The sequence below is a fragment of the Oncorhynchus kisutch genome, linkage group LG12, assembly GCF_002021735.2.
Source record: "Oncorhynchus kisutch isolate 150728-3 linkage group LG12, Okis_V2, whole genome shotgun sequence".
Taxonomy (NCBI): Eukaryota; Metazoa; Chordata; class Actinopteri; order Salmoniformes; family Salmonidae; genus Oncorhynchus; species Oncorhynchus kisutch.
In genome coordinates, this window is record NC_034185.2 from 1,265,030 (window position 1) to 1,337,118 (window position 72,089).

The window sequence follows — 72,089 nt, forward strand, 5'->3', positions numbered from 1 at the left end:
GGTGTAAACCAACGGTCTGACAGAAAAGTATATATTATTTAGACATATTTTCTTTCCTGTGAAATTAATTTAGAGCAACGAAAGATAATACATATGATCAGATAATGCAATATTTCAGATTACTGACAAACAGTTTTATAAAAGTTTAACAGACAATAAACAGTTGAGAAAATATAGGAAAACGCACCATGTAGAACGACATATACATATTAAATTAGTAGACCTGCTGACAAACGCTGATATTAAAATCAAATCAAGTTAAAAAATAATACAAAAATAAATAAATAACAGGTTAACTTATAGGCTAGTTCCTGGTTAACTCATAGGCTAGTTCCTGGTTAACTCATAGGCTAGTTCCTGGTTAACTCATAGGCTAGTTCCTGGTTAACTCATAGGCTAGTTCCTGGTTAACTCATAGGCTAGTTCCTGGTTAACTCATAGGCTAGTTCCTGGTTAACTCACAGGCTAGTTCCTGGTTAACTCATAGGCTAGTTCCTGGTTAACTCATAGGCTAGTTCCTGGTTAACTCATAGGCTAGTTCCTGGTTAACTCATAGGCTAGTTCCTGGTTAACTCATAGGCTAGTTCCTGGCATATCAAATTAACTTCTGCTTTGATCTGACCTGTTAGATTTTTATGAAACCTATTATATTTTATTGGTTAAATAAATTATGTGCTTATTTTTGTTGTTGTAAATATAATGTGTGAATAGCTATAGGTAAAATAAATGTGAGTATAATCACATGTTTAAATGTCCATTCTACAAAAACCAAACTAGTTATATGTCTATAATATATTCTGTAAATAATATGGAAGAATGCTCATTAATGCAAATATTCCTATATAGTTACATTTATATTGCCACATAATTAGGGTTTTCTATACCAGAAATACGGAAAATTAAACACACGTGGTCAACTTGGTTTGCGTTTGATATAAAGTAAATAGAGGCATATTCTGTCAAATATTAATTTTGTTTTTGTGAAATATAACCTATGCATTTGTTTTTGTAAAATGTATGCTATGAATTTGGTTTTGTGAAAATATATGCACTTGTTTTTGTGAAACTATCTGTCGAAATGTAAAAATATCGCCAAATTATTCGTAAATTAAAGTTCGTTTTAGTGGGAATATCCATTAATGTCGAATAATCTTTCCAAAACAGAGTAACTAAATGCTGAAGCAAATACAAATCCGAAAATACAATTCTGAATAAAATGTCTTTGCAATCAAAGAAAATATATTTAACCTAGGGAAATAACTAGGCCAAAATAGTGCAATTGGATATAATTACATTCAAAGGGTCTGAATGTATATGTTAGCAGCATGTCAATTTAGGCCTCGGTTATTTATGTGTCTAGTCTGAATAACATAATCATGTTGTGCTGTCATATCGACGGATATGAGTGGAGTGGAGTGGCGCTGAGTGGAGTGGAGGTAAGTAGAGGGGGGGCATATTGCCATGATAGCCATGACTTAAAAACAAATAGAAAATAAAACAACGAGACCGGTGTCAAAAAGGGACGTGTTTTGATGTTGAACATGAACCATTAAAATAAGTTATTCTCCATTTTAAATAGAGATGTTTTAGTTCTCAACGCTGAAAGGCGAGATATCCAATCTAAACTGTAGTACAGTTCGCTTTTATTTAAGGCATCCCTCCCCGCGAGCAGCGCACCATACCGTCATTTGATCTGATAACCCGCAGAATATGACAGCGGCATTTCCCGCTACCATCCTTCATTTACATTACATTTACACCAATAAACGATGATAACGTGCTGTTTATAATACCCCCCCGGGTTGTGTACATTGTGCCAGGAGTGAAAGAGAAGCCGCGGGACTGTCCTCGCGCTTGTTTATTTATAGGCTTGCTCCATATGTCTTCACATGCACGGGCCCTAACGGACATTCCCCGCATGACCACGCACTAATATACACGCCTGAACAGCACGAAGGAACAGACGGTAAACTGGACGCCTCCGGTAGGTATAATTTACGGTGCTCCAGTCATATAACACACATCCGAGCGCGATTCAACACTGAGCACCGTTAACGCACGGGTATGTGGTAAAATTACATGTATTTATATAAGCTATAGGCATATAATTGTTTTCTATAGGCTATATTATTAATATATTATTAATAATATGCATATCAATTACAGTAATCTATCCTAAACAATCCTTTAATTTATAAAAAAAATCAGACGTTTTTGATATAATAGTGCACTATACACGGATGTAATGTAAATCAGTGTATAGTGCACTATAGTCTCCATACACCCATATCCAGACGGTTCCTTCCTAGAATAGGGATAGCCAATAGTCCCGAACAGAATCATGTCGGGTTGTTGGGACGGTTCATCAATAGTCCCGAACAGGACCATGTCGGGTTGTTGGGACGGTTCATCAATAGTCCAATAAGTGTGCCGCCTTCAATCACAAGGCAGTACAGGTTGGTGCGTATGGCCCAGTACATCACTGGGGCTGAGCTCCCTGCCATCCAGGACCTCTATACCAGGTGGTGTCAGAGGAAGGCCTGGAAAATTGTCAAAGACACCCACCACCTAAGCCATAGAATGTTCTCGGCTAACGCAGAGCAAGCGGTAATACAGCGTCAAGTCTGGGACCAAGGTTCCTGAACAGCTTCTACCCCCAAGTCATAAGACTGATGAACAATTAATCAAATGACTACCTGGACTATTTGCATTGAACACTCACAACACAATTACACACACACACACACAGACAGACACACTTTCACACTGTTCACATATGCTGCTGCTCTGTTTATTCTCTATCCTGATTGCCTAGTAACTTTTACACCTATCTACATGTACATTTTTACCAGAGGTGGAAAAAGTACTCAATTTTCACACTCTAGTAAAATAAAATAAACCTTAATAGAAAATGACTCAAGTAAAAGTGAAAGTCACCCAGTAAAATACTACTTGAGTAAAGTCTAAAATAATTTGGTTTTAAATATACTTTGTGTAAAATGTACAACATTGTCATACATGAGTAAAAGTAAAAAGTAAATGTTATACATCAAATTCCTGATATTAAGCACACTCGAACATAATTTACAAACGCAGTATTTGTGTTTAGTGAGTCCGCAAGATCAGAGGCAGTAGGGATGGCAACGCATAATATTGATAGGTGTTTGAATTTGCAACTAGCTCTCACAGTCTCACATCAGAATGAGACGTTCAACCACATTTCAAAGTGGTTAAAGTTTATAACTTTATATCGCTGGATTTGAACTTGCAACCTTTGGAATCAGCTGCTTACGACCACCCGCCATCCCTGTCTACAAGGCCAGGAGTTCTACAGAACTCACTGTTGCCTCTAGTGGCTTGTTTCCACGTCATCTCCCGACTTCCTCAGACATGGATGAATGTCAAATACTGACTTGTATAATGGGTGACCTGCCTGAGCATTCAAAATGTAACGGGTACTTTTTTGTGTCAGGGAAAAGGTATGGGAGTAAAAAGTACATATTTTCTTTAGGAATGTGGTGAAGTAAAAGTAAACGTTGTCAAAAAATATAAATATCTCAAAAAACGACCCTGAGTATTACATTACTTCGTTACTTTATACCACTGCATATTACCACAGCGACCTTGTACCCCAGCACATTGACTCGGTACCACTACTGTACTGTACAGACTCATTATGGTTATTTTATTGTGTTAATTTTTTTGGGGGGGTAATTGTCTTACTTTTTAAAGGTAGATTCAGCGATATGATGTACACGCAGAAAGTAAACAGCATACTGGTCCAGTTGACTACCATGCTGTAACACTGTGGCGGGAACCTGTGCACATGCGTGCTGCTAGTGGCAACATCATTTCGCTGAGTCTACCTTAACTCTGCATCGTTGAGAAAGGGCTCAGAAGTAAGCATTTCATGGTAAAGTCTACACCTGTTGTATGTGACAAATACATTTTAAGTCAATTTGATTTGGTTTCTCTATAAGAGGGATATTAAGGTGTAATAACACTGGCTGGTGGTTATTGTGTCTGTCTTTCTCAGGGGGCTCCCTTGCAGGGGGGCTGTAACTGACAAAACATGCAGAGCATGTTGGGCGGTGGTGTGAGAATACGCGCTCTGCACCGGGGCCATGATTCATTCACGAGCCCCCTTCACCATTTAACACCGGACAGCTCGAGGAGGTGGGACTTCGGTGAGATCAGGGCTCAATTGGACGGGAGGCAGAATAATTGACAGCTGACAGCCCAGCCCTACAGCAGCCCTCAGATTATTTACACTTTCTAAAACTGGGGCCACTGCGGTCCGCATGCGCTCAGCTCACACACATCAGAAGGTCTATTTCACTTGCAGCTAACGTCTCATAGCTGCGTCCAGTTGGAGAGAGAGAGAGGGGGGGGAGAGAGTGTGTGTATTTGGTCACTAGGACGGTATGTGCGGTGCCCCAAAGTCAGTCCTGAACGGGCCGTAGCTCAAGGAGAGAGAGGAGCGTCCGCTATTACGGTGGAGGCCCTTGGGGTGAACTTTTCACTTCATTTCACTTCTGTTTAGAGTGACTTTTTCCTTATTTCCTTTCCTGCGCCTCTCCCTGGTCGGGCGGTTGGTGGAATGGCAGAGAAGCGACGCTCCCCGTGCACTCTGAGCGTCAAGGCGCACGCGTTCTCGGTGGAAGCTCTGATCGGGTCCGAGAAGAGACGGAAGCTCGGGGAGGACGACACTAGGGTGTGCTTTCTCGAGGAGGTCACGGAGGTGTTGGAGCTGCCCAGTAACGGAGGGGAGAGAGAGGAGAGGGCGTGCAACCGCGCCAGCGACCGGGGCAGTGAGATAGAGTGCGTTAGTGACGGCTCCCGTAAGTAAAGACTGTTACCATGGAGTGGTGACACCAAAGACGACTTAAAAATACATTCACCACCACTCCCTAGAAAAATGCACACTAAACGGAACATTTAATAATTACATATGAGGCTACAACTATTCTAACAGCGACTCATACGCAGGCGAAACTGATGTAGGCCTATACTGTTACTTGCCGGATAAATCTAATCTAGTTTTCTTGTTGACCTGTTTTTATTGCTCGTTGTTGTTGTTGTTGTGGGTGGTGGTTGTTTATTACTGCATAGCCTCAACAATAAGACAATGATTGTATGAACCGAATGATTGACATTAACTAAATTACCACTAGAATGAATAAAAAATCAAATCGATTACCTGCAATAACCAAGTAGGCTATACAAATATCCTAATAATAATAACAACACTAAATACAAATACTGTTATAAATATAGTCTAAACTTGAACATAATTACAGATTATTTACAGAGCCAAATGCACAGAGTAAGGTCCTAATATATTTATCTGGGTTCAGAAACACAGAGCATTTTAAACATGCATTCAAATGTATCTGATTTAAACATTAATGAGGGGCTGATATGTTTGCCGCTCTATTGTAGAGATATTATATAATATCCGGTTATTGGGCGAGGAAATAGAACGGCTGTGCGCATGACTAATCAGCCGCTTTACGAGTCTTGTTACAATCATAAACACGCCAATTAGCTATTACCGGCAGGAAGATGGCCTCGGATGAGGGCCGTTATACGAACGGGGTTTAGACTCGCGTTAAAAACACAGAAACACAACAAACTGTTCTATTGTAAATTAATAACAAATATAATCCAAACTATTCCATATCAACCTAACTGTATCTGTCAGAAAATAGTGTTTTTTCTTCAGTGTGGTTAAGCCTGGGTGTTGCACTGTGCTGACTGTGATTCTATAGTCCTTATATATTACTTCTTATTATTATATATTACTGTATTCTACATGAATATAATATGTATTTCTATTTGACCGTTATTTATCCAGGGAGTCCCATTGTCAGATCTCTTTTAACAGGCAGGGAGACCTTTCCATGACACAAACGTTATAATAGCCTATTCATAGAATTGACTCAAATAAAATATAATATAATTTCATTGTCAATCAAAGGATGGTAATTTGTCTTTGGCCTCACCGTGATAATAGATGATAACATAACAGGAGAGATAATATGGTCCTAAAATAATATTTAACCGTAGCGCTATAGTTTCTTACATTTACGCCTGTCTGGTTGTGGGCTGACCAATACAGAACATATATTGTTATATTGTCTGCGGCCTGAACACCCATTTTGACAGCAACACAAATGCTCCAGTCAGGTCTGGTTCAGTCTAGTCAGGTCTGGTCCAGTCTAGTCAGGTCTGGTCCAGGCTAGTCAGGGCTGGTCCAGTCTAGTCAGGGCTGGTCAGGCCTTGTGACTCTAGTGGAGCGGAACAGACACGGCCCGTTTGGCGACGAACAGAGTGCCATGATTATTATAACTGATGGGGCAATGACACACACGCACACACACACGCACGCACGCACGCACACACACACACACACACACACACACACACACACACACACACACACACACACACACACACACACACACACACACACACACACACACACACACACACACACACACACACACACACACACACGACTATACTTTAGACTCACTGCAGTCACTACTAGCCCGTACTAGATACTAGCCTTTACCAAACTACTACATGAAAACAAGACTGTGTTGCTCGTGACTGACCCGGACTGTCTTTCCGTAGTGGAGAGCTGTGACGTGCTGTTGGAAAGCCCCCACCCAGAGGCCCAAGCCCAGCGCGCGCCAACGGTAACAGTAACGGTTCCCGGAGAGGAGATGCGCGTGGATTTGCAGGGCTCCGACCTGTGGAAACGGTTTCACGAGATCGGTACAGAGATGATAATCACGAAGGCTGGCAGGTGAGAGAAACGACACGGTAACACAGAGGCTAAAGAAACAGTCAATGAAGAAGAGGACGACAAGCCTTTGTCTTGAACTTTAAACAATTTGCAGATATTTTACATGAGCTTTCTGCTGTGACGGAAAAGGGTTAGTCTTTTTTATTTAAACATGTTTCAAATGAACCGGTCCTTCAATGTTGCAATTATGACGCAAAGATTATTAAGTGTCTTAACACAAATGTAGAGAAGATTTACCGTCTAATCACAATTTGTTTGATTTAACCGGGATCAGAAACAAAACAAAATGGTTTAATTATAAGGGAAATACTGTGAACAGAATTGTTTATGAAAAGTTTACGCAAAATTACACAAAACCACCTTTGACTAAATATAATAATAATAATAACAGTCATGTTTTATTATAATGTTATAAGGTACTATTGTAATGTTGAAATAATATTTTCGCCAATTCAGTCGTAGCCTATAGGTCTACCAAGCATAATCATATATTAGGCTAAAGTGCTGATATTTATATCAATGTGTGAGAAATTAATATTTCATGGCACGAAAAGAAAAAAATCAGAACAATTGTAAAAACGACCAAACTGACTATGTTGCGTCTCTTTACACAGGCAGTGTTGGGCAACTAATCGAAATATTTAGTAAGCTACATATTTTATGTATTTTAATGTGACTCTATTTCTTGTCTCTCTCTCTCCTCCCGGTGCAGACGGATGTTCCCCGCTATGCGCGTGAAGATCTCGGGTCTGGACCCCCACCAGCTGTACTACATTACCATGGACATTATCCCCGTGGACAACAAACGATACAGGTTAGGAATATAACACAGAGATAACTATTATATAGGCCTAAACTATACAACAAATATAGACATAACAACCCCGTAGACAACACATTATACTGCTGCTACAGGTCAGGAATTAGCCTATGCAAAATCCCTTTCTGATAACCTATACTATTGCAGGTATTTCTGCAAACGTTTACATATAGATTAACTATGCTAGGCTAGAAAGGCGTCTTGGTTTCTTTGATATTATAGCATAAAAACCCTGAGAGGTTTATTAAAGTTGTAATTGTTTGTGTCTGGTGAACTGGGAACAAAGCGGAACAAATGGCGGTTGGGAACGGTCTGTCAGTCAGCGATGTGTCCTTGTGCGGTTTGGGAATAAACGCCTTTTGGACAGCAAACCTCCCAGTCCTGACGGTCAAATAACAAATGCTCCAATAAAATGAACTCAAAACACAGTGTTGATTTCTCTGTGTGTGTGCAGGTACGTGTACCACAGCTCCAAGTGGATGGTCGCAGGAAATGCGGACTCCCCAGTGCCGCCGCGTGTATACATCCACCCGGACTCTCCGGCTTCCGGTGAAACGTGGATGCGTCAGGTGATCAGCTTCGACAAACTCAAACTGACCAATAACGAACTGGATGACCAGGGACATGTAAGTTACCTATTTATTATAGATTTTTATATATGCAACACGCAACATTATGATGACTGTATTATTACTTGGACTAAATCTACTTCATTTGGTGGATGGAATGATGGATATATTGACTGATTGATGGATATGTTGACTGATTGATTGATTTATGAGCTACTGGTAAATCTTGATCAGAATGCTATTTGTATGAAGTGACTTTAAACTGGAAAAACTTGAGGAAAGGGGATTTCAAAAGAAGGAATCTGAAATTGTCGTTGAAGTTTAATATTCTATAACATGTTTACTTGTAGATATACAGAAGATGTTGTGTTTGATAAAAGGACAGAAATTGTAAATATTCTGAATGGAAGGATCGTGTTTATTGAGGTCATGTCTTGATTGTTATCAGAGGAAATAGATCACATTTTCCCCAGAAGTTTAGTTTAGTTCATTGCAGTATTTTAAAAATCATTGTCAACAGTGAGCTGTAAACAGACGGAAACCCTCAGGCTGGACTAAACTGTGATTGGCCGTTCAAGAGGAACTGTTTGTGTGTTTCTGTGTCTGTGTCTGTGTGTGTGTGTGTTTCTGTGTGTGTACGTGCATGCCTACGTGAGTGTGTATGTGCAAGTATGCGTCTGTGTTTTATGATGTGAGGGAATAGCAGGTAATTCCATTCATGTGTAATTGTGTAGTTCTTCTGCGGTATAATGATGCCCTAACCGTGCTGTGTGTGTGCTGTGTGTGTGCTGTGTGTGTGCCGTGTGTGTGCTGTGTGTGTGCTATGTGTGTGGGTTTGTGTGTGCCGTGTGTGTGTTGTGTGTGTGCTGTGTGTGTGCTCGGTGTGTGTTGTGTGTGTGCTGTGTGTGTGTTGTGTGTGTGCTGGGTGTGTGTTGTGTGTGTGCTGTGTGTTGTGTGTGTGCTGTGTGTGTGCTGGGTGTGTGTTGTGTGTGTGCTGTGTGTGTGTTGTGTGTGTGCTGGGTGTGTGTTGTGTGTGTGCTGTGTGCTGTGTGTGTGTGCTGTGTGGGTGCTGTGTGTGTGCTGTGTGTGTGTTCAGATCATCCTCCACTCCATGCATAAGTACCAACCGCGAGTGCATGTGATTCATAAGGAGCGTGGCGAGGAGCTGTCTCATGTTAGAGCCGTTCCCCAGGGAGACGGAACCAGAACACTCAGCTTCCCAGAGACCACCTTCACCACTGTCACCGCATACCAGAACCAACAGGTAACCTTTACACAACATTCACACAGCCATACCAGAACCAACAGGTAACCTTTACACAACATTCACACAGCCATACCAGAACCAACAGGTAACCTTTACACAACATTCACATAGCCATACCATAAACAACAGGTAACCTTTACACAACATTCACACAGCCATACCAGAACCAACAGGTAACCTTTACACAACATTCACACAGCCATACCAGAACCAACTGGTAACCTTTACACAACATTCACACAGCCATGCCATAAACAACAGGTAACCTTTACACAACATTCACACGGCCATACCAGAACCAACAGGTAACCTTTACACAACATTCACACAGCCATACCAGAACCAACAGGTAACCTTTACACAACATTCACACAACCTCTAAAGTCTAAACAACCATATCCAAGCCTTAAAGGTCCAATGCAGCCATTTTTATCTCAATATCAAATCCTTTCTGGGTAACATGGTACCATACTGTGATTGTTTTCAATTCAAATGGTAAAAATAAACAAAATAGAGTCCTAGAAAAGAGCAATTTTCTGAAGCATGAATTTTGCTAGGACTGTCTGGGAGGGGTTTAAGTGGGGAGGGGAAACGTAACATTTGCTGTTATTGTCAGAGAGGTTTGTAACTCTCTTTCTTATTGGTCTAATATCTAATTTACTGCATGGTGATGTCACCATGGTTGGCAAAAACTCCATCCCACCTAAAACAGGAGGAGATTTCAGGCATTCTTTTCAAACAGCTCTTACACTAAAAGGCATTATCATCATTTTCACAACTTCGCAGTATTATTCCAACATCATAGTGTGCAAATATAAATACAGACATAAATATAAACTCAACAAGTGTTGGTCACATGATTCATGAGCTGAGAAAAAGAACAAATACATTTTCCATGCACACAAAAATATTATTTCTCTAAAATGTTGTGCAGAAATGTTACATCCCTGTTAGAGAGAATTTCTCCTTTGCCAAGATAATCTATCTACCTGACAGGTATGGCACATCAAGAAGCTCATTTAAACAGCATGATCATTACACAGGTGTGCCTTGTGCTGCGAGCAATAAAAGGCCACCTATGTCTCAAGTTTTGATGGAGCATGCAATTGGCATGCTGACTGCAGGATTATCCACCAGAGCTGTTGCCAGATAATTGAATGTTAATTTCTCTACCATAAGCCACCTCCAACTGTGTTTGAAAATTTTTTGTAGTACGTCTAGCCGGCCTCACAACCTCGGAACACGTGTAACCTTGCCACCCTAGGGCCTCCAGGTGCAGTGTCTTCACCTCCAGGATGGTCTGAGACGAGCCACCCAGACAGCTGATGAAACTGTGGGTTTGCACAACTGAAGAATTTCTGCACAAACTGTCAGAAATTCTCTCAGGGAAGCTCATCTGCATGCTTGTCATCCTCACCAGAGTCTTGACCTGATTGCAATTTGGCGTTGTAACTGACTTCAGTGGGCAAATGCTCACTTTCGATGACCACTGGCACGCTGGAGAAGTGAGCCCTTCACGGATGAAACCCAGTTTCAACTGTACCAGGCAGATGGCAGACTGCACTGGGAAACATCATGTTTTTGACTGCACTGGGAAACATCATGTTTTTGACTGCACTGGGAAACATCATGTTTTTGACTGCACTGGGAAACATCATGTTTTTGACTGCACTGGGAAACATCATGTTTTCGACTGCACTGGGAAACATCATGTTTTCGACTGCACTGGGAAACATCATGTTTTCGACTGCACTGGGAAACATCATGTTTTCGACTGCACTGGGAAACATCATGTTTTCGACTGCACTGGGAAACATCATGTTTTCGACTGCACTGGGAAACATCATGTTTTCGACTGCACTGGGAAACATAATGTTTTCGACTGCACTGGGAAACATCATGTTTTTGACTGCACTGGGAAACATCATGTTTTCGACAGCACTGGGAAACATCATGTTTTCGACAGCACTGGGAAACATCATGTTTTTGACTGCACTGGGAAACATCATGTTTTCGACTGCACTGGGTCTTTAAGACAACCATACACTAACTTCTATACCACCGTCACCTCACTGTCTACCAGAACCAACAGGTAAACTCCATATAATGTTTAAATTATATTCACCTAACATTCAAACAACATTTAGATAATATTCAGACAACCACTACCCTCTACACTGTCATCACCCACCAGAACCAGCAGGTAACATTCACACAACATTCAGACGACCATACTAGAACGAACAAACAACCCTAACCTAACCTTCGGTCCGCATACAGCTCAGAGAACACAGCAAAGGGAGTGGCATGGGATCAGGCTTTGACTGTAGAAAGTACAAGAGAAACATACTGTTAAAAATACCCCTTGGTGGTCAGAGAGAGGGACAGAGAGAGGGACAGAGAGAGGGTCAGAGAGAGAGACAGAGAGAGAGAGAGAGAGAGAGAGAGAGGGACAGAGAGAGGGTCAGAGAGAGGGACAGAGAGAGGGACAGAGAGAGGGTCAGAGAGAGAGACAGAGAGAGAGAGAGAGAGAGAGAGAGGGACAGAGAGAGGGTCAGAGAGAGGGACAGAGAGAGGGACAGAGAGAGGGACAGAGAGAGGGACAGAGAGAGAGACAGAGAGAGGGACAGAGAGAGAGACAGAGAGAGGGACAGAGAGAGGGACAGAGAGAGGGACAGAGAGAGGGACAGAGAGAGGGACAGAGAGAGAGGGACAGAGAGAGGGACAGAGAGAGGGACAGAGAGAGGGACAGAGAGAGGGACAGAGAGAGAGAGAGAGAGAGAGAGAGAGAGAGGGAGAGAGAGAGAGAGACAGAGAGAGGGACAGAGAGGGACAGAGAGAGAGACAGAAGGAGAGCGACAGAGAGAGAGACAGAGAGAGGGACAGAGAGAGGGACAGAGAGAGGGACAGAGAGAGGGACAGAGAGAGAGACAGAGAGAGGGACAGAGAGAGAGACAGAGAGAGGGACAGAGAGAGGGACAGAGAGAGGGTCAGAGAGAGGGACAGAGAGAGGGACAGAGAGAGGGACAGAGAGAGGGACAGAGAGAGAGACAGAGAGAGGGACAGAGAGAGGGTCAGAGAGAGGGACAGAAGGAGAGCGACAGAGAGAGAGAGAGAGAGAGAGAGAGAGAGAGAGAGAGAGAGAGAGAGAGAGAGAGAGAGAGAGAGAGAGAGAGAGAGAGAATAGAGAGAGAGGGAAAGAGGGAGAAAAAGAAAGAAAGAAAGAGAGAGAGGGACAGAGAGAGGGACAGAGAGAGGGACAGAGAGAGGGACAGAGAGAGGGACAGAGAGAGAGACAGAGAGAGGGACAGAGAGAGGGACAGAGAGAGGGACAGAGAGAGGGACAGAGAGAGAGACAGAGAGAGGGACAGAGAGAGGGACAGAGAGAGGGACAGAGAGAGGGACAGAGAGAGAGACAGAAGGAGAGCGACAGAGAGAGAGAGAGAGAGAGAATAGAGAGAGAGGGAAAGAGGGAGAAAAAGAAAGAAAGAAAGAGAGAGAGGGTGAGAGAGGAAAGAGAGAGAGAGAAATGTAAAACACAGCACACACACACAGCACACAATGTAAACATATGTTTCCCATGCCAATAAAGCCCCTTTGAATTGAATTCAGAGAGAGAGAGGGAGAGGGCAAGAGAGTTGTAAGGTTCTAAGGGGCAGTGTGGAACGGGGCTGATGGAGCTCACACAGTGGACATTTTGGTCTCTACTGGTCTCTCCTGATCTCTACTGGTCTCAACCCGTCTCTAATGGTCTCTACTGATCTCTAATGGTCTCTGCTGTTCACTTTTGTACTCTACTGAGATCAATTGACACCCTTTACCATGGCACTTTGAGATTTATTTTAAACTGCAAAACCCTTACTGGTCTATTTTGGTTTCTACTGGTCTCTTCTGGTCTCTGCTGGTCTCTTCTGGTCTTTACTGGTCTCTTTTGGTCTACTGGTCTCTACTGGACTTTGTGGTCTTTACTGGTCTCCTTTGGTTTCTACTGGTCTCTACAGGTCTCTTCTGACCAATCCTTCTCTACTATAATGTTTACAAACAGGAGAAGGATGTACAGATCATTCCCAGACCAATCCTTTTTGTAACTGATGTTTGAGGGAATCTGACAATATGCTAATATGGTTGTGTTGCTTGTGTTGTTGTTGATGGTCTGATGTTGTGGTTTTTGTTGTTGTCTTCAGATCACCAGGTTGAAGATTGACAGGAACCCATTTGCTAAAGGCTTCAGAGACTCAGGCAGAAACCGGTGAGTTCCTCTACACATTACTGGATAGAGACAGAGCATGGGTTGTGTGTATATACAGTACCAGTCAAAAGTTTGGACACACCTACTCATTCCAGGGATTTTCTTTCTTTCTTTCTTTCTTTCTTTTTACTGTTTTCTACATTGTAAACAAATCAGAATATATTTTATATTTGAGATTCTTCAAAGTAGCCACCCTTTGCCTTGAGGACAGCTTTGCACACTCTTTTCATTCTCTCAGCCAGCTTCATCAGGTAGTCACCTGGAATGTATTTCTATTAACAAGTGTGCCTTGTTGAAGGTTCATTTGTGGAATTTATTTCCTTCTTAATATGTTTGAGCCAATCAGTTGTGTTGTGACAGGTAGGGGTGGTATACAGAAGATAGCACTATATGGTAAAAGACAAGTCCATATTATGTCAAGAACAGCTCAAATAAGCAAAGAGAAACGACAGTCCATCATTACTTGAAGACATGAAGGTCAGTCAATATAGAACATTTCAAGAACTTTGAAAGTTTCTTCAAATGCAGTCGCAAGAAACATCAAGAGCTATGATGAAACTGACTCTCATGAGACCCAGAGTTACCTCTGATGCAGAGGATAAGTTCATTTGAGTTACTGCTAATATGTAAATGCTTCACAGAGTTCAAGTAACAGACACATCTCAACATCAACTGTTCAGAGGCGACTGTGTGAATCAGGTCTTCATGATCGAATTGCTGCAAAGAAACCACTACTAAAGGACACCAATAAGAAGAGGAGACTTGCTTGGGGCAAGAAATACGAGCAATGGACATTAGACCAGAGGAAATATTTCATTTGGTGAATCCAAATTTGAGATATTTGGTTCCAACCACTGTGTCCTTTTGACCACACATGCGGATGATCTCCGCATGTGTGGTTCCCACTGTGAAGCATGGAGGTAGTGGTGTGGGGTGCTTTGCTGGTGACACTGATTTATTTAGATTTCAAGGCACACTTAAACAGCATGGCAACCACAGCATTCTGCAGCGATACATCATCCCACCTGGTTTGCGCTTAGTGGGACTATGATTTGTTTTTCAACAGGACAATGACCCAACACACCTCCAGGCTGTGTAAGGACTATTTGACCAAGAAGGAGAGTGATGGAGTGCTGCATCAGATGACCTGGCCTCCACAATCACCCCACCTCAACCCAATTGAGATGGTTTGGGATGAGTTGGACCGCAGAGTGAAGAAAAAGCAGCCAACAAGTGCTCAGCATATGTGGGAACTCCTTCAAGAGGGTTGGAAAAGCATTCTAGGTGAAGCTGGTTGAGAGAATGCCAATAGTGTGCAAAGCTGTCATCAAGGAAAAGGGTGGCTACTTTGAAGAATCTAAAATATGTTTAGGTTTGTTTAACACTTTTTTGGTTACTACATGATTCCATATGTGTTATTTTACAGTTTTGATGTCTTCACTATTATTCTACAATGTAGAAAATATTAAAAATAAAGAAAAACCCTTGAATGAGTATGACCCAAACTTTTGACTGGTACTGTATATATACAGCGAGGTCCATAATTATTGACGCCCTTGATAATGATGAGCAAAATAAGTGTATAAAATAAATAACACAAATACTGAGCTATGTTGAATGGCCCAATTTTTTTTGAAATTATATAATTTTATGCTAATACAAATGCTCAGAGAAAGAGACAAAGTAAAATAAAAAAAATCCTAAAAAAAGGTAGGGGTTAAAATTATTAACACCACTGGTTTCTTTCAATACCTTTCAATACCTCACCTTGAGGATAACGATGCTGAGCCTTTTTATAAAATGTTTTATGAGTTGGAGAACACATTGGGAGGGATCTTAGACCATTCCTCTATACAGACTCCTTCCAGATCCTTGATATCCTTTGTCTGTGCTTATGGACTGACCTTTTAATGGGTTTCAAGTCCGGAGACTGAGATGGCCTCTGCAAAATGTTGATTTTTGTGGCCAATTAACAATTTCCTTATGGATTTTGATGTCTGCTTGGGGTTACTGTCTTGCAGGAAGCTCCACTTGCGTCCAAGTTTCAGCCTCCTGGCAGAGGAAACCAGGTTTTTGGTTAAAATCTCCTGTTACCGGGTAAAGTTCTTGAAGCCATTGACCTTAACAAGGGCCCCGGGACCAGTGGAATAGCCGCATTACATCACAGGTCCACATTTTACAGTAGGTATGGGGTTATTTTCTGCTCATGCCTTCTCATTTCGATGCCAAACCCACCACTGGTGTGCGTGGCCAAAGAGCTCTATTTTCGTGTCATCTGACCAAAGCACCGGTTCCAATCCAAGCTCCAATGCCGTTTAGCCAACTACAGGCGTTTACATTTGTTGGATGACATGAAAATAGAGTTATTTTGCCACGCACACCAGTGGGTTTGGCATCGCAAAGTGAATGCACGAGCAGAAAATAACCCCATACCCACTGTAGAATATGGTGGTAGATGTTTCATGTAATGCGGCCATTTCGCTTCCACTGGTCCAGGGGCCCTTCTTAATTTCAACGGCACCAAGAACTTTACCAAAACCTGGTTTCCTTTAACAGTAGGCTTTCATTGTATTTTCTATCAGGTTTTAGACATTCAGAGACGTTCAGAGAGAGAGACGTTTTTTAAATCCATAATAATAATTGCCCCCCTGCCAACAAAATCATATTTAAACCATTATATTTACAACACCATCATATAACATCACATTCTCATAAAGCTACAGGAATATTAATACAAACAACATTAGCAGCATTAAAACAACAAATATGTTTACATAAAAACACACATCTAACATATCCAAATATGGTTGAGTGTTTTTAACATTTTTATATATATTTCATTTGAAATGTGTGCCAAAATAATATGAAAACTGCTTAGTTTGTGAAGATACTGTATATATGTTCTTATGCACAACGCAATGCGGAGTGCCTGGATAAAGCTCTTAGCTGTGGTATATTGGGCATATATCACAAACCCCTAATGTACCTTATTGCTATTATAAACTGGTTACTTACGTAATTAGAGTTGTAAAAATACATGTTTTGTCAGCCAATCAGTATTCGGGGCCTGAAACGCCCAGTTTATAATATTAGAGATACATAGCCAAAAGTATGTGGATAACCCTTCAAATGAGTGGATTCGTCTATTTCATCCACACCCGTTCGTTCATCCACACACCTTTTCAACAAGTCAGTTCGTCAAATTTCTGCCCTGCTACAGCTGCCCCAGTCAACTGTACGCAGTGTTTTTGTGAAGTGGAAACGTCTAGGAGCAACAACGGCTCAGCCGTGAAGTGGTAGACCACACATGCTCACAGAACGGGACCACCGTGTGCTGAAGCACGTAGCACGTAAAAATCATCTGTCCTCGGTTGCAACACTCACTACTGAGTTCCAAACTGCCTCGTCAGTTCCGAAGCAACGTCAGCACAATAACTGTTTGTTGGGAGCTTCATGAAATTGAGTTCCAAGCCTAAGATCACCATGCACAATGCCAAGCATCGGCTGGAGAGGTGTAAAGATCACCGCCATTGGACTCTGGAGCGTTCTCTAGAGTGAGGAATCACGCTTCACCATCTGGGAGTCCAACGGACGAATCTGGCCAAGACAACCCTACCTGCCTGAAGTTTGGTGGAGGAAAAATAATGGTCTGGGGCTTCTTTTCATGGTTCTGGCTAGGCCCCTTAGTTCCAGTGAAGGGAAATCTTAATGCTACAGCATACAATGACATTCTAAACGATTCTATGCTTCCTAATCTGTGGCAACAGTTCTGGGAAGACCCTTTCCTGTTTCATCATGACAATGCCCCTGTGTACAAATCCATCCACCTGACAGATAATCCACCCACCTGACACATAATCCATCCACTTGACAGATAATCCATCCACTTGACAGATAATCCATCCACTTGACAGATAATCCACCCTCCTAACAGATCATCCACCCACCTGACAGATAATCCATCCACCTGACAGATAATCCACCCACTTGACAGATAATCCACCCACCTGACAGATAATCCATCCACCTGACAGATAATCCATCCACCTAACAGATAATCCACCCACCTAACAGATAATCCATCCACCTGACAGATAATCCAACCACTTGACAGATAATACATCCACCTGACAGATAATCCACCCACCTAACAGATAATCCACCCACCCGACGGACAATCCACCCAACTGACGGATAATCCATCCACCTAACAGATAATCCATCCACCTAACAGATAATCCATCCACCTAACAGATAAACCACCCACTTGACAGATAATCCATCCACCTGACAGATAATCCATCCACCTGACAGGTGTAACATATTATATACAGTATGTAACTGTGTGTATAATATACAGTATGTAACTGTGTGTATAATATACACTTTTTAACTGTGTGTATAACTTCTTGTATAATATACAGTATAATTGTGTGTATAATATACAGTATATATTACTGTGTGTATAATATGCAGTATATAACTGTATGTATAATATACAGTCTGTAACTGTGTGTATAATATGCCGTATAACTGTGTGTACAACATACAGTATATAACTGTGTGTGTAATATAAAGTATGTATCTGTGTGTATAATATACAGCGTAACTGTATGTATAATATACAGCATAACTGTGTGCATAATATACAGTATAACTGTGTGTATAATATACAGCGTAACTGTGTTTAATATACAGTATATAACTGTGTGTATAATATACAGTATATTACTGTGTGTATAATATACAGCATAACTGTATGTATAATATACAGTATGTAACTGTGTGTATAATATACAGTATGTAACTGTGTGTATAATATACAGTATGACTTATTGTATAATATACAGTATATAACTGTATGTAAAATATACAGTATGTAACTCTGTGAATAATATACAGTATAAATTATTGCATAATATAGAGCATTACTGTGTGCATTATATACAGTATGTAACTGTGTGTATAATATACAGTATATAACTGTGTGTGTAATATACAGTATGTAACTGTGTGTATAATTTACAGTATGTTTAATATACAGTATAACTTATTGTATAATATACAGTATATAACTGTGTGCATAATATACAGTATATATTACTGTGTGTATAGAATAAATTATGTAACTGTGTGTATAATTTACTGTATATTACTGTGTGCATAATATACAGTATGTAACTGTGTGTATAATATACAGTATATATTACTGTGTGTATAGTATACATTATGTAACTATGTGTATAATTGACTGTATATAACTGTGTGTATAATATACAGTCTGTAACTGTGTGTTTAATAAACATTATATCTTATTGTATAATATACAGTATTTAACTGTGTGTTCCAGGATGGGTCTTGAGGCTCTAGTAGAATCCTACGCTTTCTGGCGTCCGTCTCTAAGATCCCTGACATTTGAAGACATCTCTGGAATTAAGCAAGGTAAGACATAGTTTCTTAAAACCTCTATTGAAACAAGAATCATCCAAACTAACTTAAAAAAAAATATTAATAACTTCCTTTTGTTACTGGTCTTACTGTTGTATTTGTCTAACTGTTTTACTGGTCTGACTGTTGTCTTACTGTTGTACTGGTCTTACTGGTGTACTGCTCGGACTGTTGTCTTACTGTTGTACTGGTCTGACTGTTGTACTGGTCTTACTGTTGTACTGGTCTGACTGTTGTACTGGTCTTACTGTTGTACTGGTCTGACTGTTGTCTTACTGTTGTATTGGTCTTACTGTTGTACTGGTCTTACTGTTGTACTGGTCTGACTGTTGTCTTACTGTTGTACTGGTCTTACTGTTGTACTGGTCTTACTGTTGTACTGGTCTTACTGTTGTACTGGTCTGACTGTTGTCTTACTGTTGTACTGGTCTATTGTTGTACTGGTCTGACTGTTGTACCGGTCTTGCTGTTGTACTGGTCTGACTGTTGTACTGGTCTGGCTGTTGTACTGGTCTGACTGTTATACTGGTCTTGCTGTTGTACTGGTCTGACTGTTGTACTGGTCTTGCTGTTGTACTGGTCTGACTGTTGTACTGGTCTAGCTGTTGTACTGGTCTGACTGTTATACTGGTCTTACTGTTGTACTGGTCTGACTGTTGTACTGGTCTTACTGTTGTCCTACTGTTGTACTGGTCTTGCTGTTGTACTGGTCTTACTGTTGTACTGGTCTGACTGTTGTACTGGTCTGACTGTTGTACTGGTCTGACTGTTGTACTGGTCTGACTGTTGTACTGGTCTGACTGTTGTACTGGTCTGACTGTTGTCCTACTGTTGTACTGGTGTTACTGTTGTCTTACTGTTGTACGGGTCTGACTGTTGTACTGGTCTTACTGTTGTCTTACTGTTGTACTGGTCTTACTGTTGTCTGACTGTTGTACTGGTGTTACTGTTGTCTTACTGTTGTACTGGTCTTTCTGTTGTACTGGTCTGACTGTTGTACTGGTCTTACTGTTGTCTTACTGTTGTACTGGTCTTACTGTTGTACTGGTGTTACTGTTGTACTGGTGTTACTGTTGTACTGGTCTTATTGTTGTACTGGTCTTTCTGTTGTACTGGTCCTACTGTTGTACTGGTTTTACTGTTGTCTTACTGTTGTACTGGTGTTACTGTTGTACTGGTCTTATTGTTGTACTGGTCTGACTGTTGTACTGGTCTTACTGTTGTACTGGTCTTACTGTTGTACTGTTCTTATTGTTGCACTGTTCTGTTTGTTGTACTGATCTTACTGTTGTCTTACTGTTGTACTGGTGTTAAAGTTGTACTGGTCTTATTGTTGTACTGGTCTGACTGTTGTACTGGTCTTACTGTTGTACTGGTCTTATTGTTGTACTGAACTTTCTGTTGTACTGATCTTACTGTTGTACTGGTCTAACTGTTGTACTGGTCTAACTGTTGTACTGGTCTAACTGTTGTACTGATCTTACTGTTGTACGGGTCTAACTGTTGTACTGGTCTAACTGTTGTACTGGTCTTGCTGTTGTACTGGCCTGACTGTTGTACTGGTCTTATTGTTGTCTTGCTGTTGTACTGGTCTTATTGTTGTCTTGCTGTTGTACTGGTCTTACTGTTGTACTGGTCTTACTGTTGTACTGGTCTGACTGTTGTACCTGTCTTATTGTTGTCTTACTGGTGTACTGGTCTGCCTGTTGTACTGGTCTGTCTGTTGTACTGGTCTTACTGTTGTACTGGTCTTACTGTTGTACTGGTCTGACTGTTGTACTGGTCTTATTGTTGTCTTACTGTTGTACTGGTCTTATTGTTGTCTTGCTGTTGTACTGGTCTGACTGTTGTACTGGTCTTATTGTTGTCTTACTGTTGTACTGGTCCTGCTGTTGTACTGGTCTTATTGTTGTCTTGCTGTTGTACTGGTCTTGCTGTTGTACTGGTCTTATTTTTGTCTTGATGTTGTACTGGTCTAACTGTTGTACTGGTCTAACTGTTGTACTGGTCTTACTGTTGTACTGGTCTTACTGTTGTACTGGTCTGACTGTTGTACCTGTCTTATTGTTGTCTTACTGGTGTACTGGTCTGCCTGTTGTACTGGTCTTACTGTTGTACTGGTCTTACTGTTGTACTGGTCTGACTGTTGTACTGGTCTTATTGTTGTCTTACTGTTGTACTGGTCTGACTGTTGTACTGGTCTTATTGTTGTCTTACTGTTGTACTGGTCTTATTGTTGTCTTGCTGTTGTACTGGTCTTGCTGTTGTACTGGTCTTGCTGTTGTACTGGTCTTATTTTTGTCTTGCTGTTGTACTGGTCTTACTGTTGTACTGGTCTTATTGTTGTCTTGCTGTTGTACTGGTCTTATTGTTGTCTTGCTGTTGTACTGGTCTTGCTGTTGTCTTGCTGTTGTACTGGTCTTGCTGTTGTCTTGCTGTTGTACTGGTCTGACTGTTATCTTACTGTTGTACAGTTCTTACTTTTGTACTGAACCTAATGTTGAACTGGTTTTACTCTTGTCTTACAGTTCTACTCATCTTGATGTTGTACTGGACTTAATGTTGAACTGGTTTTACAGTTGTACTGGTCTTACTGTTGTCTTACTGTATTTCTCATCTTACTGATGTACTAGCCTTTCTGTTGTACTGGTCTTACTGACTATGACTATGATATGTGGACCAAGTTGTACTGACTATGATATGTGGTCTTAGTTGTACTGACTGTGAAATGTTGTCTTAGTTGTACTGACTGTAATATGTGGTCTTAGTTGTACTGACTGTGAAATGTTGTCTTAGTTGTACTGACTGTAATATGTGGTCTTAGTTGTACTGACTGTGTTATGTGGTCTTAGTTGTATTGACTGTGATATGTGGTCTTAGTTGTACTGACTGTGAAATGTTGTCTTAGTTGTAATGACTGTGATACAGTGCCTTGCGAACGTATTTGGCCCCCTTGAACTTTGCGACCTTTTGCCACATTTCAGGCTTCAAACATAAAGATATAAAACTGTATTTTTTTGTGAAGAATCAACAACAAGTGGGACACAATCATGAAGTGGAACGACATTTATTGGATATTTCAAACTTTTTTAACAAATCAAAAACTGAAAAATTGGGCGTGCAAAATTATTCAGCCCCTTTACTTTCAGTGCAGCAAACTCTCTCCAGAAGTTCAGTGAGGATCTCTGAATGATCCAATGTTGACCTAAATGAATAATGATGATAAATACAATCCACCTGTGTGTAATCAAGTCTCCGTATAAATGCACCTGCACTGTGATAGTCTCAGAGGTCCGTTAAAAGCGCAGAGAGCATCATGAAGAACAAAGAACACACCAGGCAGGTCCGAGATACTGTTGTGAAGAAGTTTAAAGCCGGATTTGGATACAAAAAGATTTCCCAAGCTTTAAACATCCCAAGGAGCACTGTGCAAGCGATAATATTGAAATGGAAGGAGTATCAGACCACTGCAAATCTACCAAGACCTGGCCGTCCCTCTAAACTTTCAGCTCATACAAGAAGAAGACTGATCAGAGATGCAGCCAAGAGGCCCATGATCACTCTGGATGAACTGCAGAGATCTACAGCTGAGGTGGGAGACTCTGTCCATAGGACAACAATCAGTCGTATATTGCACAAATATGGCCTTTATGGAAGAGTGGCAAGAAGAAAGTCATTTCTTAAAGATATCCATAAAAAGTGTTGTTTAAAGTTTGCCACAAGCCACCTGGGAGACACACCAAACATGTGGAAGAAGGTGCTCTGGTCATATGAAACCAAAATTGAACTTTTTGGCAACAATGCAAAACGTTATATTTGGCGTAAAAGCAACACAGCTCATCACCCTGAACACACCATCCCCACTGTCAAACATGGTGGTGGCAGCATCATGGTTTGGGCCTGCTTTTCTTCAGCAGGGACAGGGAAGAGGGTTAAAATTGATGGGAAGATGGATGGAGCCAAATACAGGACCATTCTGGAAGAAAACCTGATGGAGTCTGCAAAAGACCTGAGAATGGGACTGAGATTTGTCTTCCAACAAGACAATGATCCAAAACATAAAGCAAAATCTACAATGGAATGGTTAAAAAATATACATATCCAGGTGTTAGAATGGCCAAGTCAAAGTCCAGACCTGAATCCAATCGAGAATCTGTGGAAAGAACTGAAAACTGCTGTTCACAAATGCTCTCCATCCAACCTCACTGAGCTTGAGCTGTTTTGCAAGGAGGAATGGGAAAAAATGTCAGTCTCTCGATGTGCAAAACTGATAGAGACATACCCCAAGTGACTTACAGCTGTAATCGCAGCAAAAGGTGGCGCTACAAAGTATTAACTTAAGGGGGCTGAATAATTTTGCACGCCCAATTTTTCAGTTTTTGATTTGTTAAAAAAGTTTGAAATATCCAATAAATGTCGTTCCACTTCATGATTGTGTCCCACTTGTTGTTGATTCTTCACAAAAAAAATACAGTTTTATATCTTTATGTTTGAAGCCTGAAATGTGGCAAAAGGTTGCAAAGTTCAAGGGGGCCGAATACTTTCGCAAGGCACTGTATGTGGTCTTAGTTGTACTGACTGTGATATGTTGTCTTAGTTGTACTGACTGTGAAATGTTGTCTTAGTTGTAATGACTGTGATATGTGGTCTTAGTTGTAATGACTGTGATATGTGGTCTTAGTTGTACTGACTGTGATATGTGGTCTTAGTTGTACTGACTGTGATATGTGGTCTTAGTTGTACTGACTGTAATATGTGGTCTTAGTTGTACTGACTGTGATATGTGGTCTTAGTTGTACTGACTGACTGTGATATGTGGTCTTAGTTGTACTGACTGTGATATGTTGTCTTAGTTGTACTGACTATGACTGTGATATGTGGTCTTAGTTGTACTGACTGTGATATGTGGTCTTAGTTGCACTGACTATGACTGTGATATGTGGTCTTAGTTGTACTGACTGTGATATGTGGTCTTAGTTGTACTGACTGTGATATGTTGTCTTAGTTGTACTGACTGTGAAATGTTGTCTTAGTTGTAATGACTGTGATATGTGGTCTTAGTTGTACTGACTGTGAAATGTTGTCTTAGTTGTACTGACTGTAATATGTGGTCTTAGTTGTACTGACAGTGATATGTGGTCTTAGTTGTACTGACTTTGATATGTTGTCTTAGTTGTACTGACTGTGAAATGTTGTCTTAGTTGTAATGACTGTGATATGTGGTCTTAGTTGTAATGACTGTGATATGTGGTCTTAGTTGTACTGACTGTGATATGTGGTCTTAGTTGTACTGACTGTGATATGTGGTCTTAGTTGTACTGACTGTAATATGTGGTCTTAGTTGTACTGCCTGTGATATGTGGTCTTAGTTGTACTGACTGACTGTGATATGTGGTCTTAGTTGTACTGACTGTGATATGTTGTCTTAGTTGTACTGACTATGACTGTGATATGTGGTCTTAGTTGTACTGACTGTGATATGTGGTCTTAGTTGCACTGACTATGACTGTGATATGTGGTCTTAGTTGTAATGACTGTGATATGTGGTCTTAGTTGTACTGACTGTGATATGTGGTCTTAGTTGTACTGACTGTGATATGTGGTCTTAGTTGTACTGACTGTGATATGTGGTCTTAGTTGTACTGACTGTAATATGTAGTCTTAGTTGTACTGACTGTGATATGTGGTCTTAGTTGTACTGACTGACTGTGATATGTGGTCTTAGTTGTACTGACTGTGATATGTTGTCTTAGTTGTACTGACTATGACTGTGATATGTGGTCTTAGTTGTACTGACTGTGATATGTGGTCTTAGTTGCACTGACTATGACTGTGATATGTGGTCTTAGTTGTACTGACTGTAATATGTGGTCTTAGTTGTACTGACTGTGATATGTGGTCTTAGTTGTACTGACTGACTGTGATATGTGGTCTTAGTTGTACTGACTGACTGTGATATGTGGTCTTAGTTGTACTGACTGTGATATGTTGTCTTAGTTGTACTGACTATGACTGTGATATGTGGTCTTAGTTGTACTGACTGTGATATGTGGTCTTAGTTGCACTGACTATGACTGTGATATGTGGTCTTAGTTGTACTGACTGTGATATGTGGTCTTAGTTGTACTGACTGTGATATGTTGTCTTAGTTGTAGTGACTGTGAAATGTGGTCTTAGTTGTACTGACTGTGATATGTGGTCTTAGTTGTACTGACTGTGAAATGTTGTCTTAGTTGTAATGACTGTGATATGTGGTCTTAGTTGTACTGACTGTGAAATGTTTTCTTAGTTGTACTGACTGTGATATGTGGTCTTAGTTGTACTGACTGTGATATGTGGTCTTAGTTGTACTGACTGTGATATGTGGTCTTAGTTGTACTGACTGTGATATGTGGTCTTAGTTGTACTGACTATAACTGTGATATGTGGTCTTAGTTGTACTGACTGTGATATGTTGTCTTAGTTGTACTGACTGTGAAATGTTGTCTTAGTTGTAATGACTGTGATATGTGGTCTTAGTTGTACTGACTGTGATATGTGGACTTAGTTGTACTGACTATAACTGTATTATGTGGTCTTAGTTGTACTGACTATAACTGTGATATGTGGTCTTAGTTGTACTGACTGTGATATGTGGTCTTAGTTGTACTGACTGTGATATGTGGTCTTAGTTGTACTGACTGTGATATGTTGTCTTAGTTGTACTGACTGTGATATGTGGTCTTAGTTGTACTGACTGTGATATGTGGACTTAGTTGTACTGACTATAACTGTGATATGTGGTCTTAGTTGTACTGACTGTGATATGTGGACTTAGTTGTACTGACTATAACTGTGATATGTGGTCTTAGTTGTACTGACTAACTGAGTTTGAGTTTGAGTTTATTTTTATTTTTACAGGGACAGTGCACATTAATCAACATTTCAGTAAAAGTGCCGGTTTTAGCCAGCCAGCTAATTTTCAACCGCAGTCCCTGGGCAGGTTATTAAAAACAATTACAATATAGACAATAGCAACATAGAACAAGCAAGACATAGCAACATAGGACAAGCAAGACATAGCATACAGACAGAGCAACATAGGACAAGCAAGACGTAGCATACAGACAGAGCAACATATAACAAAAAGCAGCAAGACAAAATTCATAAAAGCAACAAAGTGTTTCCACACCTCACAAGCTACAGACAACAGACAACATGGAGAGCGGCAACACACAGCTAGGGACCATGTTCACAAATCTGATTGACCTTTAGCCATGTCTTCAAGCATTTTGTGAAAGTGTGATATGTGGTGCAGTTATGTGTGTCTGATGGCAGTGTATTCCAGACATGGGAAGCTCTCACAGAGAATGCAGAATTACTAAAGGTGCTTTTCCTTAGGGGAACTATACAGTCACCTCTCATGGCAGACCTTGTGGATCTGCTGCCATATGTCTGGGATTTCTGTTTAACAAAAATATTGAGTGGAGGGGGAGCCAGGCCATTGAGGATCTTGAATACAAGACATGCGTCGGTGTATTGCACAAGATTTTCCCAACTCAAGAGCTCATGCTTTCTAAGGATGTGACAATGATGATGGCTATTGGGCTTCCTATCAAGCACTTTGAGAGCCTGTTTGTTAGACAGACTGAATAGGTTTTAATGTTGTACAGCAAGCTTGGGCCCAACTAGTCAAGCAGTATGTTAAGTGGGGGAGTATCATAGATTTGAAGTACAGTTTTGCTACCTCTGTAGTCAAACAATTTCGTATAAATCGGAAATTAGCTAGGTTGATTTTGGTTATTTGAATTACTGACTGTGATATGTTGTCTTAGTTGTACTGACTGTGATATGTGGTCTTAGTTGTACTGACTGTGATATGAGGTCTTAGTTGTACTAACTGACTGTGATATGTGGTCTTAGTTGTACTGACTGACTGTGATATGTGGTCTTAGTTGTACTGACTGACTGTGATATGTGGTCTTAGTTGTACTGACTGTGATATGTGGTCTTAGTTGTAATGACTGTGATATGTTGTCTTAGTTGTACTGACTGACTGTAATATGTGGTCTTAGTTGTACTGACTGTGATATGTGGTCTTAGTTGTACTGACTGTGATATGTGGTCTTAGTTGTACTGACTGTGACTGTGATATGTGGTCTTAGTTGTACTGACTATGACTGTGATATGTGGTCTTAGTTGTACTGACTGTGATATGTGGTCTTAGTTGTACTGACTATGACTGTGATATGTGGTCTTAGTTGTACTGACTGACTGTGATATGTGGTCTTAGTTGTACTGACTGACTGTGATATGTGGTCTTAGTTGTACTGACTATGACTGTGATATGTGGTCTTAGTTGTACTGACTGTGATATGTGGTCTTAGTTGTACCGACTGACTGTGATATGTGGTCTTAGTTGTACTGACTGTGATATGTGGTCTTAGTTGTACCGACTGACTGTGATATGTGGTCTTAGTTGTACTGACTGTGATATGTGATCTTAGTTGTACTGACTATAACTGTGCTATGTTGTCTTAGTTGTACTGACTGTGATATGTGGTCTTAGTTGTACTGACTGTAATATGTGGTCTTAGTTGTACTGACTGTGATATGTGGTCTTAGTTGTACTGACGGTGATATGTGGTCTTAGTTGTACCGACTGACTGTGATATGTGGTCTTAGTTGTACTGACGGTGATATGTGGTCTTAGTTGTACTGACTGTGATATGTTGTCTTAGTTGTACTGACTGTGATATGAGGTCTTAGTTGTACTGACTGTGATATGTGGTCTTAGTTGTACCGACTGACTGTCACCTTAGTTGACTGGAAGCTGGTCTGCATTAGAGTGTCTGTTAAATTAATAAAAGGTTAATGTAAAATGGAACTGATTAGTTTATTTTTTTGATGTTACTCTGTGTCTGTCACTCTGCAGGAGCCCCGGGGGCCCATGGAGGTGTTGGATCGCCTCACCTGCTCTCCTCCTCTCCTTGCTCCTCCCCCTTCCAGGTATGGCCTCTCTCTCCCCCGGACTACACCTGCAGCCGGCCGACACACACACCCCTACATCGCTACAGTAACCTCCCCGAGCCTTTCCCCTCTCCTACGTCGCGAGGACCGTCAGCCTATGACAGCGAAGGATTCTGCTCTATGTCCCTCCCTCCCTCTCAGATTGGCTATCTACAAAACCCTGCCCACCAGGGTTACGGAAGTCTCCGCCTCCACTCCCCCCCTTACGGTCTCTACGGTTACGCCTTCCCCCCCTCCCCCCGCCTCATTGCCAGCCCAGACAAGATGGCGGCTGCTTCTGCCGCTGCAGCCAATCAGAACCCTTTTCTCGGCTCCTCACCCAATGGAACCCTGGCGGACAGTCTGGGCATGCTCAGTGGAGGCCAGCAGGCCAACTTCCTGTTTGACTCTCGGACGCTGGGAATGGCTGGCAGCCAGTCAGGGGGAGGGGCTTCACAGGTCACTACCCACATGGGCTGAGAAATACTCCGACCCTGACCCCCAGGGTTGCTATCGCAAATAGCTGCTTTTCCGGGTAGGACATGGATTTGGAACTCTGGAATAAATCACCAGCCAATGAGGATTGATGAGACATCTCACGGACCTATGAGGAGACAGAGAGAGATGGAGAGATGGAGAGAGAGAAACAGAGCGAGACAGCTTTAGTGACGTTTGTGTGAGCGCTAAGAAAGATAAAGAGAGAACGTCAAACTCCGCTGACTAATGGGATATTGTTGTTGTTGTTGTTTGTAAGTATGTTATTAAAGGACTAAATAAACAGAAGCTTCTGAGAGACTGAAACAGCTGCGTTGGAGGAGATCTGGGGGTCTGATACAAGTCTGGAGACCTGAGAGAATAAACACACCCACCAACAAGCCCCGGAGCTGGAGATTCAACATCTGGAAGAATCGGGAAATAAACACTACGAACACTTCAGCACCTGTGGTTTCCTATACAGCGTCTCTGAACAGTTATAACCTCACACAGCTCCTAGGAACAGAGTTGACACAGTGAGAGGTCTCCTATACAGCGTCTCTGAACAGTTATAACCTCACACAGCTCCTAGGAACAGAGTTGAAACAGTGAGAGGCCTACTGAGATATATGTTATACAGGACTGTATTCAGGACTGTTATACAGGACTGTATTCCCATGCCAAAGATACAGTGTCAGTCAATCTGCAATGTTTCCCTATTCCTTATGTAGTGCACTTCTCCTGGCTGGAAACCTATAAAGCAGCCCTATGAAGCTCTGGCCTAAAGTAGTGCACTATATAGGGAATAGGACTCTGGCCTAAAGTAGTGCACTATATAGGGAATAGGACTCTGGCCTAAAGTAGTACACTATATAGGGAATAGGACTTACATCACACGTTGTGTGTGTGGCATGTTTTAATTATTTGACATAAAGGTGTCATAACTGCTTATAACCTTTATACATAATGAACTGTGTTAATGGTGGGTCATGTGACCTAACGCACTTACTGCCAACACACACACATGCACACACACACACATGCACACACACACACACACACACACACACACACACACACACACACACACACACACACACACACACACACACACACACACACACACACACATTTCCTGCCAACCCACAGCGTTCTGCCTGGCCTCTGTCTATGACGGACAAGCAGCTTCATGAGCCCAAAAAAATAATAAAAAGTATAATATTATTACACACTAACCATCAGAGAACCTGTTTCACACAGATCCTTTTTGTAATATATCAAGCATCAAATATGTGTGAGTGAGAGAGAGAGAAATATGTGTGTGTGTATGAATCTCAGAAACAGAAGTCCAAACCCTTGTAAACAGAACATTTCAAAGGTTAAAGGTTTGGGAAGGCTTAAAACAAAAAGGCAACAAATGTAAAACAAGTGTCTATCTGCTGAACACGCGGAGCCATAAACCAAGCAGCCTGACCTATATACTGAACTAAAATATAAACACAACATGCAACAATTAAAAAAATGTTATTCAGTTAATGTAAGGAAATCAATCAATTGAAATAAATAAATTGTGCCTGGGAGGGCATATGAGCCAGGTCCACCCACTGGGGAGCCAGGCTCAGCCAATCAGATTTAGTTTTTCCCACAAAAGGGCTTCATTAAAGAGAGAAATTCTCCTCAGTTTCATCATCTGTCCGGGTGGTTGGTCTCAGAAGAACCCACAGGTGAAGATGCCTGATGTGGAGATCCGGGGCTGGTGTGGTTTATGGTTGTGAGGTCAGTTGGATGTACTGACAAATTCTCTAAAAGGATGCTGGAGGCGGCTTATGGTAGAGAAATGTATATTCATTTCTCTGGCAACAGCTCTGGTGGACATTCCTGCAGTCAGCGTTCCAATTACACACACACCCTAAAATCTTAAGACATCTGTGGCATTGTGTTGTGTGACAACATTGCACATTTGAGAGTGACCTTTTATTGTCCCAGCCCAAGGTGCACCTGTGTAATGATCATGCTGTTTAATCAACTTCTGGATATGCTGCAACTGACAGGTGGATGAATCATCTTGGCAAAGATAGGGATGTAAACAGGGATGTAAGCACATTTTTCACAACATTTGAGAGAAAAAGGCTTTCTGCATATGTGGAAACATTCTGGGATCTTTTATTTCAGCTCATGAAACATGGGACCAACATGGGACCAACATGGGACCAACACTTACCATGTTTAATTTATATTTCTGTTCAGTAGACATATGAGGACAGTGAGGTCCGGACCTTCGTCATCTTTTCAAATATGAAAAAATACAGATATTAATAAAAATATATATTTTGTAAATAAACAATAAAGAAAATCAATTATGGGTCATCTAAATACGGATCATTTTATCAAAACACTTTTCTTCTTCATGCTTTGTGAAAACTTGCAGTCGGCTCACTAGAGAAATAGGCAAAACTAGAGACGCTGCTGACAGAGTGTTAGCGAGACGCAGGACAAAAGCCACATTTAAAACCATACAGTAACTCCTGCCATGTCTACAGATATCCCCCAAATAACTAAAAACCCTCTCAGAGAATGGTAGGATTACTTAGCCAGCTAGAAGGATGAAGTAAGAAGCCAACATTACACAGAGCCAATATCAGCAGGACAAAACAAAACAGGCATAATAATGCATTCAGGAGGAAGCTGAGGAGACAGGAAGTGAGAGAGGAAGCAAGCAAAGAGAGAGGCTAGTACAGTGGTCACCAAAATTGGGGTCGGGGTCTGATGTGCGGTCCCATGAGAAAATATGTACTAATCTTATCAAACAGGTTAGGAACTTAAAAAGAGAAGATATGTTTCAATGTGAAAATCACAACAGGACCTATCTTCCCTATAGACCCACTTTAAAATACAAACACTGTATGTTTCAATGTGAACATCTCAACAGGACCTATCTTCCCCATAGACCAACATTAAAATAAAACCACTGTATGTTTCAATGTGAAAATCTCAACAGGACCTATCTTCCCTATAGACCAACATTAAAATAAAACCACTGTATGTAGGAACTTAAAAAGAGAAGATATGTTTCAATGTGAAAATCACAACAGGACCTATCTTCCCTATAGACCCACTTTAAAATACAAACACTGTATGTTTCAATGTGAACATCTCAACAGGACCTATCTTCCCCATAGACCAACATTAAAATAAAACCACTGTATGTTTCAATGTGAAAATCTCAACAGCACCTATCTTCCCTATAGACCAACATTAAAATAAAACCACTGTATGTTTTAATGTGAACATCTCAACAGCACCTATCTTCCCTATAGACCAACAATAAAATACAACCACTGTATCTTTCAATGTGAACATCTCAACAGGACCTATCTTCCCTATAGACCAAAATTAAAATAAAACCACTGTATGTTTCATTGTGAACATCTCAACAGGACCTATCTTCCCCATAGACCAACATTAAAATAAAACCACTGTATGTTTCAATGTGAACATCTCAACAGGACCTATCTTCCCTATAGACCAACATTAAAATAAAACCACTGTATGTTTCAATGTGAACATCTCAACAGGACCTATCTTCCCCATAGACCAACATTAAAATAAAACCACTGTATGTTTCATTGTGAACATCTCAACAGGACCCATCTTCCCCATAGACCAACATTAAAATAAAACCACTGTATGTTTCAATGTGAACATCTCAACAGGACCTATCTTCCCCATAGACCAACATTAAAATAAAACCACTGTATGTTTCAATGTGAACATCTCAACAGGACCTATCTTCCCTATAGACCAACATTAAAATATACAATCGACATCCAAACAATACAGTTTACACACTTTCTTTGATCAATACAGAATCGTAAGTAATATTCTAATAATTCATGTGAATGAGATAATATGATAATCTGTGTGCTACGCTGATGTCTGATTGTGCGGAGCTTAATTAGTAATGCCTAGGAATACAAATGTGAATGTTATGTAATTTGAGAAAAGCAATATCTGTAGAGTTGATGATTTTATGCAAGTCCTGATTACAACTGACTGAACAGTCCTGATGCTGTGTCAGTGTGAATCATGTCTCATATCCCCCCTCTTTACAACATTAGAGCTGTATATCCAATAGGCTAGGTGTTTGTAGATGTACTGAGGTGAATGAACCTACAGCAGCCAAGGTGATAATGGCTGGAGTCATTTTAGCTTGTTTTTGCTCTTCTCCAAATAGCATTTGAAAGTATTTTAATTGTACAGTATATGACCTTCAACTAAAAAAAAGTGTCCGGGCCTGCTTGATGGTAATAACGCTCACCGTTTATAGCATGGCCAGTTTTGACGGCTTTGCCTGACTTACTGCTTACCTGGATGGACGTCTAATTTCACAGTGGATCTTGAGTGACTTGGCTGTGCTGTCAGAGGGTAGGGACGAAGATAGGACTTGGTCCTGTGGTGTGTGTGGTCAGTACATGTGGACGGACGTGACGGACCCTACTCTGTGTGTGTGTCATAGCTTATGACTGATCTTACAAACTTGGGATCCCTGAGAACACTACCAGACATGACTGACCAAGTCTGTTGTCATGCTGCTATACTCTCAACCCAGACTGGTCACTACAGCTAGCACAGCGGAACTGTGTGTGTTGTGGCCAGTCTGTGTGTGTGTTGAAGGGGAGGTCCTGACTAGAGCAGAGCACATGGAGGAGGGAGGAAAAGGACGAGAGGGAGAGGAGAGGAGAGGAGAGGGAGAGGAGAGGAGGAGGAGGAGGAGAGGGAGAGGAGTGGGGGAGGAGAGGGAGAAGCGGGAAAGTAGGGGGAGAGGGGGAGGGGAGGGAGAGGAGAGGGGGAAGGGAGTAGGGGGAGGAGAGGGAGTGTCAGGGGGAGGAGAGGGAGAGTAGGGGGAGGAAAGGGGGAGGAGAGGGGGAGGCAGATTAGGGGGAGGAGAGGGAGAGTAGGGGGAGGAGAGGAAGAGTAGGGGAGGAGAGGTAGAGACATCAAAAGGAACATAACATTTGACATACCAATTAGGATCTGGCTAAAAATACTTGAATCAGTTATGGAACCCATTGCTCTTTATGGTTGTGAGGTCTGGGGACCGCTCACCAACCAGGAATTCACAAAATGGGACAAACACCAAATTGAGATTGCGCATGCAGAATTCTGCAAAAATATCCTCCATGTACAATGTAAAACACCAATTAATGTTTGCATTTAGAGCAGAATTTGTCCGATACCCGCTAATTATCAAAATTCTACAACCACCTAAAAGGAAGTGATTTCCAAACCTCCCATTACAAAGCCATTACATACAGAGAGATGAACCTGGAGAAGAGTCCCCTAAGCAAGCTGGTCCTGGGGCTCTGTTCATGAACACACCCCACAGAGCCATCACCTACAGAGAGATGAACCTGGAGAAGAGTCCCCTAAGCAAGCTGGTTCTGGGGCTGTTTCCAAACACAAACAGACCCCACAGAGCACCAGGACAGCAACACAATTAGACCCAACCAAATCATGATAAAACAAAAATAGAATTACTTGACATATTGGAAATAATAAAAAAAAAAACAGAACAAACTAGAATGCTATTTGGCCCTAAACAGAGAGTACACAGTGGCACAATACCTGGTGACTGACCCAAATTTAAGGAAAGCTTTGACTATGTACAGACTCAGTGAGCATAGCCTTGCTATTGAGAAAGGCCACCGTAGGCAGACCTGGCTCTCAAGAGAAGACAGGCTATGTGCACACTGCCCACAAAATGTGGAAACTGAGCTGCACTTCCTAACCTCCTGCCCAATGTATGACCAATGTTGTAAAACTCCCATATCTACTGGGTGAAATACCACAGTGTGCCATCACAGCAGCAAGATTTGTGACCAGTTGCCACAAGAAAGGCAACCAGTGAAGAACAAACACCATTGTTAATACAACCCATATTTATGTTTATTTATTTTCCCTTTTGTACTTTAACTATTTGCACATAATATGACATTTGAAATGTCTTTATTCTTTTGGAATGTTTACGGTTCATTTTGTATTGTTTATTTCACTTTTGTTTATTATCTAGATCACTTGCTTTAGCAATGTAAACATATGTTTCCCATGCCAATAAAGCCCCTTGAATTGAATTGAAATTGAATTGAGAGGAGAGGAGAGGAAAAGGAGAGTAGGGGGAGGCGAGGAAGAGGAGAGGGGAGGCGAGGAAGAGGGGGTTATTTTAGAATGCAGGAATGATTGGTGTGCTTTTTCTGAGTGACAGGTGACACACACAAACACCCTTTCGGGTCAGTAGATCAGCTGAGGTGGGGACATTAACACTTGCATGCGACCAGGTGCTGAGGTGACAGAACTGTCACGCTATCCGCCTCAGGTGGGGTGTGAAAAAAAGCCTCAGAAAAAAGATTCTAGGTGATGTCCAATTGTACACAAGGTCAAAGAGGAATCTGACTTCCACTTTAACCCTCTGATAAACACACAGTGGTAGAACACATCACTTTATACCTATATTTCAATCATGGAAGCCTCTCCGACATAATCCAGGTAGAATCAGGAATTCCCCAGGGCAGCTTTCTAGGCCCCTTACTTTTTTGGGGAGTAAAGCCAGTATGTCTATGTATGCGGATGACTCAACACTATACATGTCAGCAACTGAAATGACAGCGACTGTAATGACAGTTTAACAAAGAGCTGCAGTTAGTTTCAGAATGGGTGGCAAGGAATAAGTTAGAAAGTTAATATTTCATGGAACAAATCATTAATCAAATCATCAAAACCTAAAATCGTTGCATTTGGGACAAATCTACGCTGGCTTCCTGTTATTAAGGCTAGGGCTGATTTCAAGGTTTTACTGCTAACCTACAAAGCATTACATGGGCTTGCTCCTATCTATCTCTCTGATTTGGTCCTGCCATACATACCTACTCGTATGCTACGGTCACAAGACGCAGGTCCCGGAGGACCTGAGCCCTAGGACCATGCCTCAGGACTACCTGGCCTGATGACTCCTTGCTGTCCCCAGTCCACCTGGTTATGCTGCTGCGCCAGTTTCAACTGTTCAGACCACGGGTATGGAACCCTGACCTGTTCACCAGACGTGCTAACTTGTCCCGGAACTGCTGTTTTCGACTCTCTCTACCTCACCTGCTGTCTCTAACTCTGAATGATGGGCTATGAAAAGCCAACTGACATTTACTCCTGTTGCACCCTCTACAATCACTGTGATTATTATTATTTGACCCTGCTGGTCATCTATGAATGTTTGAACATCTTGGCCATGTACTGTTATAATCTCCACCCGGTACAGCCAGAAGAGGACTGGCCACCCCTCAGAGCCTGGTTCCTCTCTAGGTTTCTTCCAAGATTCCTGCCTTTCTAGGGAGTTTAACCAAATGCTTCTACATCAGCATTTCTTGCTGTTAAGATATTTAGGCTGGGTTTCTGTATAGCACTTTGTGTCATCGGCTGATGTAAAAAAGAGCTTTATAAATACATTTGATTGATTGATTGTTTTGTAAGAAGTATTGACAAGCTGAATGTACCGATCTGTCTGTTTAAACTACTAGCATACAGCTCAGACATCCATGCATACCCCACATGCCAGCAGAAATCTCTTCACAGTCCCCAAGTCCAGAACAGACTATGGGAGGAGCACAGTACTACATAGAGCCATGACTACATGGAACTCTATTCAACATTAGGTAACTGATGCAAGCTGTAGAATCAGATAAAAAAAACACATACAAAAACACCTTATGGAACAGCGGAGTGTAAAGAAAAACACACCCAGGTACAGACACACACATACACACACACACACTAGCACACACAATCTACACACGCGTACATTATAATATTGTGGTATGGTGGTATTATACATGTTGTAGTGTAGATATGTAGTGGGGTAATAATATTACATGATGTACTGTTTTATCTTTGTTTTATATGTAATGTATGTGCCTTAATGTCTTTGGACCCCAGGAAGAATAGCTGCTGTCTTGACAGGAACTAATGGAGATCTGTCACGAACCTCGCCGAAGATGGTGCCTCTTCCTGTTCAGGCGGTGCTCGGCGGTCGTCGTCGCCGGCCTATTAGCTGCCATCGATTCCCTTTCCGTTTGTTTTGGTTATTGGATAATTGGGTACACCTGTTTTGTATTAGGGTTTGTTTGTAAGGTATTTAAGGGCACTAGGCCCGCTGGGTATTTGTGCGGGCTTGTTTTTTGTTACTCTGTGTTTGATGGTGTGATTTATTCGTGTCTTTATTCTCCAGACTATTTTTGTCCTGTTGTTTGGACTGGCAACTTATATACGCCCTGTGTGTTGGCGTGACCGTTTTTGTTGCGCTCTTGAATAAATTTGACAAACGACTGAACCCTGCTCTCTGCGCCTGATTCCACCCACCACTCCTAGTTGATCGTAACAAGATCCATAATAAACCTCAGGAAGAGTAGCTGCTGTCTTGACAGGAACTAACGGAGATCCATAATAAACCCCAGGAAGAGTAGCTGCTGCCTTGACAGGAACTAATGGAGAGCCATAATAAACCTCAGGAAGAGTAGCAGCTGCCTTGACAGGAACTAATGGCGAACCATAATAAACCCCAGGAAGAGTAGCTGCTGCCTTGGCAGGAACTAATGGCGATCCATAATAAACCCCAGGACGAGTAGCTGCTGCCTTGGCAGGAACTAATGGGGATCCATAATAAAACCCAGGAAGAGTAGCTGCTGCCTTGGCAGGAACTAAAGGGGATCCATAATAAACCCCAGGAAGATTAGCTGCTGCCTTGGCAGGAACTAATGGCGATCCATAATAAAACCCAGGAAGATTAGCTGCTGCCTTGGCAGGAACTAAAGGGGATCCATAATAAACTCCAGGAAGAGTAGCTGCTGCCTTGGCAGGAACCAATGGGGATCCACAATAACTACAAATAGAATGATAGACAGCTGTTGTACACATCACTTTATCATTCTAATAGACACACATAGTACACATCTACTTGCCTCCCCTCTACAACCACTAGGTTACCTTTCTCCCCAGTCAGTCCTCTTTAACCACTAGGTTACTGGTCTCCCCAGTCCTCCATAACCACTAGGTTACCTGTCTCCCCAGTCCTCTATATCCACTAGGTTACCTGTCTCCCCAGTCCTCTATATCCACTAGGTTACCTGTCTCCCCAGTCCTCCATAACCACTAGGTTACCGGTCTCCCCAGTCAGTCCTCTATATCCACTAGGTTACCTGTCTCCCCAGTCAGTTCTCTATATCCACTAGGTTACCTGTCTCCCCAGTCCTCTACAACCACTAGGTTACCTGTCTCCCCAGTCCTCCATAACCACTAGGTTACCTGTCTCCCCAGTCCTCTATATCCACTAGGTTACCTGTCTCCCCAGTCTTCTATATCCACTAGGTTACCTGTCTCCCCAGTCCTCCATAACCACTAGGTTACCTGTCTCCCCAGTCCTCTATATCCACTAGGTTACCTGTCTCCCCAGTCCTCCATAACCACTAGGTTACCTGTCTCCCCAGTCAGTCCTCTATATCCACTAGGTTACCTGTCTCCCCAGTCAGTCCTCTATAACCACTAGGTTACCTGTCTCCCCAGTCCTCCATAACCACTAGGTTACCTGTCTCCCCAGTCAGTCCTCTACAACCACTAGGTTACCTGTCTCCCCAGTCAGTTCTCTTTAACCAATTGGTTACCTGTCTCCCCAGTCAGTCCTCTATATCCACTAGGTTACCTGTCTCCCCAGTCAGTTCTCTTTAACCACTAGGTTACCTGTCTCCCCAGTCAGTCCTCCATAACCACTAGGTTACCTGTCTCCCCAGTCAGTCCTCTATATCCACTAGGTTACCTGTCTCCCCAGTCAGTTCTCTTTAACCACTAGGTTACCTGTCTCCCCAGTCAGTCCTCCATAACCACTAGGTTACCTGTCTCCCCAGTCAGTCCTCCATAACCACTAGGTTACCTGTCTCCCCAGTCAGTCCTCTATATCCACTAGGTTACCTGTCTCCCCAGTCAGTCCTCCATAACCACTAGGTTACCTGTCTCCCCAGTCAGTTCTCTTTAACCACTAGGTTACCTGTCTCCCCAGTCAGTCCTCCATAACCACTAGGTTACCTGTCTCCCCAGTCAGTCCTCTATATCCACTAGGTTACCTGTCTCCCGAGTCAGTTCTCTTTAACCACTAGGTTACCTGTCTCCCCAGTCCTCTACAACCACTAGGTTACTGCTGCTGTAGCTGCTGCCTTGGCAGGAACCAATGGGGATCCACAATAACTACAAATAGAATGATAGACAGCTGTTGTACACATCACTTTATCATTCTAATAGACACACATAGTACACATCTACTTGCCTCCCCTCTACAACCACTAGGTTACCTTTCTCCCCAGTCAGTCCTCTTTAACCACTAGGTTACTGGTCTCCCCAGTCCTCCATAACCACTAGGTTACCTGTCTCCCCAGTCCTCTATATCCACTAGGTTACCTGTCTCCCCAGTCCTCTATATCCACTAGGTTACCTGTCTCCCCAGTCCTCCATAACCACTAGGTTACCGGTCTCCCCAGTCAGTCCTCTATATCCACTAGGTTACCTGTCTCCCCAGTCAGTTCTCTATATCCACTAGGTTACCTGTCTCCCCAGTCCTCTACAACCACTAGGTTACCTGTCTCCCCAGTCCTCCATAACCACTAGGTTACCTGTCTCCCCAGTCCTCTATATCCACTAGGTTACCTGTCTCCCCAGTCTTCTATATCCACTAGGTTACCTGTCTCCCCAGTCCTCCATAACCACTAGGTTACCTGTCTCCCCAGTCCTCTATATCCACTAGGTTACCTGTCTCCCCAGTCCTCCATAACCACTAGGTTACCTGTCTCCCCAGTCAGTCCTCTATATCCACTAGGTTACCTGTCTCCCCAGTCAGTCCTCTATAACCACTAGGTTACCTGTCTCCCCAGTCCTCCATAACCACTAGGTTACCTGTCTCCCCAGTCAGTCCTCTACAACCACTAGGTTACCTGTCTCCCCAGTCAGTTCTCTTTAACCAATTGGTTACCTGTCTCCCCAGTCAGTCCTCTATATCCACTAGGTTACCTGTCTCCCCAGTCAGTTCTCTTTAACCACTAGGTTACCTGTCTCCCCAGTCAGTCCTCCATAACCACTAGGTTACCTGTCTCCCCAGTCAGTCCTCTATATCCACTAGGTTACCTGTCTCCCCAGTCAGTTCTCTTTAACCACTAGGTTACCTGTCTCCCCAGTCAGTCCTCCATAACCACTAGGTTACCTGTCTCCCCAGTCAGTCCTCCATAACCACTAGGTTACCTGTCTCCCCAGTCAGTCCTCTATATCCACTAGGTTACCTGTCTCCCCAGTCAGTCCTCCATAACCACTAGGTTACCTGTCTCCCCAGTCAGTTCTCTTTAACCACTAGGTTACCTGTCTCCCCAGTCAGTCCTCCATAACCACTAGGTTACCTGTCTCCCCAGTCAGTCCTCTATATCCACTAGGTTACCTGTCTCCCGAGTCAGTTCTCTTTAACCACTAGGTTACCTGTCTCCCCAGTCCTCCATAACCACTAGGTTACCTGTCTCCCCAGTCCTCTATATCCACTAGGTTACCTGTCTCCCCAGTCAGTTCTCTTTAACCACTAGGTTACCTGTGTCCCCAGTCAGTCCTCCATAACCACTAGGTTACCTGTCTCCCCAGTCAGTCCTCCATAACCACTAGGTTACCTGTCTCCCCAGTCAGTCCTCTATATCCACTAGGTTACCTGTCTCCCCAGTCAGTCCTCCATAACCACTAGGTTACCTGTCTCCCCAGTCAGTTCTCTTTAACCACTAGGTTACCTGTCTCCCCAGTCAGTCCTCCATAACCACTAGGTTACCTGTCTCCCCAGTCAGTCCTCTATATCCACTAGGTTACCTGTCTCCCCAGTCAGTTCTCTTTAACCACTAGGTTACCTGTCTCCCCAGTCCTCCATAACCACTAGGTTACCTGTCTCCCCAGTCCTCTATATCCACTAGGTTACCTGTCTCCCCAGTCCTCCATAACCACTAGGTTACCTGTCTCCCCAGTCCTCCATAACCACTAGGTTACCTGTCTCCCCAGTCCTCCATAACCACTAGGTTACCAGTCTCCCCAGTAAGTCCTATACATCCACTAGGTTACCCGTCTCCCCAGACAGTCCTATATAACCACTAGTATTCCTGTCTCCCCAGACAGTCCTATATAACCACTAGTATTCCTGTCTCCCCAGTCAGTCCTATATAACCACTAGTATTCCTGTCTCCCCAGACAGTCCTGTATAACCACTAGTATTCCTGTCTCCCCAGACAGTCCTCCATAACCACTAGTATTCCTGTCTCCCCAGACAGTCCTATATAACCACTAGTATTCCCAGACAGTCCTATATAACCACTAGTATTCCTGTCTCCCCAGACAGTCCTATATAACCACTAGTATTCCTGTCTCCCCAGACAGTCCTTTATAACCACTAGTATTCCAGTCTCCCCAGACAGTCCTATATAACCACTAGTATTCCTGTCTCCCCAGACAGTCCTATATAACCACTAGTATTCCTGTCTCCCCAGACAGTCCTTTATAACCACTAGTATTCCAGTCTCCCCAGACAGTCCTATATAACCACTAGTATTCCAGTCTCCCCAGACAGTCCTATATAACCACTAGTATTCCTGTCTCCCCAGACAGTCCTATATAACCACTAGTATTCCAGTCTCCCCAGACAGTCCTATATAACCACTAGTATTCCTGTCTCCCCAGACAGTACTCTATAACCACTAGTATTCCAGTCTCCCCAGACAGTCCTATATAACCACTAGTATTCCAGTCTCCCCAGACAGTCCTATATAACCACTAGTATTCCAGTCTCCCCAGACAGTCCTATATAACCACTAGTATTCCTGTCTCCCCAGACAGTACTCTATAACCACTAGTATTCCTTTCTCCCCAGACAGTCCTATATAACCACTAGTATTCCTGTCTCCCCAGACAGTGTTCAATACTGTGAGTCAGTTCCCTGGCTCTGTGTCCTGTATAACCACTAGTATTCCTGTCTCCCCAGACAGTGTTCAATACTGTGAGTCAGTTCCCTGGCTCTGTGTCCTGTATAACCACTAGTATTCTGTCTCCCCAGACAGTGTTCAATACTTGATAGTTCCCTGGCTCTGTGTCCTGTATAACCACTAGTATTCCTGTCTCCCCAGACAGTGTTCAATACTGTGAGTCAGTTCCCTGGCTCTGTGTCCTGTATAACCACTAGTATTCCTGTCTCCCCAGACAGTGTTCAATACTGTGAGTCAGTTCCCTGGCTCTGTGTCCTGTATAACCACTAGTATTCCTGTCTCCCCAGACAGTGTTCAATACTGTGAGTCAGTTCCCTGGCTCTGTGTCCTGTATAACCACTAGTATTCCTGTCTCCCCAGACAGTGTTCAATACTGTGAGTCAGTTCCCTGGCTCTGTGTCCTGTATAACCACTAGTATTCCTGTCTCCCCAGACAGTGTTCAATACTGTGAGTCAGTTCCCTGGCTCTGTGTCCTGTATAACCACTAGTATTCCTGTCTCCCCAGACAGTGTTCAATACTGTGAGTCAGTTCCCTGGCTCTGTGTCCTGTATAACCACTAGTATTCCTGTCTCCCCAGACAGTGTTCAATACTGTGAGTCAGTTCCCTGGCTCTGTGTCCTGTATAACCACTAGTATTCCTGTCTCCCCAGACAGTGTTCAATACTGTGAGTCAGTTCCCTGGCTCTGTGTCCTGTATAACCACTAGTATTCCTGTCTCCCCAGACAGTGTTCAATACTGTGAGTCAGTTCCCTGGCTCTGTGTCCTGTATAACCACTAGTATTCCTGTCTCCCCAGACAGTGTTCAATACTGTGAGTCAGTTCCCTGGCTCTGTGTCCTGTATAACCACTAGTATTCCTGTCTCCCCAGACAGTGTTCAATACTGTGAGTCAGTTCCCTGGCTCTGTGTCCTGTATAACCACTAGTATTCCTGTCTCCCCAGACAGTGTTCAATACTGTGAGTCAGTTCCCTGGCTCTGTGTCCTGTATAACCACTAGTATTCCTGTCTCCCCAGACAGTGTTCAATACTGTGAGTCAGTTCCCTGGCTCTGTGGCCTGTATAACCACTAGTATTCCTGTCTCCCCAGACAGTGTTCAATACTGTGAGTCAGTTCCCTGGCTCTGTGTCCTGTATAACCACTAGTATTCCTGTCTCCCCAGACAGTGTTCAATACTGTGAGTCAGTTCCCTGGCTCTGTGTCCTGTATAACCACTAGTATTCCTGTCTCCCCAGACAGTGTTCAATACTGTGAGTCAGTTCCCTGGCTCTGTGTCCTGTATAACCACTAGTATTCCTGTCTCCCCAGACAGTGTTCAATACTGTGAGTCAGTTCCCTGGCTCTGTGTCCTGTATAACCACTAGTATTCCTGTCTCCCCAGACAGTGTTCAATACTGTGAGTCAGTTCCCTGGCTCTGTGTCCTGTATAACCACTAGTATTCCTGTCTCCCCAGACAGTGTTCAATACTGTGAGTCAGTTCCCTGGCTCTGTGTCCTGTATAACCACTAGTATTCCTGTCTCCCCAGACAGTGTTCAATACTGTGAGTCAGTTCCCTGGCTCTGTGTCCTGTATAACCACTAGTATTCCTGTCTCCCCAGACAGTGTTCAATACTGTGAGTCAGTTCCCTGGCTCTGTGTCCTGTATAACCACTAGTATTCCTGTCTCCCCAGACAGTGTTCAATACTGTGAGTCAGTTCCCTGGCTCTGTGTCCTGTATAACCACTAGTATTCCTGTCTCCCCAGACAGTGTTCAATACTGTGAGTCAGGTCCCTGGCTCTGTGTCCTGTATAACCACTAGTATTCCTGTCTCCCCAGACAGTGTTCAATACTGTGAGTCAGTTCCCTGGCTCTGTGTCCTGTATAACCACTAGTATTCCTGTCTCCCCAGACAGTGTTCAATACTGTGAGTCAGTTCCCTGGCTCTGTGTCCTGTATAACCACTAGTATTCCTGTCTCCCCAGACAGTGTTCAATACTGTGAGTCAGTTCCCTGGCTCTGTGTCCTGTATAACCACTAGTATTCCTGTCTCCCCAGACAGTGTTCAATACTGTGAGTCAGTTCCCTGGCTCTGTGTCCTGTATAACCACTAGTATTCCTGTCTCCCCAGACAGTGTTCAATACTGTGAGTCAGTTCCCTGGCTCTGTGTCCTGTATAACCACTAGTATTCCTGTCTCCCCAGACAGTGTTCAATACTGTGAGTCAGTTCCCTGGCTCTGTGTCCTGTATAACCACTAGTATTCCTGTCTCCCCAGACAGTGTTCAATACTGTGAGTCAGTTCCCTGGCTCTGTGTCCTGTATAACCACTAGTATTCCTGTCTCCCCAGACAGTGTTCAATACTGTGAGTCAGTTCCCTGGCTCTGTGTCCTGTATAACCACTAGTATTCCTGTCTCCCCAGACAGTGTTCAATACTGTGAGTCAGTTCCCTGGCTCTGTGTCCTGTATAACCACTAGTATTCCTGTCTCCCCAGACAGTGTTCAATACTGTGAGTCAGTTCCCTGGCTCTGTGTCCTGTATAACCACTAGTATTCCTGTCTCCCCAGACAGTGTTCAATACTGTGAGTCAGTTCCCTGGCTCTGTGTCCTGTATAACCACTAGTATTCCTGTCTCCCCAGACAGTGTTCAATACTGTGAGTCAGTTCCCTGGCTCTGTGTCCTGTATAACCACTAGTATTCCTGTCTCCCCAGACAGTGTTCAATACTGTGAGTCAGTTCCCTGGCTCTGTGTCCTGTATAACCACTAGTATTCCTGTCTCCCCAGACAGTGTTCAATACTGTGAGTCAGTTCCCTGGCTCTGTGTCCTGTATAACCACTAGTATTCCAGTCTCCCCAGACAGTGTTCAATACTGTGAGTCAGTTCCCTGGCTCTGTGTCCTGTATAACCACTAGTATTCCTGTCTCCCCAGACAGTGTTCAATACTGTGAGTCAGTTCCCTGGCTCTGTGTCCTGTATAACCACTAGTATTCCTGTCTCCCCAGACAGTGTTCAATACTGTGAGTCAGTTCCCTGGCTCTGTGTCCTGTATAACCACTAGTATTCCTGTCTCCCCAGACAGTGTTCAATACTGTGAGTCAGTTCCCTGGCTCTGTGTCCTGTATAACCACTAGTATTCCAGTCTCCCCAGACAGTGTTCAATACTGTGAGTCAGTTCCCTGGCTCTGTGTCCTGTATAACCACTAGTATTCCTGTCTCCCCAGACAGTGTTCAATACTGTGAGTCAGTTCCCTGGCTCTGTGTCCTGTATAACCACTAGTATTCCTGTCTCCCCAGACAGTGTTCAATACTGTGAGTCAGTTCCCTGGCTCTGTGTCCTGTATAACCACTAGTATTCCTGTCTCCCCAGACAGTGTTCAATACTGTGAGTCAGTTCCCTGGCTCTGTGTCCTGTATAACCACTAGTATTCCAGTCTCCCCAGACAGTGTTCAATACTGTGAGTCAGTTCCCTGGCTCTGTGTCCTGTATAACCACTAGTATTCCTGTCTCCCCAGACAGTGTTCAATACTGTGAGTCAGTTCCCTGGCTCTGTGTCCTGTATAACCACTAGTATTCCTGTCTCCCCAGACAGTGTTCAATACTGTGAGTCAGTTCCCTGGCTCTGTGTCCTGTATAACCACTAGTATTCCTGTCTCCCCAGACAGTGTTCAATACTGTGAGTCAGTTCCCTGGCTCTGTGTCCTGTATAACCACTAGTATTCCAGTCTCCCCAGACAGTGTTCAATACTGTGAGTCAGTTCCCTGGCTCTGTGTCCTGTATAACCACTAGTATTCCAGTCTCCCCAGACAGTGTTCAATACTGTGAGTCAGTTCCCTGGCTCTGTGTCCTGTATAACCACTAGTATTCCAGTCTCCCCAGACAGTGTTCAATACTGTGAGTCAGTTCCCTGGCTCTGTGTCCTGTATAACCACTAGTATTCCAGTCTCCCCAGACAGTGTTCAATACTGTGAGTCAGTTCCCTGGCTCTGTGTCCTGTATAACCACTAGTATTCCAGTCTCCCCAGACAGTGTTCAATACTGTGAGTCAGTTCCCTGGCTCTGTGTCCTGTATAACCACTAGTATTCCAGTCTCCCCAGACAGTGTTCAATACTGTGAGTCAGTTCCCTGGCTCTGTGTCCTGTATAACCACTAGTATTCCTGTCTCCCCAGACAGTGTTCAATACTGTGAGTCAGTTCCCTGGCTCTGTGTCCTGTATAACCACTAGTATTCCTGTCTCCCCAGACAGTGTTCAATACTGTGAGTCAGTTCCCTGGCTCTGTGTCCTGTATAACCACTAGTATTCCTTTCTCCCCAGACAGTGTTCAATACTGTGAGTCAGTTCCCTGGCTCTGTGTCCTGTATAACCACTAGTATTCCAGTCTCCCCAGACAGTGTTCAATACTGTGAGTCAGTTCCCTGGCTCTGTGTCCTGTATAACCACTAGTATTCCTGTCTCCCCAGACAGTGTTCAATACTGTGAGTCAGTTCCCTGGCTCTGTGTCCTGTATAACCACTAGTATTCCTGTCTCCCCAGACAGTGTTCAATACTGTGAGTCAGTTCCCTGGCTCTGTGTCCTGTATAACCACTAGTATTCCTGTCTCCCCAGACAGTGTTCAATACTGTGAGTCAGTTCCCTGGCTCTGTGTCCTGTATAACCACTAGTATTCCAGTCTCCCCAGACAGTGTTCAATACTGTGAGTCAGTTCCCTGGCTCTGTGTCCTGTATAACCACTAGTATTCCAGTCTCCCCAGACAGTGTTCAATACTGTGAGTCAGTTCCCTGGCTCTGTGTCCTGTATAACCACTAGTATTCCAGTCTCCCCAGACAGTGTTCAATACTGTGAGTCAGTTCCCTGGCTCTGTGTCCTGTATAACCACTAGTATTCCAGTCTCCCCAGACAGTGTTCAATACTGTGAGTCAGTTCCCTGGCTCTGTGTCCTGTATAACCACTAGTATTCCAGTCTCCCCAGACAGTGTTCAATACTGTGAGTCAGTTCCCTGGCTCTGTGTCCTGTATAACCACTAGTATTCCAGTCTCCCCAGACAGTGTTCAATACTGTGAGTCAGTTCCCTGGCTCTGTGTCCTGTATAACCACTAGTATTCCAGTCTCCCCAGACAGTGTTCAATACTGTGAGTCAGTTCCCTGGCTCTGTGTCCTGTATAACCACTAGTATTCCTGTCTCCCCAGACAGTGTTCAATACTGTGAGTCAGTTCCCTGGCTCTGTGTCCTGTATAACCACTAGTATTCCAGTCTCCCCAGACAGTGTTCAATACTGTGAGTCAGTTCCCTGGCTCTGTGTCCTGTATAACCACTAGTATTCCTGTCTCCCCAGACAGTGTTCAATACTGTGAGTCAGTTCCCTGGCTCTGTGTCCTGTATAATCACTAGTATTCCTGTCTCCCCAGACAGTGTTCAATACTGTGAGTCAGTTCCCTGGCTCTGTGTCCTGTATAACCACTAGTATTCCTGTCTCCCCAGACAGTGTTCAATACTGTGAGTCAGTTCCCTGGCTCTGTGTCCTGTATAACCACTAGTATTCCTGTCTCCCCAGACAGTGTTCAATACTGTGAGTCAGTTCCCTGGCTCTGTGTCCTGTATAACCACTAGTATTCCTTTCTCCCCAGACAGTGTTCAATACTGTGAGTCAGTTCCCTGGCTCTGTGTCCTGTATAACCACTAGTATTCCTTTCTCCCCAGACAGTGTTCAATACTGTGAGTCAGTTCCCTGGCTCTGTGTCCTGTATAACCACTAGTATTCCTGTCTCCCCAGACAGTGTTCAATACTGTGAGTCAGTTCCCTGGCTCTGTGTCCTGTATAACCACTAGTATTCCTGTCTCCCCAGACAGTGTTCAATACTGTGAGTCAGTTCCCTGGCTCTGTGTCCTGTATAACCACTAGTATTCCTGTCTCCCCAGACAGTGTTCAATACTGTGAGTCAGTTCCCTGGCTCTGTGTCCTGTATAATCACTAGTATTCCTGTCTCCCCAGACAGTGTTCAATACTGTGAGTCAGTTCCCTGGCTCTGTGTCCTGTATAACCACTAGTATTCCTGTCTCCCCAGACAGTGTTCAATACTGTGAGTCAGTTCCCTGGCTCTGTGTCCTGTATAACCACTAGTATTCCTGTCTCCCCAGACAGTGTTCAATACTGTGAGTCAGTTCCCTGGCTCTGTGTCCTGTATAACCACTAGTATTCCTGTCTCCCCAGACAGTGTTCAATACTGTGAGTCAGTTCCCTGGCTCTGTGTCCTGTATAACCACTAGTATTCCTGTCTCCCCAGACAGTGTTCAATACTGTGAGTCAGTTCCCTGGCTCTGTGTCCTGTATAACCACTAGTATTCCAGTCTCCCCAGACAGTGTTCAATACTGTGAGTCAGTTCCCTGGCTCTGTGTCCTGTATAACCACTAGTATTCCTGTCTCCCCAGACAGTGTTCAATACTGTGAGTCAGTTCCCTGGCTCTGTGTCCTGTATAACCACTAGTATTCCTTTCTCCCCAGACAGTGTTCAATACTGTGAGTCAGTTCCCTGGCTCTGTGTCCTGTTGAATAATACATGGATGCTGTAATCTTATTATTTCTATTTATATTATGATATTATTGTGTGTTGTAATGCCAGAGACAAACTCAGAGCTCCAGTTCTGTTGAATAACAGCTGATTTACATCATTTTAGCAGAGCCACATAGTAGCAATTGGAGTTAAGGGCCTTTCTCAAGGGCACATCGACAGATTATTGACCTCGTCGGCTCGGGGATTGGAACCAGCAACCTTTCGTTCCCTGGTCCATTGGTCCTGGTTACTAACATCAGCTTTAAGCACACATATAAACCACAACAAACATCACACAGTCTGTCTCTCTGGGCCTGTCTGCAGGACACACAGCCCGTCTCTCTGGGCCTGTCTGCAGGACACACAGCCTGTCTTTCTGGGCCTGTCTGCAGGACACACAGGCTGTCTCTCTGGGCCTGTCTGCAGGACACACAGCCCGTCTCTCTGGGCCTGTCTGCAGGACACACAGCCTGTCTTTCTGGGCCTGTCTGCAGGACACACAGGCTGTCTCTCTGGGCCTGTCTGCAGGACACACAGCCCGTCTCTCTGTGCCTGTCTGCAGGACACAAATCATGTCTTTCTGGGCCTGTCTGCAGGACACACAGGCTGTCTCTCTGGGCCTGTCTGCAGGACACACAGCCCGTCTCTCTGGGCCTGTCTGCAGGACACACAGCCCGTCTCTCTGGGCCTGTCTACAGGACACACAGCCTGTCTCTCTGGGCCTGTCTGCAGGACACACAGCCTGTCTCTCTGGGCCTGTCTGCAGGACACACAGTCTGTTGCTCTGTAGAGACATCGGCAGGTAGAAACGTACCACATCAGCTAGATGGTAGCACACTGTGAGTCAGTCCATATTGCTAGATGGTAGGTATAACAGTGTTACACACTGTGAGTCAGTCCATATTGCTAGATGGTAGGTATAACTATGTTCCACACTGTGAGTCAGTCCATATTGCTAGATGATAGGTATAACAGTGTTCCACACTGTGAGTCAGTCCATATTGCTAGATGGTAGGTATAACTATGTTCCACACTGTGAGTCAGTCCATATTGCTAGATGATAGGTATAACAGTGTTCCACACTGTGAGTCAGTCCATATTGCTAGATGGTAGGTATAACTATGTTCCACACTGTGAGTCAGTCCATATTGCTAGATGGTAGGTATAACAGTGTTCCACACTGTGAGTCAGTCCATATTGCTAGATGGTAGGGATAACTGTGTTCAACACCGTGAGTCAGTCCATATTGCTAGATGGTAGGGATAACTGTGTTCAACACTGTGAGTCAGTCCATATTGCTAGATCGTAGGTATAACTGTGTTCCACACTGTGAGTCAGTCCATATTGCTAGATCGTAGGTATAACTGTGTTCCACACTGTGAGTCAGTCCATATTGCTAGATGGTAGGTACAACAGTGTTGAGCTGTGGACCCGTAACCTTTCTGTAGTTGGCCTGCCAGTTGAGGACCTACAATAGTTAGACCCATGACATCACGAATGGCCCCCATCTCGTTGTCAAAATATTTCCAGTGCAGTGCTGATGTGGTCCAGACGGTCCCAGAGCTGAGGCTCGACAAGCGTGACTGGGCATGAGAGAGCAGGGTGATTGAAACAGAAAGGTTCCCCAGGGTTGGAGTTTGGTTTGGCAGCTAACTAAAGTTTAGAGGGCCAGGTTTGATGATGATGGGGTTGGGCTCTACGTTCACCACTACGCACACTACAGAAGAACTTTCTAACTATGGCTGGCCTGTAACGGTTTTCCTCCTCCTCTTCTGAGGAGGAGTAGGAAGGATCGGACCAATGCGCAGCGTGGTAAGTGTTCATCATATTTTTTATCAAAATTGAACACTACAAAAACTGAAACCGAAACAGTTCTGTGTGAAAGACACAGACACAAAAAACAACCACCCACAACCAAAATGGGGAAAACAGGCTTCCTAAGTATGATTCTCAATCAGAGACAACGATCGACAGCTGCCTTTGATTGAGAACCATACCAGGCCAAACACAGAAATACAACATAGAAAAAAGAACATAGACTACCCACCCCAACTCACGCCCTGACCAAACTAACACAAAGACATAATAAAGGAACTAAGGTCAGAATGTGACATGGCCTTCATTACGGCTGGTCTTAACCAGGGCTAGTCTTAAGCAGGGCTGGCCTTTATTATGGCTGACCTTAACCAGGGCTGGTCTTAAACCAGGGCTGGCCTTTATTATGGCTGAGCTTACCCAGGACTGGCCTTTATAATGGCTGACCATAACCAGGGCTGGTCTTTATTACGGCTGACCTTAACCAGGGCTGGCCTTAACCAGGGCTGGCCTTTATTACGGCAGACCTTAACCAGGGCTGGCCTTAACCAGGACTGGCCTTTATTACGGCTGACCTTAACCAGGGCTGGACTTTATTACGGCAGACCTTAACCAGGGCTGGTCTTAACCAGGGCCGGTCTTTATTATGGCTGACCTTAACCAGGGTTGGTCTTAACCAGGGCTGGCCTTTATTACGGCTGACCTTAACCAGGGCTGGTCTTAACAAGGGCTGGTCTTTATTACGGCTGACCTTAACCAGGGCTGGTCTTAACCAGGGCAGGCCTTTATTATGGCTGACCTTAACCAGGGCTTTTCTTAACCAGGACTGGTCTTTATTACGGCTGACCTTAACCAGGGCTGGTCTTTATTACGGCTGACCTTAACCAGGGCTGGTCTTAACCAGGGCTGGTTCTTTATTACGGCTGACCTTAACCAGTGCTGGTCTTAACCAGGGCTGGCCTTTATAACGGCTGACCTTAACCAGGGCTGGTCTTAACCAGAGCTGTCCTTTATTACGGCTAACCTTAACCAGGGCTGGTCTTAACCAGGGCTGGTCTTAACCAGGGCTGGCCTTTATTACGGCTGACTTTAACCAGGGCTGGTCTTTACCAGGGCTGGGTCTTAACCAGGGCTGGCCTTTATTACGGCTGACCTTAACCAGGGCTGGCCTTTACCAGGGCTGGTCTTAACCAGGGCCGGCCTTTATTATGGCTGACCTTAACCAGGGCTTTTCTTAACCAGGGCTGGTCTTAACCAGGGCTGGCCTTTAATACGGCTGACCTTAACCAGGGCTGGTCTTTATTACGGCTGACCTTAACCAGGGCTGGTTTTTATTACGGCTGACCTTTACCAGGGCTGGTCTTTATTACCGCTGACCTTAAACAGGGCTGGCCTTTATTATGGCTGGCCTTTATTACGGCTGACCTTAACCAGGGCTGGTCTTAACCAGGGCTAGCCTTTATTACGGCTGACCTTAACCGGGCTGGTCTTTATTACGGCTGACCTTAACCAGGGCTGGTCTTTAATACGGCTGACCTTTACCGGGGCTGGTCAAACCAGGGCTGACCTTAACCAGGGCTGGCCTTTATTATGGCTGACCTTAACCAGGGCTGACCTTTATTACTGTTGACCTTAACCAGGGCTGGCCTTTATTACGGCTGACCTTAACCAGGGCTGGTCTTAACCAGGGCTGGCCTTTATTACGGCTGACCTTAACCAGCGCTGGTCTTTACCAGGGCTGACCTTAACCAGGGCTGGTCTTTATTACAGCTCAACTTAACCAGGGCTGGCCTTAACCAGGACTGGCCTTTATTACGGCTGACCTTAACCAGGGCTGGTCTTAACCAGGGCTGACCTTAACCAGGGCTGGTCTTTATTACAGCTGACCTTAACCAGGGCTGGTCTTTGTTACGGCTGACCTTAACCAGGGTTAGTCTTAACCAGGGCTGGGCTTTATTATGGCTGACCTTAACCAGGGCTGGCCTTTATTACGGCTGACCTTAACCAGGCCTGACCTTAACCAGGGCTGGCCTTTACCAGGTACATACGGGTAACTGTTGCGCATGATAACCCAACAGCATTGCAGTTATTGACACAAATAGGTGCGCCTAGTATTGTCCAGTCTGCTCCCCCCCCCCCTGGAGCTTGAGGGTGCCAGGCTACCTTGCATCAGGCACTCCTTTCATCCATTATGCACACCTGCCTTCCCTCGTCATGGTACATCATCGATATAGGACTCACCTGGACTCACTATTTACCTGTTATTACCTCCCCTATATTTGTCAGTTTCTCAGCTCTGTTCCCCAGCTCAGTTCCTCAGCTCTGTTCCCCAGCTCAGTTCCCCAGCTCTGTTCCCCAGCTCAGTTCCCCAGCTCTGTTCCCCAGCTCAGTTCCCCAGCTCTGTTCCCCAGCTCAGTTCCCCAGCCCAGTTCCCCAGCTCAGTTCTCCAGCTCTGTTCCCCAGCTCAGTTCTCCAGCTCTGTTCCCCAGCTCAGTACCCCAGCTCAGTTCCCCAGCTCAGTACCCCAGCTCAGTTCCCCAGCTCAGTTCCCCAGCTCTGTTCCCCAGCTCTGTTCCCCAGCTCTGTTCCCTCCCAGCTCTGTTCCCTAGCTCAGTGCCCCAGCTCTGTTCCCCAGCTCTGTTCCCCAGCTCTGTTCCCTCCCAGCTCTGTTCCCCAGCTCTGTTCCCCAGCTCTGTTCCCTCCCAGCTCTGTTCTCGCCCAGCTCAGTTCCCTCCCAGCTCTGTTCCCCAGCTCTGTTCCCCAGCTCTGTTCCCCAGCTCAGTTCCCTAGCCCAGTTCCCTAGCTCAGTTCCCCCGCTCAGTTCCCCAGCTCAGTTCCCCAGCTCAGTTCCCCAGCTCAGTTCCCCAGCTCTGCATTGATTGTTTTTTGTTTGTGTTACCCGTTTGCTGACGCTGTTCCTGTCTCATTTCATGTCCGTTATTTATTAAATGTGTTACTCGTCATTCCATGTCAAGTACCATACCCCGTTCAAAGGCACTACAATATTTGTTCTTGCCCATTCACCCTCTGAATGGCACACATACACAATCCATGTCTCAATTGTCTCAAGGCTTAAAAATCCTTCTTTAACCTGTCTCCTCCCCTTCATCTACATTGAAGTTGATTTAACAAATGACATCAATAAGGGATCATAGCTTTCACCTGGATTCAACTGGTCAGTCAGTGTCATGGAAAGAGCAGGTGTTCTTAATGTTTTGTACACTCGGTGTACACTGCATATAATAATAGATTTGATGATAGTTGCAGGAATCCTTCTAATTGTGTTCTTTACACTTGTTAAGTCTGTTTTCATCAAATACCCCCACATCTGTGATTTATGGACCAGCCCAGAGGAAGGGCCAACAGTTATTCTATTAGTCGGACTGCTGAACTCTGATCCATGGGGGACATGAAAAACCGTTATGGCACAACATTATTCTAGAATCTTTCCATGTAAACACACACACAAGACAGCTGTCAATGTCACCTTTAAGTGTGAAAGTTGTAGTGTGTGAGTGGCATTGACAGCTGTGGTAGGCTGTGCGGCAGTCACGATGAAGGCAGAGTCTCTGTCTGTCTGCCTGTCTGTCTGTCTGTCTGTCTGTCTGTCTGTCTGTCTGTCTGTCTGTCTGTCTGTCTGTCTGTCTGTCTGTCTGTCTGTCTATCTCTCTGTCTCTGTCTCTGTCACTCTCGCTCTCTCACTCTCTCTCTCTCTGTCTGCTTGTTTTAGTCAAACTCAAATCTTTCTTACTTATTGGGCCATCAGTGTCTCTCAACCAGACCAGCAGTGTCTCTCAACCAGACCAGCAGTAGCAGGAGGTGGTGAGTAACCAGCCTGAGACCCAAAGTCTTAGTTTAGCTCCCTATACTAAAGCCTAGGTTCTAGCTCAGCAGGCTAACAGTCATGTGACGCACACACCACCCTGACGGAGATGTTGTTCAGACAGCCATTGAGGTGAGAGGGTGTTAGTATGTGTGTGTGTTCAGACAGCCATTGAGGTGAGAGGGTGTGTGTGTGTTCCCCCAGCCCTGGCTAGACTTAGCGTGGTTATTTATAGCCCAGCAGACCATCAAGTCCTCCCCCAGCCCTGGCTAGACGTAACATGGTCATTTATAGCCCAGCAGACCATCAAGTCCTCCCCCAGCCCTGGCTAGACGTAACATGGTCATTTATAGCCCAGCAGACCATCAAGTCCTCCCCCAGCCCTGGCTAGACGTAACATGGTCATTTATAGCCCAGCAGACCATCAAGTCCTCCCCCAGCCCTGGCTAGACTTAACATGGTCATTTATAACCCATCAGACCATCACCCCCCCCCCCCCCCATGGTACAAATCTGCTGTTTGTATACTGTATAACTGGAACCTCCATCAGAAGCTAGCCAGCTAACTAGCTACAAGCTAGTAGTCATTGTTCACCACTGCTAGCGGTCTTCACCTTTAGCTCAGACACCAGCCAGCTTCAGCTCGGTCAATACCTGCCAGTCTGCACAGCGCGATATCAACCCAGAGCATATCGGACTGCTTCTCCACATCTACCACATCACCAGATTCCTGCCACAAGCTCTGGACCATTCATTACACCGGCTCATCGCAGCAAGCTAGCTGCAATCGAGTGGCTATTGTTGGCTAAAGCCTCTGTCCCGAAGCAAGCACCAGTTAGCCTTGAGCTGGCCTTGAGTTAAGCCCATCTCCTGGCTAGCCGATTAAGTATACCAGCTATTTCTTTGGTTACAATACCTCTTTTTCCAATTGGCCTGGACCCTTTATTGTCGACACGGAGCCCCGCAGATCCACGACTGGTCTGCCGACGTAATCATCCGATGTGGTTTCAACAGGCTTTTCTGTTGCATCTCGCCGTAGACCCATCTGCCAGCCCCTAGCTAGCTTTCTGAACGCGGTGTCTCCAGCTTGCCTAGCGTAGTAGCGACTATTGAACTGCTCCTTAACTCACCTATTGCTGCTCATTGGACCCTATGATCACTCGGCTACACAGCTGATGCCTGCTGGACAGTTCCCTAACACGGTACCTCATTTTGTTTATCTGTCGGCCCCACCCTCAAACTCAGGCCCTGTGTGTACCTGACTGACCCTGTCTGCCATTTCATCGCCATTTACCCGTTGTTGTCTTAGCTCTCCTGATCAACACCTGTGATTGCTTTATGCCTCTCTCTAATGTCAATATGCCTTGTCTTCTGCTGTTTCAGTTAGTTCTTATTGTTTTATTTCACTATAGAGCTCCCTAGTCCCACTCAACATGCCTTAGATAGCTCTTTTGTCCCACCCCCCACACATGTGGATTAACTGGTCCCTCCATAGGTGCAACATCTCTAATTGTCACTCAATGCCAAGATCTCACCCTGTGGGGTCAAAATGATCAGAAGCAAAAATCCCAGAACCACACGGGGAGACCTAGTGAATGACCTGCAGAGAGCTGGGACCAAAGTAACAAAGCCTACCATCAGTAACACACTACGCCTCGAGGGACTCAAATCATGCAGTGCCAGACGTGTCCCCCTGCGTAAACCAGTACATGTCCAGGCCCGTCTGAAGTTTGCTAGAGAGCATTTGGGTGATCCAGAAGAAGATTGGGAGAATGTCATATGGTCAGATGAAACCAAAATATAACTTTTTGGTAAAAACTCAACTCGTCGTGTTTGGAGGACAAAGAATGCTGAGTTGCATCCAAAGAACACCATACCTGCTGTGAAGCATGGGAGTGAAAACCTCCTTCCATCAGCAAGGGCATTGAAGATGAAACGTGGCTGGGTCTTTCAGCATGACAATGATCCCAAACACACCGCCCGGGAAACGAAGGAGTGGCTTTGTAAGAAGCATTGCAAGGTCCTGGAGTGGCCTAGCCATTCTCCAGATCTCAACCCCATAGAAAATCTTTGAAGGGAGTTGAAAGTCCGTGTTGCCCAGCAACAGCCCCAAAACATCACTGCTCTAGAGGAGATCTGCATGGAGGAATGGGCCAAAATACCAGAAAATAAGTATTTGGTCACCTACACACACGCAAGATTTCTGGCTCTCACAGACCTTTAATTTCTTCTTTAAGAGGCTCCTCTGTCCTCCACTCGTTACCTGTATTAATGGCACCTGTTTTTTTATTTAATTTGATTAATTTCACCTTTATTTAACAAGGTAGGTTAGTTGAGAACAAGTTCTCATTTACAACTGCGACCTGGCCAAGATAAAGCATAGCAGTGTGAACAGACAACAACACAGAGTTACACATGGAGTAAATAATAAACAAGTCAATAACACAGTAGAAAAAAAAGAGTCTATATACATGGTGTGCAAAAGGCATGAGGAGTTAGGTGAATAATTTACAATTTAGCAGATAAACACTGGAGTGATAAATGATCAGATGGTCATGTGCAGGAAGATATACTGGTGTGCAAAAGAGCAGAAAAGTAAATTGGGTGGGCTATTTACCGATAGACTATGTACATCTGCAGCGATAAGTTAGCTGCTCAGATCGCAAATGTTTAAAGTTGGTGAGGGAGAAAAAAGTCTCCAACTTCAGCGATTTTTGCAATTCGTTCCAGTCACAGGCAGCAGAGAACTGGAGGAAAGGCTGCCAAATGAGGTGTTGGCTTTAGGGAGGATCAGTGAGATACACCTGCTGGAGCGCGTGCTATGGGTGGGTGTAGCCATCGTGACCAGTGAACTGAGATAAGGCGGAGCTTTACCTAGCATGGACTTCAAATCAAATCAAATGTATTTATATTGCCCTTCGTACATCAGCTGATATCTCAAAGTGCTGTACAGAAAACCAGCCTAAAACCCCAAACAGCAAGCAATTCAGGTGTAGAAGCACGGTGGCTAGGAAAAACTCCCTAGAAAGGCCAAAACCTAGGAAGAAACCTAGAGAGGAACCAGGCTGTGTGGGGTGGCCAGTCCTCTTCTGGCTGTGCCGGGTGGAGATTATAACAGACATGGCCAAGATGTTCAAATGTTCATAAATGACCAGCATGGTCTAATAATAATAAGGCAGAACAGTTGAAACTGGAGCAGCAGCACGGCCAGGTGGACTGGGGACAGCAAGGAGTCATCATGTCAGGTAGTCCTGAGGCATGGTCCTAGGGAACAGGTCCTCCGAGAGAGAGAAAGAAAGAGAGAAAGAGAGAATTAGAGAGAGCACACTTAAATTCACACAGGACAACCCGAATAGGACAGGAGAAGTACTCCAGATATAACAAACTGACCCTAGCCCCCCGACACATAAACTACTGCAGCATAAATACTGGAGGCTGAGACAGGAGGGGTCAGGAGACACTGTGGCCCCATCCGAGGACATCCCCGGACAGGGCCAAACAGGAAGGATATAACCCCATCCACTTTGCCAAAGCACAGCCCCCACACCACTAGAGGGACATCTTCAACCACCAACTTACCATCCTGAGACAAGGCTGAGTATAGCCCACAAAGATCTCCGCCATGGCACAACCCAAGGGGGGGGCGCCAACCCAGACAGGATGATCACATCAGTGACTCAACCCACTCAGGTGATGCAACCCTCCCAGGGACGGTATGAGAGAGCCCCAGTAAGCCAGTGACTCAGCCCCTGTAATAGGGTTAGAGGCAGAGAATCCCAGTGGAAAGAGGGGAACCGGCCAGGCAGAGACAGAAAGGGCGGTTCGTTGCTCCAGAGCCTTTCCGTTCACCTTCCCACTCCTCGGCCAGACTACACTCAATCATATGACCCACTGAAGAGATGAGTCTTCGGTAAAGACTTAAAGGTTGAGACAGAGTTTGCGTCTCTGACATGGGTAGGCAGACCGTTCCATAAAAATTGAGCTCTATAGGAGAAAGCCTTGCCTCCAGCTGTTTGCTTAGAAATTCTAGGGACAATTAGGAGGCCTGCGTCTTGTGAACGTAGCGTACGTGTAGGTATGTACGGCAGGACCAAATCAGAGAGATAGGTAGGAGCAAGCTCATGTAATGCTTTGTAGGTTAGCAGTAAAACCTTATAATAAGCCCTTGCTTTGACAGGAAGCCAGTGTAGGGAGGCTAGCACTGGAGTAATATGATCAAATTTTTGGGTTCTAGTCAGGATTTTAGCAGCCGTATTTAGCACTAACTGAAGTTTATTTAGTGCTTTATCCGGGTAGCCGGAAAGTAGAGCATTGCAGTAGTCTAACCTAGAAGTGACAAAAGCATGGATTAATTTTTCTGCATCATTTTTGGACAGAAACGTTCTAATTTTTGCAATGTTACGTAGATGGAAAAAAGCTGTCCTTGAAATGGTCTTGATATGTTCTTCAAAAGAGAGATCAGGGTCCAGAGTAACGCCGAGGTCCTTCACAGTTTTATTTGAGATGACTGTACAACCATTAAGATTAATTGTCAGATTCAACAGAATGTCTCTGTCATGCCTTGGTCTTAGTATTTTGTGTTTTCTTTAATTATTTGTTCAGGCCAGGGTGTGACATGGGTTTGTGTGTTGTGTTTCGTATTGGGGTTTGTAGTATTTGGGATTGCGGCTGATTAGGGGTGTTGTATAGGCTTGGCGGCCTGAGGCGGTTCTCAATCAGCAGTCAGGTGCTTCTCGTTGCCTCTGATTGGGAACCGTATTTAGGTAGCCTGAGTTCGCTTTGTATTTCGTGGGTGATTGTTCCTGTCTCTGTGTAGTTTCACCAGATAGGCTGTAATAAGTTTCACGTTCCGTTTGTTGTTTTGTATTTATAAGTTATTTCATGTATCGTCGTTTATTTCATTAAAGATCATGATTAACCACCACGCTGCATTTCGGTCCGACTCTCTTTCGACCAACGAAGAACGCCGTTACAGAATCACCCACCACACACGGACCGAGCAGCGTGGTAACAGGCAGCGACAGCAGGAGCAGCGAAAGGAGGACGTTATGGACAGCAATGGCATGGAGTATACGACGTGGGAAGAAATCGACAGGTGGGCGGCCGACCCAGAGAGAGTGCAGGAGCCCGCATGGGATTCGCTTGAGCAGTGCGAAGAAGGCTATAGGCGAATGGAGTCGAAAAGGAAAACATGGCGGCGCAGAGCGAAACCCGAAAGTCACCCCAAAAAATGTATTGGGGGGGGGCTCAGGGAGAGAGTGGCAGAGTCAGGAGTCAGACCTGAGCCAACTCTCCCTGTTAATCATGAGGAGCAGCGATATAAGGACTTCTGGTCTTGGGAGATGATATTAGACGGAAGAGGACCCTGGGCTCAGCCTGATGAATATCGCCGCCCCAAGGAGGAAGCAGAGGCAGCAGGAGATAGGAGCCGGCGATACGAGGGAACACGGTTGGCAAGGAAGCCCGAGAAGCAACCCCAAAAAATTATTGGGGGGGGGGCTTACAGGGAGTATGGCTATGCCAGGTAGGAGACCTGCGCAAACTCCCTGTGCTTTCCGGTGGGCTAAAGAGACCGGGCAGGCACCGTGTTATGCTAGTGAGCGCACGGTGTCTCCAGTGCGGGTGCATAGCCCGGTACGGTTCATACCAGCCCTTCGTATTTGCCGGGCTAGAGTGGGCATCGAGCCAGTTAAGCTTGGGCAGGCTCGGTGCTCAAGAGCTCCAGTGCGCCTGCACGGTCCGGTCTATCCAGAGCCACCTCCACACACCAGTCCTCCGGTAGCAGCTCCCCGCACCAGGCTTCCTGTGCGTGTCCTCGCTCCAGTATCACCAGTGCCCGCACCACGCATCAGGCCTACAGTGCGCCTCGCCTCTCCTGCTCTGTCGGAGTCTCCCGCCTGTTCAGCACAGCCAGAGCCTTCCTTCCCTCCTGCGCTGTCGGAGTCTCCCGCCTGTTCAGCGCAGCCAGCGTTTTCCTCCTCTCCTGCGCTGTCGGAGTCTCCCGCCTGTTCAGCGCTATCAGAGCCTTTCTTCTCTACAGCGCTGCCGGAGTCTCCTGCCTGTTTGAAGCAGCCTGAGCTGCCAGTCTGCAGGGTGCTGTCAGCCTGCATGGAGCAGTTAGAACTGTCAGTCTGCAAGGAGCTGTCAGTCTGCAAGGAGCTGTCAGCCTGCATGGAGCAGTCAGAGCTGTCAGTCTGCAAGAAGCTGCCAGTCTGCAGGGAGCTGTCAGTCTGCAAGGAGCTGTCAGTCTGCAAGGAGCTGCCAGTCTGCAAGGAGCTGCCAGTCTGCAAGGAGCTGTCAGTCTGCAAGGAGCTGTCAGCCTGCATGGAGCAGTCAGAGCTGCCAGTCTGCAAGGAGCTGCCAGTCTGCAGGGAGCTGTCAGTCTGCAAGGATCTGTCAGTCTGCAAGGAGCTGCCAGTCTGCAAGGAGCTGCCAGTCTGCAAGGAGCTGCCAGTCTGCAAGGAGCTGTCAGTCTGCATGGAGCAGTCAGAGCTGTCAGTCTGCAAGGAGCTGCCAGTCTGCAGGGAGCTGTCAGTCTGCAAGGAGCTGTCAGTCTGCAAGGAGCTGCCAGTCTGCAGTGTGCTGTCAGCCTACATGGAGCAGTCAGAGCTGTCAGTCTGCATGAAGCAGCCAGTCTGCAAGGAGCTGTCAGCCTGCATGGAGCAGTCAGAGCTGTCAGTCTGCATAGAGCAGCTAGATCAGCCAGTCAGCCATGATCTTCTAGATCTGCCAGTCAACCAGATTCTTCCAGATCAGCCTGTCAACCAGAATCTTCCAGATCTGCTATTCAACCAGAATCTTCCAGATCTGCTAGTCAACCTGAATCTTCCAGATCCGCCAGCCAGCCAGGATCTACCGGAGCCTACTACCTACCTGAGCTTCATCTCAGTACTGGGCTTCCTCTCAGTACTGGGCTTCCTCTCAGTACTGGGCTTCCCCTCAGTTCCGGGCTGCCCCTCAGTTCCGGGCTGCCCCTCAGTTCCCGGGCTGCCTCTCAGTCCCGAGCTGCCCCTCAGTCCCGAGCTGCCCCTCAGTCCCGAGCTGCCCCTCAGTCCCGAGCTGCCCCTCAGTCCCGAGCTGCCTCAGTCCCGAGCTGCCCCTCAGTCCCGAGCTGCCCCTCAGTCCCGAGCTGCCCCTCAGTCCCGAGCTGTCCCTCAGTCCCGAGATACCCCTCAGTCACGAGCTGCTCCTCAGTTCTGTGGGGTTCTGGGTGAGGACTATTAGGCCATGGTCGGCAGTGAGGGTGGATTATCCCAGGACGCGAAGGGGAGGAACTATGACATTTATGGAGTGGGGTCCACGTCCCGAGCCGGAGCCGCCACCATGGACAGACGCCCACCCGGACCCTCCCTATGGTTTTGAGGTGCGTCCGGGAGTCCGCACCTTGGGGGGGGGGGGTTCTGTCACGCCTTGGTCTTAGTATTTTGTGTTTTCTTTAATTATTTGTTCAGGCCAGGGTGTGACATGGGTTTGTGTGTTGTGTTTCGTATTGGGGTTTGTAGTATTTGGGATCGCGGCTGATTAGGGGTGTTGTATAGGCTTAGCTGCCTGAGGCGGTTCTCAATCAGCAGTCAGGTGCTTCTCGTTGCCTCTGATTGGGAACCGTATTTAGGTAGCCTGAGTTCGCTTTGTATTTCGTGGGTGATTGTTCCTGTCTCTGTGTAGTTTCACCAGATAGGCTGTAATAAGTTTCACGTTCCGTTTGTTGTTTTGTATTTATAAGTTATTTCATGTATCGTCGTTTATTTCATTAAAGATCATTATTAACCACCACGCTGCATTTCGGTCCGACTCTCTTTCGACAAACGAAGAACGCCGTTACAGTCTCTTTGTTTCTTGGGACCTAGAACAAGCATCTCTGTTTTGTCCGAGTTTGAAAGTAGAAAGTTTGCAGCCATCCACTTCCTTATGTCTGAAACACATGCTTCTAGCGAGGGCAATTTTGGGGCTATACCATGTTTCATTGAAATGTACAGCTGTGTGTCATCCGCATTGCAGTGAAAGTTAACATTGTTGTTTCGAATGACTTCCCCAACAGGTAAAATATATAATGAAAACAATAGTGGTCCTAAAACGGAACCTTGAGGAACACCGAAATTTACAGTTGATTTGTCAGAGGACAAACCATTCACAGAGACAAACTGATATCTTTCTGACAGATAAGATCTAAACCAGGCCAGAACTTGGCCGTGTAGACCCATTTGGGTTTCCAATCTCTCCAAAAGAATGTGGTGATCGATAGTATCAAAAGCAGCACTAAGGTCTAGGAGCACGAGGACAGATGCAGAGCCTCGGTCTGATGCCATTAAAAGGTCATTTACCACCTTCACAAGTGCAGTCTCAGTGCTATGATGGGGTCTAAATCCAGACTGTAGCATTCCATATACATAGTTTGTCTTCAGGAAGGCAGTGAGTTGCTGCGCAACAGCCTTTTCTAAAATGTTTGAGAGGAATGGAAGATTTGATTTAGGCCGATAGTTTTTTATATTTTCTGGGTCAAGGTTTGGCTTTTTCAAGAGAGGCTTTATTACTGCCACTTTTAGTGAGTTTGGTACACATCCGGTGGATAGAGAGCCGTTTATTATGTTCAACATAGGAGGGCCAAGCACAGGAAGCAGCTCTTTCAGTAGTTTAGTTGGAATAGGGTCCAGTATGCAGCTTGAAGGTTTAGAGGCCATGATTATTTTCATCATTGTGTCAAGAGATATAGTACTAAAACACTTGAGTGTCTCTCTTGATCCTAGGTCCTGGCAGAGTTGTGCAGACTCAGGACAACTGAACTTTGAAGGAATACGCAGATTTAAAGAGGAGTCCGTAATTTGCTTTCTAATAATCATGATCTTTTCCTCAAAATAGTTCATGAATTTATCACTGCTAAAGTGAAAGCCATCCTGAAAGCCAAGTAAGGGATCTAACATTAAGTAGCCCTATTTTGAGATGTGAGGCCAGGCAGCCTGCTGCCTGGCCTGCACCCTATCTCATTGTGGAGCTAGAGGAGTTAGAGCCCTGTCTATGTTCATAGATAAGATGAGAGCACCCCTCCAGGTAGGATGGAGTCCGTCACTCCTCAGCAGGTCAGGCTTGGTCCTGTTTGTGGGTGAGTCCCAGAAAGAGGGCCAATTATCTACAAATTCTATCTTTTGGGAGGGGCAGAAAACAGTTTTCTACCAGCGATTGATTTGTGAGACTCTGCTGTAGAGCTCATCACTCCCCCTAACTGGGAGGGGGCCAGAGACAACTACTCGATGCCGACACATTTTTCTAGCTGATTTACACGCTGAAGCTATGTTGCGCCTGGTGATCTCTGACTGTTCCATCCTAACATCGTTGGTGCCAACGTGGATAACAATATCTCTATACTCTACACTCACCAGTTTTAGCTTTAGCCAGCACCATCTTCAGATTAGCCTTAACGTCGGTAGCCCTGCCCCCTGGTAAACAGTGTATGATCGCTGGATGATTCGTTTTAAGTCTAATACTGCGGGTAATGAAGTCGCCAATGACTAGAGTTTTCAATTTGTCAGAGCTAATGGTGGGAAGCTTCGGCATCTCAGAATCCGTAACGGGAGGAGTAGAGGGGAGGAGACAAGAGAAGGCTCGGCCTCTGACTCTGACTCGCTGCTTAATGGGGAAAACCGGTTGAAAGTTTCTGTCGGCTGAGTGAGCGACACCGGTTGAGCATTCCTACAGCACTTCCTTCCAGAAACCGTGAGAAAGTTGTCTGGCTGCGGGGACCGTGCGAGGGGATTTATACTAACGTTACTATCTGTACTTACTGGTGGCACAGACGCTGTTTCATCCTTTCCTACACTGAAATTACCCTTGCCTAACGATTGCGTCTGAAGCTGGGCTTGTAGCACAGCTATTCTCGCCGTAAGGCGATAGTTCTCCTGTATATTATGAGAACAGCGACTGCAATTAGAAGGCATCATGTTAATGTTACTACTTAGCTTCGGCTGTTGGAGGTCCTGACGAACCATGTCCAGATAAAGTGTCCGGAGTGAAAAAGTTGATGGAAAAAAACAAAAATATAAACGGTAATTAAAAAGTAAAAACCGTAAAGTTGTCAGGTAGCAAAATAGGTTGGCAACAAAACGCACAGCAACACGTAAACAAGTCTGCAAGTTGTGACCGGAAATGGCGAAGTAGGTGTGTCCAAACTTTTAGAGGACCTGGAGCCAGTGGGTCTGGCGACGAATATGTATCGAGGACCAGCCGACTAGAGCATACAGGTCGCAGTGGTGGGTGGTATAAGGTGCTTTAGTAACAAAACGGATGGCACTGTGATAAACTGCATCCAGTTTGCTGAGTCGAGTATTGGAAGCTATTTTGTAGATGACATCGCCGAAGTCGAGGATCGGTAGTATAGTCAGTTTTAGTAGAGTAAGTTTGGCGGCGTGAGTGAAGGAGGCTTTGTTGCGGAATAGAAAGCCGACTCTAGATTTGATTTTAGATTGGAGATGTTTGATATGAGTCTGGAAGGAGAGTTTACAGTCTAGCCAGACACCTAGGTACTTATAGATGTCCACATATTCTAGGTCGGAACCATCCAGGGTGGTGATGCTAGTCTGGCGTGCGGGGGCAGGCAGCGAATGGTTGAAAAGCATGCATTTGGTTTAACTAGCGTTTAAGAGCAGTTGGAGGCCACGGAAGGAGTGTTGTATTGCATTGAAGCTCGTTTGGAGGTTAGATAGCACAGTGTCCAAGGAAGGGCCAGAAGTATACAGTATGGTCTCATCTGCGTAGAGGTGATTCAGGGAATCGCCCGCAGCAAGAGTAACATCATTGATATATACAGAGAAAAGAGTCGGCCCGAGAATTGAACCATGTGGCACCCCCATAGAGACTGCCAGAGGACCGGACAACATGCCCTCCGATTTGACACACTGAACTCTGTCTGCAAAGTAATTGGTGAACCAGGCAAGGCAGTCATTAGAAAAACCGAGGCTACTGAGTCTGCCGATAAGAATATGGTGATTGACAGAGTCGAAAGCTTTGGCCAGGTCGATGAAGACGGCTGCACAGTACTGTCTTTTTTCGATGGCGGTTATGATATCGTTTAGTACCTTGAGCGTGGCTGAGGTGCACCTGTGACCGGCTCGGAAACCAGATTGCACAGCGGAGAAGGTACGGTGGGATTCGAGATGGTCAGTGATCTGTTTGTTGACCAGGCTTTCGAAGACCTTCGATAGGCAGGGCAGGATGGATATAGGTCTGTAACAGTTTGGGTCCAGGGTGACTCCCCCTTTCAAGAGGGGGATGACTGTGGCAGCTTTTCAATCCTTGGGGATCTCAGACGATATGAAAGAGAGGTTGAACAGGCTGGTAATAGGGGTTGCGACAATGGCGGTGGATAGTTTCAGAAATAGAGGGTCCAGATTGTCAAGACCAGCTGATTTGTATGGGTCCAGGTTTTGCAGCTCTTTCAGAACATCTGCTATCTGGATTTGGGTAAAGGAGAAGCTGGGGAGGCTTGGGCGAGTAGCTGCGGGGGGGGGGGGGGGGCGGAGCTGTTGGCCGAGGTTGGAGTAGCCAGGAGGAAGGCATGGCCAGCCGTTGAGAAGTGTTTGTTGAAGTTTTCGATTATCATGGATTTATCAGTGGTGACCGTGTTACCTAGCCTCACTGCAGTGGGCAGCTGGGAGGAGGTGCTCTTGTTCTCCATGGACTTTACAGTGTCCCAGAACTTTTTCGAGTTAGAGCTACAGGATGCAAATTTCTGCTTGAAAAAGCTGGCCTTTGCTGACTGACTGCGTGTATTGGTTCCTGACTTCCCTGAACAGTTGCATATCGCTGGGACTATTCGATGCTATTGCAGTCCGCCACAGGATGTTTTTCTGCTGGTTGAGGGCGGTCAGGTCTGGAGTGAACCAAGGGCTATATCTGTTCTTAGTTCTGCATTTTTTGAACGGAGCATGCTTATCTAAGATGGTGAGGAAGTTACTTTAAAGAATGACCAGGCATCCTCAACTGATGGGATGAGGTTAATATCCTTCCAGGATACCCAGACCAGGTCGATTAGAAAGGCCTGCTCCTAGAAGTGTTTTAGGGAGCGTTTGACAGTGATGAGGAGTGGTCGTTTGACTGCGGGCCTCTAGCTTAGATTGTAGGACTGCCGGGGTGTTAAGCATGTCCCAGTTTAGGTCACCTAACAGAACAAACTCTGAATCTAGATGGGGGCGATCAATTTACAAATGGTGTCCAGGGTACAGCTGGGAGCTGAGGGGGGTCGGTAGCAGGCGGCAACAGTGAGAGACTTATTTCTGGAGAACTGTTTGGGTATGGAGCTGAAAAGTATGACATTACTTTGCAGGCTATCTCTGCAGTAGACTGCAACTCCGCCCCCTTTGGCAGTTCTATCTTGTATAAAATCTATCAGTATAAAATCAAAAACAAACAGTACAGTATGTCTGGTTTATAAACTCTGTGATCAGACAGTACAGTATGTCTGGTTTATAAACTCTGTGATCAGACAGTACAGTATGTCTGGTTTATAAACTCTGTGATCAGACAGTACAGTATGTCTGGTTTATAAACTCTGTGATCAGACAGTACAGTATGTCTGGTTTATAAACTCTGTGATCAGACAGTACAGTATGTCTGGTTTATAAACTCTGTGATCAGACAGTACAGTATGTCTGGTTTATAAACTCTGTGATCAGACAGTACAGTATGTCTGGTTTATAAACTCTGTGATCAGACAGTATGTCTGGTTTATAAACTCTGTGATCAGACAGTACATTATGTCTGGTTTATAAACTCTGTGATCAGACAGTACAGTATGTCTGGTTTAGAAACACTGTGATCAGACAGTACAGTATGTCTGGTTTAGAAACTCTGTGATCAGACAGTATGTCTGGTTTAGAAACTCTGTGATCAGACAGTATGTCTGGTTTAGAAACTCTGTGATCAGACAGTACAGTATGTCTGGTTTAGAAACTCTGTGATCAGACAGTACAGTATGTCTGGTTTAGAAACTCTGTCCTGTGATCATTGATCTGCTGAAGAAACCATCAATTTTCCTTTCATTCTGTGCCCCCAAATGATTGGATATACTGGTAAAGTAAACAAATGGTTAACAACGTCAACACAGGAGTATTTTTTCGAACTTATCAATATATTGTTTCTAAATGTAAAATGTGGTCCCGGCAATCTGCTATAGAAAGAAACAAAAATGTGCAGCAGTAATATGGGTCAGATCAAGCAGTTTTCTCTGTAGTAGTGGTGCCACCGTAACACGTTGTTTCTCTAGGGCACCCTTCTCTGTAGTAGTGGTGCACCGTAACACGTTGTTTCTCTAGGGCACCCTTCTCTAGGGCACCCTTCTCTGTAGTAGTGGTGCCACCGTAACACGTTGTTTCTCTAGGGCACCCTTCTCTAGGGCACCCTTCTCTGTAGTAGTGGTGCCACCGTAACACGTTGTGTCTCTAGGGCACCCTTCTCTAGGACACCCTGAAACACGCTGCAGTGAAGCCTTTCATAACAATTATTATCTGGGAAAGAAATGGCATAGTTGCACAGTGCTCCCAAAATAAAACTCCTGGTCGCACAGAAAAATATTTTGGTGCACTTTATAAATTGGTCGCACTTTACAGCCATGCATGTACGTGTGTGAGCAGTCACATGATTGGTCACATGGTCTGGCTGCATTCTGGAGTCCTGGGCTGCAAACACCTAAAAGATCTTATCCCCTCATCCCTCAAATAAGTGGACACTTCTGATGACGTATCATGACGACTGACGAGTGTACACTTGCAGGGCAAGGGGTGAGGGAGGAAGGAATGATTTGTAAGTGGACAACCCTTGGCCGGAAATTCGTAATTCGTTCATCCCATGATGGCTTTATATGCGCTACAGTCAATTATGAGTGCATGTCCACTTACATTAAATATTTAATTATACGCCTACTGTATGATATCTAATGAATTAGCAAACTAACGTTAGCTGGAACTTCTGAAGAAGGAACATGTTTAATTTCTACAATTTCGAAACAAAAACATTATAAGTTTTTGTGCCGTCATGTGCATTAGTAGCACAATTTCTAATTTATTTGCGTTCGTTTTTACTTACACTTGTATGTTGACTTCTCCATTGATGTTTTTAAGTTTTCGCAGACTTTTCTTAGTGGATGTACAATCGTCACGAATTGAATTATTGGGAGTTTCAGGTCCCGGAGTGAACATAAATGTACACTCACAAAGCCGACTAAAAACGAGGATGAGGGGCTTACTTTGCTTGGCTAATTATTTGGACTTTTGTCCTTGGGGATTCCCCTTAGGCGAGGGTAAGTGGACGAGGGTGTGTCTTTTAAGTGTTTGGACCACAGCCCTGGTCTGAAATGAAGGGAAGAGAGGAGGGAGAGCAAGATGAGAGCAAGAGGAGAGGAGAGGAGAGGAGAGGAGGGGAGGAGAGGAGAGGAGAGGAGAGGAGAGGAGAGGAGAGGAGAGGAGAGGAGAGGAGAGGAGAGGAGAGGAGAGGAGAGGAGAGGAGAGGAGAGGAGAGGAGAGGAGAGGAGAGGAGAGGAGAGGAGAGGAGAGGAGAGGAGAGGGGAAGAGATAGAAGGACCTATAAATCCATGATAGTTTAAAACAATAATAGGTTTCTCTATTTCTGTCAGACTCGTTAAACAGTCACCTCTAACCCCAGATTCCCTCTGCTGCACAAGGACACAAACACACACACACACGGATACAAGGTCGTGGCCGCTACAGAGCATGCCCGGGTCTGACGCACGGCGAGAGACAGCTGAACCAATAGCAGCTCAGCGTTTATTTAAAGTTCCATCTCAACATCCAAGAGAAAACACACCAGACTACATACATACAGTTGAAGTCGGAAGTTTACATACACTTAGGTTGGTTCGTTTTTCAACCACTCCATAAATGTCTTGTTAATAAACTATAGTTTTGGCAAGTCAGTTAGGACATTCACTTTGTGCCTGACACAAGTAATTTTTCCAACAATTGTTTACAGACAGATTATTTATTTTATAGTTGACTGTCCCTTTAAACTGCTTGGAAAATGACAGAAAATGATTTCATGGCTTTAGAAGCTTCTGATAGGCTAATCGACATCATTTGAGTCAATTGGAGGTGTACCTGTGGATGTATTTCAAGGCCTACCTTCAAACTCGGTGCCTCTTTGCTTCACATCATGGGAAAATCAAAATAAATCAGCCAAGACCTCAGAAAAAAATTGTAGACCTCCACAAGTCTGGTTGATCTTTGGGAGCAATTTCCAAATGCCTCAAGGTACCACATTCATCTGTAAAAACAATAATACGCAAGTATAAACACCATGGGACAACGCAGCTGTCATACCGCTCAGGAAGGAGACGCGTTCTGTCTCTTAAAGATCAACGTACTTTGGTGTGAAAAGTGCAAATCAATCCCAGAACAACAGCAAAGGACCTTGAGAAGATGCTGGAAGAAACAGGTACAAAAGTATTTATATCCACAATAAAATGAGTCCTATATCGACATAACCTGAAAGGCTGCTCAGCAAGGAAGAAGCCACTGCTCCAAAACCTCCATAAAAAAGCCAGACTATGGTTTGCAACTGCACATGCGTCAAAGTTCGTACTTTTTGGAGAAATGTCCTCTGGTCCGATGAAACAAAAATAGAACTGTTTGGCCATAATGACCACCGTTTTTTTTTATGGAAAAAGGGGAGGCTTGCAAGCCAAAGAACACCATCCCAACCGTGAAGCATGGGGATGGCAGCATCATGTCGTGTGGGTGCTTTGCTGCAGGAGGGACTGGTGCACTTCACAAAATAGATGGCATCATGAGGTAGGAAAATTATGTGGATATATTGAAGCAACATCTCAAGACATCAGGAAGCTTTGTTGCAAATGGCGCTTCCAAATCAACAATGACCCCAAGCATACTTCCAAAGTTGCGGCAAAATGGCTTAAGGACAAGTCAAGGTATTTGAGTGGCCATCACAAAGCCCTGACCTCAATCCTATAGAAAATTTGTGGGCAGAACTGAAAAAGCGTGTGTGAGCAAGGAGGCCTACAAACCTGACTCAGTTACACCAGCTCTGTCAGGAGGAATGGGACAAAATTCACCCAACTTATTGTGGAAAGTTTGTGGAAGACTACCCAAAACGTTTGACCCAAGTTAAACAATTTAAAGGCAATGCTACCAAATACTAATTGAGTGTATGTCAACTTCTGACCCACTGGGAATGTGATGAAAGAAATAAAAGCTGAAAAAAAAACTTCCTCTCTACTATTATTCTGACATTTCACATTCTTAAATAAAGTGGTGATCCTAACTGACATAAGACAGGGAATTTGTACTTGTAATTAAATGTCAGGAATTAAAAAAAAAAGTTGACATGTATTTGGCTAAGGTGTATGTAAAACCTCCGACTTCAACTGTATGGGCTACATACAAGTTTCATTAAGGCTACATACACAGGTTTCATAGGCCTCAATTACTTTTACTGTTCCTAATCAGTGTGACTGGACGGGTATTAAACACGGGTTTTCTGCCCGTCGTAAGACTGTTTGCCCACTGAGCTAAAGCCAAGGATAACTGAAGTCTCCTTTTCTCAGGCTTGGTTCACTATGAGAGAAAATCAAATGTTATTGGTCACATCAATCTATACACATTACCTTAATGATGAAGTGAAAACAGGTTTTAAGTAATGTTTGCAAATGTATTAACAATAAAAAACAGAAATAGATTATTTGCGTAGGTATTCAGACCCTTTGCTATGAGACTTGAAATTGAGCTCAGGTGCATCCTGTTTCCATTGATCATGTTTGAGATGTTTCTCCAACTTGATTGGAGTCCACCTGTGTTAAATTTAATTGTTTGGACATGATTTGGAAAGGCACACAGCTGTGTATATAAGGTCCCACTTAAAAGTTTATTTCAGAGCAAAAATCAAGCCATGAGGTCAAAGCAATTGTCTGTAGAGCTTCGAGACAGGATTGTGTTGAGGCACAGATCTGGGGAAGGGTACAAAAAAATGTCTGCAGCATTGAAGGTCCCCAAGAACACAGTGGCCTCCGTCATTCTTAAAAGGGAATAAGTTGGCCTCCCGGCCAAACTGAGCAATCGGGGGAGAAGGGTCAAGGAGGTGACCAAGAACCTGATGGTCACTCTGAGCTTAATGATACTATGGTGTTGAAGACTGAGCTATATTCAATAAAGAGCATTCTTACATAGGTGTTCCTCTTGTCCAGATGGGATAGGGCAGTGTGCGAGTACAGGAGGGGGCTGTGCACCCAGTTGCACAGGGCGGGGGGATCAGACCCAGGGCCTCGAGCTTAATGAGCTTTGAGGGTAATATGGTTTTGAATGCTGAGCTATAGTCAATGAACAGTATTCTTACATAGGTGTTCCTCTTGTCCAGATGGGATAGGGCAGTGTGCAGTGTGATGATGATTGCATTGTCTGCAGATCTATTGGGGCAGTAAGCAAATTGAAGTGGGTCTAGGGTGTCAGGTAACTTAGAGGTGATATGATACTTGACTAGCCTCTCAAAGCACTTCATGATGGCAGAAGTGAGTACTACGGGGCGATAGTCATTTAGTTCAGTTACCTTTGCTTTATTGGGTACAGGAACAATGGTGGACGTCTTGAAGCAAGTGGGGACAGTAGACTGGGATAGGGAGAGATTGAATATGTCCGTAAACACTCCAGTCAGCTGGTCTGCGCATGGTCTGAGGATGACGCTAGGGATCCCTTGGCAGCCTTGCGAGGGTTATCATGTTGCAATGTCTTACTCACAACAGCCACGGAGAATGAGAGCCCACAGTCCTTGGGAGCTGGCCGTGTCTGTTGCACTGTGTTATCCTCAAAGCGGGTAAAGAAGGTGTTCACATTGTCCGGGAGCAAGACGTCAGTGGCAGTTTTTTTCTTTAGGCCCTGCCATATACGTCTCGTGTCTGAGCCGTTGAATTGCAACACCACTTTTATACTGACAATTTGCCTGTTTGAATACCTGGAGTGAATAACTACACTGTTTGTATTCCACCATATTCCCAGTCACCTTGCCATGGTTTTATGCAGTAGTTTGTGCTTTTCAGTTTTTGTGCGAATGCTTGAAGTATGGCTTCCGATTTGTCAGACCTTAGCACAGATACTTCTTGTTTGGGTTTCTGCCTATAGGAAGGGAGGAGGAAAATGGAGTTGTGATCTGATTTGCTGAGGGGAGGGCCTTGTAGGCATCCCAGAAGGGGG

The 72,089-nt window shown here is 44.5% G+C and overlaps 1 protein-coding gene across 1 annotated transcript; it reads left to right on the top strand.

Annotated features, from left to right (window-relative positions):
• Positions 1-4,114: 4,114 nt before the first annotated feature.
• tbx18 (T-box transcription factor 18) lies at positions 4,115-30,193 on the top strand. The gene is made up of 8 exons (XM_031836718.1): positions 4,115-4,841; positions 6,640-6,814; positions 7,527-7,628; positions 8,089-8,260; positions 9,300-9,467; positions 13,655-13,719; positions 19,070-19,161; positions 28,082-30,193. The coding sequence occupies exons 1-8, from the start codon at positions 4,601-4,603 to the stop codon at positions 28,633-28,635; spliced, it is 1,569 nt and encodes a 522-aa protein (XP_031692578.1). The 5' UTR covers positions 4,115-4,600; the 3' UTR covers positions 28,636-30,193.
• The last annotated feature ends 41,896 nt before the right edge of the window (positions 30,194-72,089 follow it).

Excerpts from the sequence above, each read along its gene's own strand:
- tbx18 (XM_031836718.1), top strand. The coding sequence starts at position 4,601 with ATGGCAGAGAAGCGACGCTCCCCGTGCACTCTGAGCGTCAAGGCGCAC. Across the intron at positions 8,261-9,299 it reads AACTGGATGACCAGGGACAT|ATCATCCTCCACTCCATGCA; the intron begins GTAAGTTACCTA and ends GTGTGTGTTCAG. Across the intron at positions 19,162-28,081 it reads CATCTCTGGAATTAAGCAAG|GAGCCCCGGGGGCCCATGGA; the intron begins GTAAGACATAGT and ends GTCACTCTGCAG.